Raw genomic sequence first — 72089 nt, 5'->3', positions numbered from 1 at the left:
AACTGCGGGAGTATAGATCATAGCCCAGCGCTAAGCCTGTCCAGACAAAAACAATACGGGCCAGTCAGATAGCAGTCCCCGCAAAGACCGATGAATCGATCGGTGACAATAGACGCCAATGTGAACTGTGCGCAGACAACCTCGATCGGGCTGCCAACATTCACGACGGTGCTTCAAGGGAAGAACAAGAGAAAAGTAAAAGTGCTGGGGCTGATAGACTCGGGGAGCGAGAAAACGTTCATTCGACCTCGTTCATTCGAGAAACATTCATTCTAATCAGAAGATTAAAAGCAGACGAAGAAGAAGAGGGAGAAATAAGAGTGAATACGTTTGGGTCAAAACAAGCGGGAAGCGCAGCATTGAAGACATACAGAGTATGGATGACCCCCGAGAAGCAGGGAAAAAAAAATTAAGGCCACGGCAATAAAATACGTGGCGAAGGCAACCCCTAAAGTCCGGTCAAAGCTGGTAGAAAGCTTGACGGAACAGGGGGAGAAAATCGCAGATGAAAGACATTTAAAGCCCGCAAATAAAAAAGAATTTGACATGATAATAGGATGTGACTATTGCTGGCAAATTCCGAAACATCAGACGAGACAAGGGCCAGACGACTCAGTGGCGTGCGCCAGCAAGCTGGGGTGGATTATTTTTGGAGCACCCTCAGCTGAGAGTCAGAAAGAAGTATCGGCAAACGTGATTACACAGGCCGATGTAAAAAAGCGATAGTAGACTTCAAAGAATTTTGGGCCTTGGAGCACATGGGAGTTACACCCCAAGAGTTAGCGCGCATTTTGGCGTCTACTTTTAGTTCAACTTTTTCAGTGAACTTGCGTTTTTGCGTCAACTGTCCGGTAGATGGTTGAACCGGTTGACCGTTTTGGCGCCAACTGCAAGGGTAAGTTGAACTGAAAAAGTTGAACTTCTTCAACGGTGGTCCAAACTACCGTTGAGCTCTAGGTCAACCGTGGTAGAGCTAATTTTTTTTACGCATTTCGTTTTCTGTAGAAAATAAGTATTGCAACCTTGTTTATTGCAGACGTTGTTTGTATTTTTAAACTTGATTTTCTTTTACTTTTTTTTAGTTGTTTGAATTTACAGATTCAATCAAAATGGAAAGTCCTTTTTATTATGTAAGTGAAACAGAAGAAGTTATTCCAAAGAAAGAATGTTGGAATGGGAAAAAAACTGCCACACAAGTAGCAATTGATGCTGAGGCTACCGAAAGTTTTTTGGGTAAGTTATTATATTATACTTAGTTCATTTATAATTTATAATTTAAAACATCAACCCATTTACATTTAGGTTTATTAAAAGATAAATGGGCAATGTTAAGCGATTCGAAGACAGGCAAACGGCAAATTTGGCACTGCATAGCCACTGAACTAGAAGAAGCTGCATTTTCTATTCGTGGCAGTGATAAAATTCAAACGTGCAAGACCAAATGGGAAAATCTACGCAGAGAATATAGAGGCTACATTTCTAAAAATATTGATTTATAAAAATGTCAGATTCACTTTCTTCACTGGATGATTGGATTTCATTGTAAATATATTGCGACAGAAGAAGACATAATGTTCTTTTATCTGCCATATTACCTAAATTTATAGAAATGTTATTATACATAGTCACTTCAATCAATAATAAAATACTTACAAATATTTAGGATGAAGTTTTTAGATAATAAGATGGTTGTATTAATAATAACTTTGACAATTATAAAATCGTACAATGTTACAAAAAATGTAAACAAAAATAAGCAGACGAAAATGTAGCAGGCAGCCACCTGGCGGATGTCAATTGACATTAACTGTCATTTTACCGTAAACTAGTAGTTCAGCTGGGCAGTTCAACCTCAGGCCATTTTAACGTCAACCACTCACAATAGTTGAACCAAAAAGGTTGAACTAACGGTTGACGCCAAAATGCGCCCTTAGAAGATCCGGGGTTCTTGAACAACTATCAGAACACGATAAAGAAAGACCAAACGAGCAGATATGAGATTCTGTTCCAGCTTAAGAATAACAGAAGATCGATGGAATCAAACAAAAATATATCTACAGTCAGATTGACAGGGCTGCTGAGAAAAATGAAGCGGGAGGACAAGGTGGCCTACCACGAAGTTTTTCAATAGTATCTCGTAAAAGGCTACATAGAAGTAGGAGACAAAAATTATACGGGAGTATGCACAGACCGGTGATAAAAACAGAGGCGGCAACAACCAAAATCAGGCCGGTGTTCGACGGTTCAGCCCACCAACAAAATAGGCCTAGCCTAACCGACTTGTTACAGACCGGGCCGAACTTGAACCCGGAACTGCTGGCGGTACTGCTAAGATTCAGGCAGAATAAGATAGCGTGGATGGCGGACATAAAGGAGACTACCCTAAATTAGTCGGACAACTGGGGTCACACTTATATGTGGACGATTGGTTGGGGGGAGCAAGCAGCATCCCCCAAGCAATCGAGATGATAACTCAAGCCCAGGAACTCTTCGGTTCATCCAGAATGGAACTCAGAAAATGGACAACGAACAGCGCGGCACTGAGAGAACAGTTGCAGGCGTTAGAGTTCCAGAAGGGAGAAGTTACGATGGGAGACGACCCGGAAAAAACCGTAAAGGCGTTGGGAGTCACTTGGGATCCGGAGACGGACTCATTCAGATTCAAGCCCTAAAAAATAGTAGAAGAGGCCGAGGAGATGAAAAAAAGGCCAACGAAAAGAAAGCTATTCAGTCTAGCGTTAAAAGTCTTCGACCCGTTGGGGTTAATATCACCGGTGACGGTGTTAGCGAAGATCATTATGCAGAAGATTTGGATAGATAAGACAGGCTGGGATGAACCAGTCTCGGCAAGCATAATGCCGCACTGGGAGACTTTTATAAAAGGGTTATCAGACCTAACGAAAACTAAGCTGGGAAGGTGGATTGGAGAGATCAGTTCACCGAAGCTACACTTATTTTGTGACGCAAGTAATGATGCGTATAGTGTAGCAGCATACCTGGAGAACGGGAAAGAAACAAAGCTGTTATGAAGGAAGACAAGAATAGCGCTGGACCGAAAAAAGTCGGTGTCGACCCCCAGACTCAAACTGCTCAGTAATTTACTAGCAGTCCGACTGGGGGAATATATCGAGAAGTCACTTGGACGGTCGTTTGAAAAAACGTTGTGGACAGACTCGGCTATAGCCTTCTGGTGGATGAAAGGCGAGTCGGGACGTTGGAAGCAATTCGTCCACAATCGGGTGACGGAAATAAGGAGTAAAATCGACATAGAGGCGATAAGGCACTGTCCATGGGTTCAGAACAGAGCTGATATCGCTTCGAGAGGGGCATCAGTAAGCCAATTGAACCACAAGAAAGATTGGTGGACAGGACGAAGCTGGCTGGATTAAGAAGAGAGTTGGCCGAAAAATCCAGCCCAAGTGGAGCAGAATTGGACAGAGGAAATCAAAAAGGAAGAAAAAAAAGAGGTAACTCAATGTAGCGTTTCGATACGGGAAAAAGAATGGCACGAAAGCTATAGTACGCTGCGTACAATAATCAGAGTCTGTGCGACAGTAAGAAGAGCGGTGGGGAAGTTCAAGGGACAGCCAGACCCCGAAACTCCGCAGGCAGAAGTAACTGATAAACCGGTAAAAAGCGGTTCAGCATACTCTCAGAGAAGTCATGCAACCCGAGATGGATCTATGGCGTAGGATGCAGCAAGACGCGTACCCCGAAGTACTAGCAGCGGTAAAGAAAAAAAACCCTGGAAGAACGAAAAACTAAGAATATTAGGCCTGTATTGGGATGAGAAAAACAGGCTAATTAGATGCAACGGCCGGCAAGGGAACTGGCTAAAACTTAACGGCAGAGAAGCAGTTGTCTTGCTGCCAGAAAACCACTATATAACAGGCAAGCTCATAGAACAGACACATGAACGTATAAAACATACAGGAGCAAGCACCACGATGGGGGAAGTACGGAGATCGTTTTGATGAAATGAACTTACGAACATGTACAGGGTTATTTAAAATTCCCATAATCTTAGTAAAACACAGTCGACTGGAATGAGAACTCTTCTTCGCAAGGGAGGTAGTAAAACCGTCAACAGAAATATAACTCAGAATTTAATAACATTTAGAAATGTTACTGAATTTTTTTCAACACAAGAGCAATATGACAGTGAAAGGAATGGATTTTTGTATAAAAAGAACAAAGGGAGCAGCAATGGTAAGTCTCGATTTTGAAAAAGCTTACGAAATGATAGATAGAACCTTTTTATATGAAGTGCTATTTAAATTTGGTTTCCATGACACTTTTATTACTTATGTAAAATCTTATACGAAATCTCAGCTAGTAAAGTTTTTATCAACAAAGCATTTTGAGAAGAAATTTGCCTAACAAGAGGGGTAAGACAGGGTGTATTTATATATCGTTTTTATTGAGCCTTTTCTCAGACAATACAAAAAAGAAATCGAACCAATAAAAATTGCCCAGACAAGTCACCAAGTTCGTGCTTTCGTAGACGACATTTAAAGTTTTATTTACAACCCGAAGTAACTAACAAAATTCGAACGATGCATTGAAGTCGTCGGGAATGGCATAAATTCAAGGGTAAATAAGAAAAAATCCCATTCTTTAAAAAAGGTGATATGCAGAAGCAATCCAACGGCCAGATACCTGGGGCCGTATTCCGACTGGGGCCTAAGTTTTTTACTTTGACTTTGGCTGAAGTCGGAAAAAATATACTTTGCTTAGCACGAAATTTTTCTTACTTTGACTTAAGCAAAAGTAGCGATTCCGAGTCTAAAATTTATCTAAAAGTAAGCATACTTTCCAAAGTAAGTCTAGAATAATCTTACTTTGGGCTTTGATGGGAGGAGTCTCAATTAACCAATAAGAAAAGTCGTTTGAGAACGAATTTTCAATTTTCGTCTGCAAGTAAACTGTCGAATCGGTGACTCAAGTGTGAATTTCGTTCAAGGTTAATTTGGATTAAAAAATAGTAAAATCAGTGATAAAAATGGCCAAAGATGTTGGTAAAAACTTAAAAAACTTGTGGACGTTACATGAAACCGATGTATTGGTAGACGAAGTCGTTTCACGAAAGGTAAGCGTCTGTCAAATATGTTTAAAAGATGTTATGAATTTAAAAAAAACTTTACTTCATGTTTATTTTTGTTTTATTTTAGGATTTGTTGTTTGGGAGTCACAGTAAGACTGTTACCCAAAAAGATAAGAAAAAAGCTTGGGAGGACATTGTTAGAACAATTTCTCAGCAATGTCCGACTGAACGTTATAAGGATTTGGAAGCTACGAAGAAAAAATGGAACAATTTCAAAGCAGAGGCCAAGAAAGAGTGTGAAAAATACATAAATTCTCTTAAACAAACAGGTAAAATATTTTTTGAGTTTATAATATACATGTTTCACATAATCTTATGCAAAATTTTTAGGCGGAGGGGAACCATATACTCTAAAGCCCATGTACATGCAAATGTTGAATAACTTTTTTGGAAATAGGAATCCAGCCCTAGCTGGAAATTTCATCGATGTATTGTAATTGTTTTAGTCTATAATTAATAATACATAACAATAAGTATTAATATTCAATATTCAGGGAGGATTGGAATCTGAAACCACAGGAGATCTTCCTCAAATCCAGACAGAAGAGAGAAACGATGAGACTGCTCTACATCAGGCAGAAAATGAAAAGGAATACGAAGTCCATATAGTTCATGAAGATCATCACAATAGGTAAAAGTTGTTATTTATAAATTAATAAACGGTTTATTTGTATTAATTATTATTTTTTAAAAGTGAAAACGAAGACCACTTTGCTGGAACAACCATGTATGCTGATTGTTCCCAACTGGAAGAGGTTTTTGAATTGTCTACCGACGGCAGCATAGCTAATTCGACGCCAGTTCCAACTAATCCGTTATTAGAGACAACAGTCCGACAGAAAGCGTCTACACCATCGGCGCCGGATATGCCGGCTAATTTAAAAAACACGATGCTTTCTTCACGCGATCGTTTTTGCGACGTTGATGGATCCGGCACTTCATCGCCATCAGGATCTTCGTCCAACAACATAAAGAGGCAAACAACTTCCTCTTCAACACCGCCTTTGGGCAACGGAGAAGGTGTACGGGGAGGAAAGAGAAGGGTCCAGGCAATCGTTAGTTCCACTAAAATCGCCCATTGCGCCAAATCGTCCGAAATCATTGAAAAAATGTTGTTGAATGAACGACTTAATTTATTGAACACTGTACTGATGGTGCGCGAACGTTTAGGCGACCCTATCGTTGACATGAAGAAAGAAGTGCCTGAGGCGACCCTATCGTTGACATGAAGAAAGAAGTGCCTGATGATGTTTTGGACTTTCTTTACGATTTGAAAAAAAAACTTTGAAATGTTTGGCCCGAAAATACAAAGTTTTGCTGCAAACTTTTCAATTATTTTTTTATTTTAACACAAGAAGAAAACTATATTATGTACATAGTTGTGTACGTACAAACTCGTGTATTTTAAATTATCATTTAGCAAAACATGAGTCAACGACGGTTGCCAAATTGATTGGCCGCTATATTGTCTCTTTTTAGGAATCCTGCACGGCGGAGTCTCAATTTCTCTTGCGCAGCGGTTTCATTCGGTCGCCATAGTGCCCATCCATTGAATTCGTGTTCCCCGTCGTCACCAATGTCTTCTTCTTCGGGTATTTCATCAAGGAAATCGGGTAAGCGGCGATAATGCGATAATGCGATATTGTGTAGGACAAAGCATGCCATTATAATTCTGTAAATTACGAAATAAGTATTTTTATATAAAAAAAAATTACCACACTGTTTCATTTTTAAAAAAAACCTTTAGTTTATTTGCACCTGCAAGCCCTTCCGGGCTGAACACGCAATTCTCCGTGCAGTGAATGAAACCTTCTTTTTAAAAAGCCAAACGCCCGTTCAATAATATTTCGAGTCCTTATTTGTGCCGTGTTAAACCGTTCCTTGAATAGAAAATCATGCATTATTCCTTTAAAAAAAACTTTATGAAAATCTGAATAGATTACTTGATCATTATTTCTTGTAACTGCATATGGAGTTAAAAGAAACGGCGTACACGCATACCCACTATCTCCTACCAAAAATCCATCACCAAACCGCCCATTTTTCAATTCTTGGCCAATTCGACTGTCCGAAAATATAGCCGCATCATGGCAACTGCCCGGTTTTGATGCATTGACACTTAAAAACTTTCCATTGGCATCGCAAATGGCCTTTTTTAAATAAAAAAGGTGATGAATTAGATATAATAATAATTAAGTTGGAAAGTTTTCAACCTGGACATTGATGGAGTGAAAATGTTTACGATTAACATAAAAGATTTCATCTTTATGAGGTCTTGATATTTTAATGTGCGTCCCATCTATAGCTCCAACAACGCCTCTTAAGCCAGCAAAAGCAGCGAAACCCTCCTTCACCTATTTAATGTAGAATTCTCTAATAAATGCATATTATTATTTTGAAATTAAACGACCTCAAGTATATCGTCGGGATATTTAATGTGTGTAGACGCAATGGTGCTGAGAGCATACGACACATCACGCACACATCTGCAAACAGATGGTTGACTTAATCTTATTACATTTCCAACCGTACTCTGAAATGTCCCTGTGGCATAGAACTGTAACGCAACCAAAATTTGGATTTGTGGGGTTAGGTAACGTCTCCCATGTAACCTTCTCTCAAGTTGGTGTCCGATTAAACCTAAAGCATTTGCTTGTAATATATTTGAAAGATGCATTACAATTATGCTTATACAAAATAATACTCACTAACAATATAATCAATAGATGGTTTATCGAATCGGAACGTCTTGTAAACCTGTTGATTGTCAAAAACATAAAAAATTTCACCCCTTCTCAAATAGAATTCATTCAATCGTTGAATACGCTGAATTCTTCTTTCGGCCAATATCTCATCTTCCTCATCACTGTCAATATCACTGTTATTGCTGGAAATTATACTTTCAACTTCATCGAAATCTTTTAACATGTCCTCCAAATCACCAATAACATCCTCATAAAGCATTTTGTTGTTACACCGAATAAAAACAAATAGAATGTCGTCTGCAAATTTTCAATATTTTTTATTCTTAAGTATACTTTAGACCCTTCAATCCACTTTTTTATTGGATTGAAAACAAAGTAAGCTTTGATGTCCGACTTTGGCATTTCTGACTTTGACTTTGACTTAAAATCGTGTCAGAATACGCTTCCTTGTCACTTTTGTGCTAAGTACGATTTCAAGCATAAAAATTCAAAGTCAAAGTACGAAAAGCGTACTTGAAGGGCAGTCGGAATACGGCCCCTGGATAAACTCAGTGGAGAAAATGCTTGGAATATGGCAGCACCAAAATATTTCAATAACAATTGACAAGCTGCACCACACTGGTTACAAAAATACAGCAAACTATACGAAACAATTTTAACAGCCTACTAAATACAATGCAACAAAAAGTAACATTTTTAAACAGTTTTATTGTTAGGTTATCTTAGCCCAAATTTTACCAATACCAAAACAATTTTCAGACAAAATTCAACAATTAGGACACAATTTGATATGGAGGCATCAGCTAGAAAGCATAGAAAAAATAGCTTTATCAAACTATACCAGAAGAAGGTTTAAATATTGTAAATGCAAAAGTAAAGTAAAGTTTCCTTTAAAAAAAAAACAATTTTAAATGATTTCACATCTACAAAGAATGGCAAAAAGGGTTTAAGAATGAAGTTTTAAAATATTGGATTGATCTTAAATTAAGAAAAAATTTTCCAGGGAACCCAGAAGGAAACTGTGAAACACCTCAAAAATTTTTAATATCATTAACTAAATCTCTAATAAAACTACCAGGAACGAAAAAACTAACCCAGATTATTACGGCCAAAGAAATGTGTACTAGTGTAATACGAGAAGAACAAAAACTTTCAAAATCATTTCAAAATGTCCAAATATACATTTTAAACGTGGATTAAAATTTCAGCAATATAATAAAACTTTCGTTTCAACGAAACAACAAGTGTCTCTATTTGTCTTCCCTGAAAAACTAAAATGAAGCAATATTTTTAGCAGCTAACATTAGCTTAATTATATGGAAGAAATGGAATACACCAAATTTCACGTATTATTTTATGAATTCAATTCAAATGTTATCGAATGAATTAGAAAAATGCCCAGATGATATCAAATGGTTTGAAACTTAACATTTTGTAAACATTCAGCAGTGCCACCAGAGTCATAACCTGGTTGCTACACGCTGTGCTGTAAATGCCACAAGGGTATGTTGGGACTGTGGTTAAAATTTCACCGATTTTGTGGGTGGAGCTGGCAGCAGTACAGAGCCATCTACTGCATAGATCTAGAGCTATCCTGACATCCTGAAATAAACCGAAGGAGGCAGGATATTACACCAATAGAACGGTCCAGAATATAGCACCCCCGATTGTAAAGCGGGAGTCCCGAGTTCGAATCCAGAATCAGTCTTTTCTTTTCTCCCTTTCGAAATGTAAGCTGGTCACGCGCTGCGCAAGGTTCCGCTTTCCACTGTTTTTTCCACTCATTTCAATACGATTTTAATTACCAAACAGTGGAAATTGGAGCGTGGTTTGGGATATTAGGCCTCGCTGGCAATTTAGTTTTTGGTGCAGGAGGTATTGCACGCATGACAGGCCGTTATTATAGTAGGCCATGCTTGAAAGACACGCTTGACTTGGCCATGCGACTACTCAACTTACCCTTAACGGAAAGGCATGCGGAAAACCGGCTTCAATTCGCGCTTCACTACCGCGATTACCCTGCTGAATGGTGGGGCAATGTAATTTACAGCGACGAAAAGACTTTTGGGTACCGTAATTTATTTTATCCATTTGGCCATTTGAACCCTTTTCCGGGTAGTTTTTTAAAATTCGAGGTTATTAGAAATATATTTAATCTCTTGCTCTTAGGTCTGACGAGTGCGGCCGTGCTTTTGCGTACAGACCAAATGGAACGAGGTTCAATCGCGAACATGTTCAAGTCCATGACAGCAGCGGAAGAAAAACCGTACCCGTTTGGGTGTGTTTTTCGGCCATCGCTGGAGCTGGTCCATTTTTAAAAATTAATGGCCGGTATGTGAAAGAAAAGTACATTGAAATTTTGGATAATGAATTCCTTCCGTGGTAACGCCAACATTATGGCGAACAACAAGTTCGTTCTGTTCAGGACACATCCCCTATCCACACAGCCCGAATCGTTACCCAATGGTTTCGGGAGCATCCCCAAATTGCACTGTGCCATGGCCTTCTAAGGGAGCGGACATTGTGGAATATTTTCCACCGCCGGAGACTGCCGACTCAGGGTTCTAAATAGTGGGTGAGTTTTTGGTGGCCTAGCCCTTGTGAGGAACCAGCGTATGGTGGGCGGCGTCTCAGTTGAGAGTTGCCGGGTGAATATATGGACGGTTCCTTATAGGGAACCGACCGTAGGCAGGACGGGCTTATGGGCCGGACACACGGCAGCCCCAGAAGGGGACCGTAGAGAATAGATTATCAATGAAAAAATATAAGTACTTACTTATAGAAGTATATACGAGGTCCCGGTGAAGTGGCGGTAGAAAACGAGGTGGTTGACGGCGAGTGCGGGCAAGGTGGCGGACGGCGGCGAACGGCAGACTAGTGTAAAGCATTCTTTTAGTGATTGAAAGAATGACTTTACGTTATTTAAGACAAATTGTCATAAGAAAATAAACTCGGAAGGCGTTACCACAATGTCGAATATATTTTATTCTAATAGGCCAAAGGATAATAAAAGAATACGCAATTATACGATATAAATGAGAAACGGGAATATAAAATGGAGTTATGTGAGTTTAATCTTACCGTCACTGCCGTGGCGAAAATAAAATAGAGATGATAAATGTTATACGGGAAAATAAGATAATAAGGCTGCCGGTCGCACAAGAAGCGATGAGGAGTGCTCACAATAATTATTGAATAAGATATAAAATTGAACTCAGTAGACTTTAAAATTAAACAGCACTTTGTAGCACTAAGAATGAAAAACTAGAACTGGAACTGGAATTAAAACAGGAGAAAACTGAAGAGAATTGAAGAGAATTGAAGATAACTGAAACACTGAAGTGGACTGACTTTTGGGAGCAAAAGGGCATTCTTTTATACTTCCACAAGAATGAGGGAAACATAGCATTTCCGTCAAATGACTCCGGATGCGGAATGTCGCACACGCATTTCGTATTCATGGAAATGCATGGCGCGATGTCTTACGCATCTAGCACATCCAATCAGCAACAAGCAGGATGTCAAATATAATATAAAAATAGATTTCGGCGAAAGGGCATCAACACTTGAAGTAGGACATTTATAAGACGTAGTTTATCAAAAGAAGGGCAGTGGACGTAACATATAATTATATTGACAAGAACAACAAACAGACACAATCTAATTCAAAGATTGTATTTTATCATGGCTTCGTTACACTAGGCGGCGGACGGCGGAGAACGTCGGGCACAACAACAACACAGCGAGGGACAACAAAAGAAAATACTAAGAATAATTACCAGAGACTTGTGAGCGGCTTCGGTGTAAAAACGTGAGTGTATTACTTAGGCCTAATCGGCCCTTATATATACCCATACAAAAACCCACCGGTCAGGAGATCGCCGCTGACTCTTCTTTCTCCTGACCGCGGGATAGCCCCTTCCTACGATATTCCAGTTTCCCCCCCCCCTCCCGATACTTGAAGGATTTCCCTGGCGGCTACTATTCTTCTTTCTTACGTTGGTTCTTGGTGTATGGTTCGGTCCTCTCTTGCTAGAGACCGTTCTACATAGATGGGGAATATGTTAGCATGTTTCAATATCATATTTCGGGCTCCCGGGTTTTTATTAAGCGGCGCGGACGGTCTTTTCTCCTGCCAAGCTTACTCTTTAGTCCGATGCACGGTAGGTTTGTTTATGTCGCGGGACTTGGCTTGATTTCTTCGCCTGGAGTTTCTGTGTCTCCGTCCCCCGGGTCTCACCCGAATTTCCTCTTCAAATCCCGGCCCTTGTTCCAGACTGTCGGTCGGACATAAGATTTTCTGAAAGACATGAACCCCATCTAAAATCTGTGATGACTACAAATACAATTTGTAGTAGATTTGTAAAAAAAAATTTGTCTTTATAACGGAAATTTGTCTTACCCCTTAGCGATGTAAGCACACGAGCTCATTCATGTGTCGTTTCCATAGTACCGTCTAGTATAGTTTTTTCCGCATTTTCCCATATCCTAAAATAACCCACGTAAACTACTAAGTAACTTAGCTATACATTCACGGACACCAACCAATTGTCGACATAGAAATGACGAGTAACTTGAGTCATGAGATCGTCAGCGTTTTAACCGTCTCGAACTGCTTGCCGCAATGCATCAGAACAGACAGCAGGTGACGAGGCGGCTCCGAATAAGTGGACGTCCATTTGGTACACATCTGGTGGATCTCTACAACCAGGCATGCGCCATATAAACCGAAAGGCCAGCCCGTCTGATGGGCGGACCCGGACCTAGTGGAACATTTTTTCGACATCTGCGACGACTGGTACGGCGAATTGGCGAAAACGTAGAGGCACGCCGATGAGGCTTGTTAGGAAGTCCGGTCCTTTCAACAAATAATCGTTAAGGCAGACGCCTTGGCTCTTCGCACGTAAATCGAAAACCACTCGACATTTTCCGGGTTTGTTTTGAGTCATATGTCTTCGATATACCCAGCGACTTTATATAAGTTTTATAGCATTTGAATGTAATTAAAATATGAATGAATATTAAACGACAATAGGAAATTGTTTATTCAATTTCTAAAACTTTTATTGGGATTGGCGGTGAAATAGGACTGGGAGAAATAGGACTGACTTTTGAAATATTTCAGGTCAGTCCTATTTTTTCAAGGCACTAGTCCTATTTCTATTTAGAGATAGTCCCATTTTTTAAATTGTTCCAACTGGAACGATGAGCCACCAATCTGATAGGCAATGTGTTGTGTAAACGCATCGGCTTATATCCATTTTCGTTTTTACAATACCGATGGTGTTAACTCATTACTTAAATGGTTCACAAAACCTTTTTTTCTTATGCTATTTTCATTAAAATCACAGGAGAACATGAACTTTATTGTATTTAATAGAGTTCATTTAACAAAATACTATTAGAGCGAAATCAGAAATATTTATTACTTATATTGCACTTAATGTGGTCATAGCAAACTTTTCCAATTGCACTAATGTTTCACTAATTCATACTACTATCGTTACATAATATACAGCTCTTACATATTCTGATTTTGCTCTAATAGTATTTTATTAATTATTTATTAAATGCCATGAAATTACATGTCCAGTAACGGAGGAGGTGCAATACGTTATTCCATAGGCATATTTTAGGTGGTATGTTTGAACTCGGCCACTTTTTTCACTTATTGTAGTGCTCGACCTCTTGTGTTTTTAATCATTTCTTTTGGTTGCCTTTGTTAGTTTATTAACGTTAGCGATTAATTTTTGCAACCCACACATTGTCTTCTTCATTCGTGTGAAAAACAGCCGCCTTAATAATTTATTGAATAAACAATGGTAAACCCCAAAATTAAAATTATCTAACAATTTTATTTTATTAGACATATATGTCTTTGAAAAAGCTTTCATGGAGGGATCTCCTAAAGCACTCCTGAGCATATCACCAACAATATCTTGAATTGAAAATATTGGCATGTTCCTCCACAATTTTCCAGCTTCTTGTGGCCTTCCTCATTACTTCTCAATGGTATGCTTTAGGAGGCTTTTAGGAGGCTCCCAGGAAAGAGATGCGCCGTGTGGGACTCTATCACTTCCTTCGCCATATCATCCCCGAAAAATTGATGCGTAATTTTCTGTAGTGTTTTTTTGCTCCCCATATGACCTGAATACTTGTCATTATGACCTGCTGTTAACACTATGTGTTTATATTCGGGAGCGACACATAGTAGTAGCCACTGCTTTTCCCATTTCGCTTTTCTTTTATAAAGTTTCTCTTCTTCCAACGAAAAGCACCTTGCAGCACATCTTTGTGATCCCATTTTTTCAATAATTTTTCTCCAATTTTCTGAGATCCAGTAATTTTATCTACTAATAAAACGTCCGCTTGGGTGTATTGTACCGTTCCAATAGCTATGCACCGACCATCTGTTTCCGTTTCAGTGATGGAGGTTCGGTAACGAGACAGACAATCGGCGTTGGAATGTAGTTTACCATCCCTGTATCTGATCTCAACGTCTAATTCTAATAAACACAAGCTCCAGCGTGCTAATCGTCCTGCTAAATCAATTTTTGTCCGAACCCAGCAGACAGCTTCATGTTCCGTTACAATTATTTCTTTGCAACCCCACACAAAACTGCGGAATTTCTATAAACTCCAGATGATACCTAGACATTCTTAATTCTTAGTTCTTAATATTCGAAATTTTCTAATTTAGTACTTTTAAGAATAAACAGTATTCTTAATAATTAAGAAATAATTAGTATTCTTAATAATTAAGAAATAATTAGTATTCTTAATAATTGAGAAATAATTAGTATTCTTAATTTAATAATTTAATTATTCTCTTAATTCTTAATAATTAGTTCTAACTTTTACCTTCTTCCTTAGTTCTTAATAGTTTATCTCTGATATTGACAACAGTCTACTGCCATACGTCGATGGATATTCTTTCCCATCTTTGGATTGTGACAGCACTGATCCGATGCCATATCCACAGGCGTCCGTCATGATTATCATCGGTGCTTCCTAATCTGGGTGAGCTAATCGGAGCCGCTATTAACATTTGTTTCAACGCTAGGAAATTTGCCTGTTGGGTCCCTTCCTAAATAAAAGGTGTCCCTTTCTTGGTTGGTCTCGTCAAACGTTGTGCTAACTAAGCGAAATTTTTAATATGTTGTTTGTAGTAAAAACATAGTCCGACAAAGCTTTGGATACGTCTAATTTTTTCTGTTGACCTTTAACGCCACCTAGTGGCTAATCATATCCTTTAAAGGGAAACTCTCTATTTAATTTAAGTCTTTACAGAGACATCATCAGATACGTTGAGGACCGAGTATGACACCTACGGTGCTGCCCTCGCGGGCAGAGCTGTAGGGGGCACGTACAAATTTAGTGAGCCCTTTTTTGTTTTTCTTTTTTGTTTTTCTTTTTGGGAGGGTGACCAGTAGGCTCGTTTTAAGTCTCGACACAGACAGTAGCAAGTCGTTCCGTTTTCTCATCAAGAAAAATTTGTCTCAGTTTCTTTGTCCTCTGTCAAGATTTCAATTGTCTCGTCGGTCTCTCCCCTAAACCAGAAATAAAGTGCGCGTCCTTTCACACACCACCATTCATCATCCTCATTTCTCTCTCTGTTGCACTCTATGCACGAGAGTCTGCATCATGGTATGCCATGGCTCTTCCAACTTTTCGATTCGGGGTATGGGCGCTGCCATTGTTGGAGTTGACTTTGAAAAGGCCTACGACCTGGTAAACAGGTAAGTCCTCTGGAGGATTCTGGATATCATGGGCTATCCCACAACTTTCGTCCGTTGTTTACAGACTATGTATTCTGCAACGGGAATGTCAATCCTCAACGGGTCGGAGGTGGCTGGGGTGGTTAATGATATTCAGTCGATTCGCCAGGGATGCCCCCTATTTGTCCATTTCTTCGTCCTATACGTTGAGCCATTACTTGTGCGCTTATCTAAAGTTCTTCAGGGTGTATCCTTATTTAATGGAAAACTCACTGTCAGTGAGTCTTTGTTGATGACGTAACAATTTTCATTTCTTATGACAAAGATTTTACCAGGGCAGGGCAAGTCCTTGGCTTGTTCTGTCAGTGGACAAAGGCAAGGATGAATAAAGAGAAAACGAAAGCCCTGGGACTTGGGACTTGGAGATTTAGATTGATTTGGCCTCTTTAGTGGCTTGTGACCCCATCAACATTGTCCCTGTTAGGAATTAAATTCTCCCACTCTATAGCCGAGAGTGCTGATATGGTCTGAAATGATGCATTCGGCTCTCTAAATGGTATTCTGCGAGAGAATGCCTGTCGACGATTTAACCTCTACCAGAGGGTAATTTTCATCAAGTCGAAGGCTCTCTCCAGAACTCTGTTCATTGCACATGTACTACCATGCAACTAAAGTATGGCTGACCTGATTTCAAAGGCTGTCCGGAAGATCCTATGGATGGGTAAAGTAGAAACGCCGAAGAAACATGTAACTTATCGTTCTTACTTCGTTCCCAATGAGTCACCGAAAAACATATAACCATTGGATTCTGGAGGGAACCACAATGGGAAAGCTAAAGATCCTGAGGCCTAATCTTGTTCGGCCACGAATCTAGAAGGAGACTGCAGCCCTTCCTAGCAACATTAGAGTGACCATGTTCGTGTTCAACCAGCGACTTCTCCCTACCAGGACCAGATGACATCGGTTGGATCCCACCAAGGACGCGTTATGCCCCATCGGCCACCAATACCCCGAAACCGATGAGCATCTGATGTTCCAGTGTCCTGCACGCCTCACCGTTTGGAGCTGGTTGGAAGGTTCTATGCGTCGAATGGGCTGCAGTTCGACAAACGAAGATTTGATTCGTGGCCATTTTGGGCCGAAAGGTAATCTCCGGCAAGCATTTACTCTTCTGGCTGCATACCTCTACCTCACCAGGAAGGCAAGAGCCCATCTAAGGATCCCACGAAAAGAAGAAGTAGAGAGCTTATGGAAAAAACTTTGTCCTCCTTAGATAATTCCCCTCTCTTCTTGTTTTATATAAAGTCTCACATTTTAGCTCATATTTAGTTTTTTGATTTTTTTTGTCATTCTTTACTAATTCTCTACCTAAATATGTAATTTATTTTTATATTTGCTTATTGTTATCTCTTTCGAAATGTCAAATAGTTTTGTTTACTTTTGTTTATTGTTACTATCCAACCATCAAATCCTTTACATTTGTTTGTTTTTGTTTTGTTTTTGTAGTAATTGCCAGTTTGCCAAATTTGTGATAGTCTGCCCCAATAACGTCTGCATCTCAGGGAGAAAAACTGTTTATTATTTTTTTGTTTAAAATTCAATGAAATCAGGAATGTAACTCGAAAATAAAAGATTATTTTATTTACAAAAAAAAATGGGTGACCGCATGGGAAAACGGGATGCTGTTGGCATCAAACTTTTTAACTTTTGTCAACTCCCATGACGACTCTTCATTAATTTTTCTTTTTCTTGACTTTTTCATAGATATTCGTTACAATCTATCTCACGTAGTTCTTTTCACAAGTTATATTATTTTTGCTTTTCAAGTAAAAATTGTAAAAATTTTGTTTGTCTATTTCATTTTTTTTTCATTTTTTTCTCTTGTTCAAACATAAGTACCTTTAATCTGTTACAGTATGTTACAGTGCTACACTCTTGTCAATGTTATATACCCCCATGTTGTTCCCGTCCTACTCTGGATATGACTGTAGATGAGAGTTCGGTAGTAGCGGGCAAGCAGACGTTCTTGAGCCTAGCCGAGGCAGTCTATTTTTGCGCCCGTCTACAGGAAGACCTACAAGAAGGTGCCTTGCTTAAGCTGGCTTCCCTTCGCGAATCGTGTATGTAACCTATTGTTTCGTGTGTTAAACTGTGTATGCTTGAGTGTGTGTGAATATATATAGTTTAAGACACAAACTCGCCGCTCGAGCCGTCTTATTTTTATTGAGCGTGAACTCCCAACTTACAACAAATCATGTTCATAATTATCAAATTCCACTTCCTCTCTATTTCGACTATATACTTAAACTTAAACCTTTTTCTTGTACATTTGTAAATTTCTTTCCTCTTTCATTCTTCACAATCTAAATCCTTTCTTCATTCATTCTCATCAGATATTCTAAAACTAATCTAATTGCACAAAAATATTCAACAAAAAAATTAAAAAAATAAATATACACACTCACGCACAAATCATAAATATAGCAATAATGGAAATTAAACGAGAGAGAACCCTTTTTTTTGTTTCAAGGAGGTAGAATTTGTTCCTATGGAAATTGAAATACATAGATGGTTTATGGGACTTGGAATAGTGGATGATCAACTAACGGTCATTGATTTACACTATCATACAAAGCAAATTGTTGCAAAATTCAAAAACCAAGATTTGTTTGAAACTTTCTTTCAGCAGCACTCCAAAGGAATAGAGTTTGAAAAACTAGGGAAAAAATACCTAATCCCGCTTATAATGGCAGGAAGTCCATGGAAAAAAATTCAAGTAAAATATGTTCCAGATGAATTGGATTTTAAGTACATCCACGCAGCCTTTGAGCAATATGGGGACATACGTCAAATAGAATGGGAAAAACCGGGTTTCGAATTATTAAAAGCAAAACGGGAAAGACTTGTTGTGGAAATGATTGTGAAGAAAAATATACCCTCCTTTGTATCCATAATGGGGATGAGATTGGCAGTAGGATATTCCGGACAAACAAAAACTTGTGCTCGTTGCGATTCTGAATTGCATGATGCTAGGCATTGCGAAGAAGGAAAAAAATCGTATAGCCAAGTATTGGAAACAAACCCCGCTATTACCCTGGCAATAAAAACATTGAAGGAAATAGTTAAAGATTCTGAATCAGAAAATAGAAAGGGAGATCAGGTAAGAGAAGAAGATGAATTTGAAACAACAGACTCGGACGGAGAAGAATGGCAACAACAGAAAAAAAGGGGAAGAAACGGGTCGAAAGATGACGGTAAAAAAAAAACATCAGGAGTATTAACACAAACTGAAAAGTCAGGGCAAATAGAAATTAAAACAAGTAAACTAAGGAAAAAAATAAGAAAAATTCAACCAAACCTATTAAATTGCCGACAAAGATTTACAAAGAAATCTGACATCCCAAAACAGGACCTAGGGATTGAAACTGAAAATAAATCCGAGAAGAATATTCATTACGAAGACGGTAACGCAGATAACACAAAATCCATTAGCTTTCCAGAAAAAAACCTAAATGAGGAAGAACCAAATAGCGAGCAGTCCCGTAGAGGTATAGGAACAAATTGCTCTGGCAAATCCCAACGAGAATTACAAACCCTATCCCGTAATGAGACAATAGCAAATGAAGTATGTGCCATTAAAACTCCCAACAAAGGCAACGAGAATCTGAATGAAAAACTAAAAGGTAATAAAGCAGATTTTTTAAAAGATAATTTGATAGAAAACCCCGAAGAGCTTTATTTTGAGGACAATACTACACCAGTGATTTAAATTTTATTCCTGTTTTTATTTCTAGCAACATATGACCAAAGTTATTTCTCTTAATATAAATGGCATAAAATGCAGAAAAAAACAAGAATATCTAAGTCAATTTTTAGGAAAACATAAACCCGATATTTTAGCACTGCAAGAAACAAATGTAAATAAACTAGAATTTATTGAAGACGAATATGAAGCAATTATTAATAACAATGTCGAAAATTATAGATCAGGAACAATAATTATACACAAAAAATCTTTAATGGTAAAACAGGTAGAAAAAGCTGAAGATGGTAGAATTTTAAGGGTAGAATTTAATGATTTCATAATAGTAAATATTTATGCACCAACACAAAATGAGACAGCAGCAACTAGAAATAGATTTTATATGCGTACTTTGCCGTGTTTTTTAAAAGCAAAGGACGAAAATATATTTTTACTGGGGGATTTCAATTGCATAACAGACCCAAAGGACAGAGAAGGAAAAAAAAAGAAAATAAATCAGCAATTAAAAAATCTCGTAGAAAAACTTAAACTAGTCGACTCGTACAGAATAAAAAACCCAGAAAACATAATCTTTACTTACATCAGTCCAAACGGAAAATCAAGAATCGATAGAATTTATATATCAAATCGAAAAAAGAAACAAATAGAAGAATGTAAAATCCTTCCTTTTATCTATAGTGACCATTCAGCAGTCTTACTCAAAGTAAGGAAGAATGAAAGAAACAAAGAAAAACGAGAAACCATATGGAAACTAAATTCAAGCATCTTAAATGAACCTGAATTTCAAGAAATTTTGAATAAACTAGCCGTAACAGCTAAAAGGAGGAAGCAAAATTATGTAAAAATAACTGACTGGTGGGAAAAAGAGGTAAAGGAAGAATTTAAAAAAATAAGTCAAAAATATTCGAAGCTGCTCAAGAAAGAGAGGGACTCACTGAAGTTTTTTTACATGAAGTGTTTAGAACAGGTAAAAGCGGAAATCGACGACGGTTACAAAAACTGGGAAGAATATTATTTGATAAAAAATAAATTAAAAACGTTACATTTGAAAAACGAAGATGGGAAAAAACTTAGAGGCAAATTGAACCAACCAATAGACAATGAAACAGTAACAGTGGCAAACTTAATCAAGGAAAAAAGTAATGGAGAAGGTAGAAAAATAGAGTCGCTTGATAATAATGACACAGCATCAAGTAATTCAGATGTTCATCAAATAATACATAAATTTTATAAAAAATTATATACCCTAGAAAATTATAACATTGGAAAACGCCAAGAAATTTTAAACAATATAAAGCAAACTGTTACAGAAGAAATGAATGAAGAACTTACCAAGAAAATATTAGAGCAAGAAATCTGGGAAGCAATAAGTTCATTACAGAAAAATAAATCACCGGGAATAGATGGGATCCCAATTGAATTTTATATAAAAATTTGGCCTCTGCTTAAAGACGAAATTACTGTTTTTTTTAACGAAATTTTAAACACAGAACAACTTACAAAATCCCAAAAAATTGGTATATTGACACTTATACACAAAGGTGGAAACAGGAAATCACTTAGTAATTGGAGACCAATCACTCTTTTATGCTGTGACTATAAAATTTTAGCAAAAATTTTTACAATTAGACTAAAAAATATTTTACCGCAACTAATAAGTCATGAACAAACCGGTGGAATAAACAATAGAAATATAACCCAGAATCTATCAACATACAGAAATATAATTGAGTGGTTTTCAGATGGAAATACCAGTAGAAAAAACACAAACCTGGTTGTAAGTAAACATAAGCCAAGTGCAGCAGCAATAGTAAGTCTCGACTTTGAGAAGGCTTATGATATGGTAGACAGAACTTTTTTATATGAAGCTATGAAGAATATGGGTTTTCAAGATCTATTTATTAAATACATACAAATTTTATACGAAAATTCAATAAGCATAGCATTTGTAAATGGGAAATTTGGAGAAAAAATAGAACTAAAAAGAGGGGTAAGACAGGGATGTCCTCTAGCAATGCATTTGTATATCATTTTTATTGAACCCTTTTTAAAACATCTCAAAGCTAAGGTAAACCCAGTGTATATTGCAAAATCTAGTCATCAAATAACCGCATTCGTAGATGATGTATCGATTTTTATTAACCATTATGATGACCTGAAAAAACTGGAAGAATGTGTTACGGAATTTGAAGAGGCAACAAATTCAAAAATAAATAAAAATAAATCGTATATGTTAGGATTAGGAGCATGGGGGAAGAATGGGGAAACACCAGTGACATGGATAACAGCTGTAGAATCGATAAAAATGTTGGGGATCACTTGGTACCGAGACATTGAAACAACAATAATACAGAACTGTAAATTGATATTAAGGAAAGTAACACAAAGTTTACATAACACTTTCAACAGGCTTTTAACCATACAACAAAAAGCAATATTTTTTAACACTTTTATATCTCCAAAATCCTTTCACCTGGCAAAAATTTTACCTATACCTAGGGAGCACACGGAGAAGCTCCAGCAAATAGGACAAAATTTTATTTGGCAGCACAAATTAGAAAGATTAGCAAAAGATGAACTTTACCTTGCAACCGATGAAGGAGGATTAAACATAAGCAATGTTCAAATGAAATATCGTTCCCTTTTTTTAGAAAACCTGATTGTTCAATTAACGAAAAACCCGAAAAGCGAAAATGGGAAAATGCTTAGTTACTGGTTAGGATTTAAACTGAGAAAAATTATAGATATAACACCTGGACCAATCTGTGATAAACCTCCTTTATTTTTAAAAAATGTTGTGGAAGATATTCACAAAATAGGACAAAAAACAATACTAACCCAGGAAATTAAAACCAAAGAAATATACCATATACTAGTCACTGAAGTAAAAAAAAACCCTAAGATAATTACAAAAAATCCAAATACTAATTTTAAACCAGGTTTTAAAGCAATAACTCAAAAATTTTTAACACCTTTGCAAAAAGAACATCTATTTATGCAAATCCATAATATACTCCCAACCAAAGATAGATTAATTAAATGTAACCAAAAAACCTCATCTACCTGTGACCGATGTGAGGAACTAGAAACAATACAACATTTATTTCAATGTAAAGTAACTAAACCAGCAGTTAAATACATTCAAAGACGCATATCAAAAGTATACGAAAACAATTTTTACCCAAATTTAAAACAACTATATTTATTAGATTTCCCCAAAACTACCAAACAAAAGCAAAATAAGGCAATTTTTTTAGCAGCGAACCTAAGCATTATCTTGTGGAAAAAAAGGAAAAAGGAAAATTTTATGAATGAATTTATTACCTCTTTAAAATTAAAAGAAAAACAAATAGAAAATAATTCAAATTTTAATTTATGGTTTTTAAGATAATTAGGAAAATACAAACAAACAATGCAATATAAAAAAAGGCCATTCGCCATCTCGCCATGAATTCTAGTATCTAAGACGCCACCTAGTGGTCAGTTTTTAAATTTAAAAAAAAAAAAAGTACCTGGATGGGTGACCGCTTGGGAATACGAGATGCTGTTGGCATCAAAACTTTTATATCCACCTAGCCGTTTTTGGATGAAAAAAAAAAAAAAAAAAAAAAAGTACCTAGATGGGTGACCGCTTGGGAATACGGGATGCTGTTGGCATCAAAACTTTTATATCCACCTAGCCGTTTTTGGATGAATCACAGGGAAGTACGAACCATCTCGCGATGAATTCTAGTATTTTCTAAGACGCCACCTAGTGGTCAGTTTTGAAATTTCATCTCCTTCCAACTAAAGGGTTTTTTAAAACGAGAACACAAAAGGTATGGTACATTTCCGTGAGAAAAGTGACCTCTTTAAAGAAAGTGAATTTTATTTGTTTGCATTTTTGTGGTTGACCGAACGCGATGGTTACCAGTCCAATATCCTTAACTATATAAATCAATTGTACTTGTGCTGGTTTTAATGGACATTACTGGAGTGTATTCATTTTATTTTGGAACTGAATTGTCAACGGCCATACCACGTAGAACAAACCTTGTCTCGTCAGCTCCAGGAAGTTAAGCTACGTCGGGTTCCGTTAGTAAAGTACGAACCATTTCGCGGTAAATTCTAGTATTTTCTAAAACGCCACCTAGTGGTCAGTTTTGAAATTTCATCTCCTTCCAACTAAAGGGTTTTTTAAAACGAGAACACAAAAGGTATGGTACATTTCTGTGAGAAAAGTGACCTCTTTAAAGAAAGTGAATTTTATTTGTTTGCATTTTTGTGGTTGACCGAACGCGATGGTTACCAGTCCAATATCCTTAACTATATAAATCAATTGTACTTGTGCTGGTTTTAATGGACATTACTGGAGTGTATTCATTTTATTTTGGAACTGAATTGTCAACGGCCATACCACGTAGAACAAACCTTGTCTCGTCAGCTCCAGGAAGTTAAGCTACGTCGGGTTCCGTTAGTACCTAGATGGGTGACCGCTTGGGAATACGGGATGCTGTTGGCATCAAAACTTTTATATCCACCTAGCCGTTTTTGGATGAATCACAGGGAAGTACGAACCATTTCGCGGTAAATTCTAGTATTTTCTAAAACGCCACCTAGTGGTCAGTTTTTAAATTTCATCTCCTTCCAACTAAAGGGTTTTTTAAAACGAGAACACAAAAGGTATGGTACATTTCTGTGAGAAAAGTGACCTCTTTAAAGAAAGTGAATTTTATTTGTTTGCATTTTTGTGGTTGACCGAACGCGATGGTTACCAGTCCAATATCCTTAACTATATAAATCAATTGTACTTGTGCTGGTTTTAATGGACATTACTGGAGTGTATTCATTTTATTTTGGAACTGAATTGTCAACGGCCATACCACGTAGAACAAACCTTGTCTCGTCAGCTCCAGGAAGTTAAGCTACGTCGGGTTCCGTTAGTACCTAGATGGGTGACCGCTTGGGAATACGGGATGCTGTTGGCATCAAAACTTTTATATCCACCTAGCCGTTTTTGGATGAATCACAGGGAAGTACGAACCATTTCGCGGTAAATTCTAGTATTTTCTAAAACGCCACCTAGTGGTCAGTTTTGAAATTTCATCTCCTTCCAACTAAAGGGTTTTTTAAAACGAGAACACAAAAGGTATGGTACATTTCTGTGAGAAAAGTGACCTCTTTAAAGAAAGTGAATTTTATTTGTTTGCATTTTTGTGGTTGACCGAACGCGATGGTTACCAGTCCAATATCCTTAACTATATAAATCAATTGTACTTGTGCTGGTTTTAATGGACATTACTGGAGTGTATTCATTTTATTTTGGAACTGAATTGTCAACGGCCATACCACGTAGAACAAACCTTGTCTCGTCAGCTCCAGGAAGTTAAGCTACGTCGGGTTCCGTTAGTACCTAGATGGGTGACCGCTTGGGAATACGGGATGCTGTTGGCATCAAAACTTTTATATCCACCTAGCCGTTTTTGGATGAATCACAGGGAAGTACGAACCATCTCGCGGTAAATTCTAGTATTTTCTAAAACGCCACCTAGTGGTCAGTTTTTAAATTTCATCTTCTATAAACTAAAGGTATTTTAAAACGAAATACAAAAAGAATGGTGCATTTCCGTGAGAAAAGTGACCTCTTTAAAGAAAGTGAATTTTATTTGTTTGCATTTTTGTGGTTGACCGAACGCGATGGTTACCAGTCCAATATCCTTAACTATATAAATCAATTGTACTTGTGCTGGTTTTAATGGACATTACTGGAGTGTATTCATTTTATTTTGGAACTGAATTGTCAACGGCCATACCACGTAGAACAAACCTTGTCTCGTCAGCTCCAGGAAGTTAAGCTACGTCGGGTTCCGTTAGTACCTAGATGGGTGACCGCTTGGGAATACGGGATGCTGTTGGCATCAAAACTTTTATATCCACCTAGCCGTTTTTGGATGAATCACAGGGAAGTACGAACCATTTCGCGGTAAATTCTAGTATTGTCTAAAACGCCACCTAGTGGTCAGTTTTGAAATTTCATCTCCTTCCAACTAAAGGGTTTTTTAAAACGAGAACACAAAAGGTATGGTACATTTCTGTGAGAAAAGTGACCTCTTTAAAGAAAGTGAATTTTATTTGTTTGCATTTTTGTGGTTGACCGAACGCGATGGTTACCAGTCCAATATCCTTAACTATATAAATCAATTGTACTTGTGCTGGTTTTAATGGACATTACTGGAGTGTATTCATTTTATTTTGGAACTGAATTGTCAACGGCCATACCACGTAGAACAAACCTTGTCTCGTCAGCTCCAGGAAGTTAAGCTACGTCGGGTTCCGTTAGTACCTAGATGGGTGACCGCTTGGGAATACGGGATGCTGTTGGCATCAAAACTTTTATATCCACCTAGCCGTTTTTGGATGAATCACAGGGAAGTACGAACCATTTCGCGGTAAATTCTAGTATTTTCTAAAACGCCACCTAGTGGTCAGTTTTGAAATTTCATCTCCTTCCAACTAAAGGGTTTTTTAAAACGAGAACACAAAAGGTATGGTACATTTCTGTGAGAAAAGTGACCTCTTTAAAGAAAGTGAATTTTATTTGTTTGCATTTTTGTGGTTGACCGAACGCGATGGTTACCAGTCCAATATCCTTAACTATATAAATCAATTGTACTTGTGCTGGTTTTAATGGACATTACTGGAGTGTATTCATTTTATTTTGGAACTGAATTGTCAACGGCCATACCACGTAGAACAAACCTTGTCTCGTCAGCTCCAGGAAGTTAAGCTACGTCGGGTTCCGTTAGTACCTAGATGGGTGACCGCTTGGGAATACGGGATGCTGTTGGCATCAAAACTTTTATATCCACCTAGCCGTTTTTGGATGAATCACAGGGAAGTACGAACCATCTCGCGGTAAATTCTAGTATTTTCTAAAACGCCACCTAGTGGTCAGTTTTTAAATTTCATCTTCTATAAACTAAAGGTATTTTAAAACGAAATACAAAAAGAATGGTGCATTTCCGTGAGAAAAGTGACCTCTTTAAAGAAAGTGAATTTTATTTGTTTGCATTTTTGTGGTTGACCGAACGCGATGGTTACCAGTCCAATATCCTTAACTATATAAATCAATTGTACTTGTGCTGGTTTTAATGGACATTACTGGAGTGTATTCATTTTATTTTGGAACTGAATTGTCAACGGCCATACCACGTAGAACAAACCTTGTCTCGTCAGCTCCAGGAAGTTAAGCTACGTCGGGTTCCGTTAGTACCTAGATGGGTGACCGCTTGGGAATACGGGATGCTGTTGGCATCAAAACTTTTATATCCACCTAGCCGTTTTTGGATGAATCACAGGGAAGTACGAACCATCTCGCGGTAAATTCTAGTATTTTCTAAAACGCCACCTAGTGGTCAGTTTTGAAATTTCATCTCCTTCCAACTAAAGGGTTTTTTAAAACGAGAACACAAAAGGTATGGTACATTTCCGTGAGAAAAGTGACCTCTTTAAAGAAAGTGAATTTCATTTGTTTGCATTTTTGTGGTTGACCGAACGCGTTGGTTACCAGTCCAATATCCTTAACTATATAAATTAATTGTACTTGTGCTGGTTTTAATGGACATTACTGGAGTGTATTCATTTTATTTTGGAACTGAATTGTCAACGGCCATACCACGTAGAACAAACCTTGTCTCGTCAGCTCCAGGAAGTTAAGCTACGTCGGGTTCCGTTAGTACCTAGATGGGTGACCGCTTGGGAATACGGGATGCTGTTGGCATCAAAACTTTTATATCCACCTAGCCGTTTTTGGATGAATCACAGGGAAGTACGAACCATCTCGCGGTAAATTCTAGTATTTTCTAAAACGCCACCTAGTGGTCAGTTTTGAAATTTCATCTCCTTCCAACTAAAGGGTTTTTTTAAAACGAGAACACAAAAGGTATGGTACATTTCTGTGAGAAAAGTGACCTCTTTAAAGAAAGTGAATTTTATTTGTTTGCATTTTTGTGGTTGACCGAACGCGATGGTTACCAGTCCAATATCCTTAACTATATAAATCAATTGTACTTGTGCTGGTTTTAATGGACATTACTGGAGTGTATTCATTTTATTTTGGAACTGAATTGTCAACGGCCATACCACGTAGAACAAACCTTGTCTCGTCAGCTCCAGGAAGTTAAGCTACGTCGGGTTCCGTTAGTACCTAGATGGGTGACCGCTTGGGAATACGGGATGCTGTTGGCATCAAAACTTTTATATCCACCTAGCCGTTTTTGGATGAATCACAGGGAAGTACGAACCATCTCGCGGTAAATTCTAGTATTTTCTAAAACGCCACCTAGTGGTCAGTTTTGAAATTTCATCTCCTTCCAACTAAAGGGTTTCTTAAAACGAGAACACAAAAGGTATGGTACATTTCTGTGAGAAAAGTGACCTCTTTAAAGAAAGTGAATTTTATTTGTTTGCATTTTTGTGGTTGACCGAACGCGATGGTTACCAGTCCAATATCCTTAACTATATAAATCAATTGTACTTGTGCTGGTTTTAATGGACATTACTGGAGTGTATTCATTTTATTTTGGAACTGAATTGTCAACGGCCATACCACGTAGAACAAACCTTGTCTCGTCAGCTCCAGGAAGTTAAGCTACGTCGGGTTCCGTTAGTACCTAGATGGGTGACCGCTTGGGAATACGGGATGCTGTTGGCATCAAAACTTTTATATCCACCTAGCCGTTTTTGGATGAATCACAGGGAAGTACGAACCATCTCGCGGTAAATTCTAGTATTTTCTAAAACGCCACCTAGTGGTCAGTTTTGAAATTTCATCTTCTATAAACTAAAGGTATTTTAAAACGAAATACAAAAAGAATGGTGCATTTCCGTGAGAAAAGTGACCTCTTTAAAGAAAGTGAATTTTATTTGTTTGCATTTTTGTGGTTGACCGAACGCGATGGTTACCAGTCCAATATCCTTAACTATATAAATCAATTGTACTTGTGCTGGTTTTAATGGACATTACTGGAGTGTATTCATTTTATTTTGGAACTGAATTGTCAACGGCCATACCACGTAGAACAAACCTTGTCTCGTCAGCTCCAGGAAGTTAAGCTACGTCGGGTTCCGTTAGTACCTAGATGGGTGACCGCTTGGGAATACGGGATGCTGTTGGCATCAAAACTTTTATATCCACCTAGCCGTTTTTGAATGAATCACAGGGAAGTACGAACCATCTTGCGGTGAATTTAGTATTTTCTAAAACGCCACCTAGTGGTCAGTTTTGAAATTTCATCTCCTTCCAACTAAAGGGTTTTTTAAAACGAGAACACAAAAGGTATGGTATATTTCCGTGAGAAAAGTGACCTCTTTAAAGAAAGTGAATTTTATTTGTTTGCATTTTTGTGGTTGACCGAACGCGATGGTTACCAGTCCAATATCCTTAACTATATAAATCAATTGTACTTGTGCTGGTTTTAATGGACATTACTGGAGTGTATTCATTTTATTTTGGAACTGAATTGTCAACGGCCATACCACGTAGAACAAACCTTGTATCGTCAGCTCCAGGAAGTTAAGCTACGTCGGGTTCCGTTAGTACCTAGATGGGTGACCGCTTGGGAATACGGGATGCTGTTGGCATCAAAACTTTTATATCCACCTAGCCGTTTTTGAATGAATCACAGGGAAGTACGAACCATCTCGCGGTGAATTTTAGTATTTTCTAAAACGCCACCTAGTGGTCAGTTTTGAAATTTCATCTCCTTCCAACTAAAGGGTTTTTTAAAACGAGAACACAAAAGGTATGGTACATTTCCGTGAGAAAAGTGACCTCTTTAAAGAAAGTGAATTTTATTTGTTTGCATTTTTGTGTTGACCGAACGCGATGGTTACCAGTCCAATATCCTTAACTATATAAATCAATTGTACTTGTGCTGGTTTGGAACTGAATTATAGGTTAATTTGAAGGTTGAGGCAGAAGATCTCTTAGGCTTAGTAGCTGTTCTAGACACGAGAAACCAGGTCGCTAGAAACTGACAAATCAAAAGACCCCCTGAGATTTCCAACTGTTCCATTCAAACCCAATTACGTTTACCTCAGAAGCATACACCTCAAGTTTTTTGTCCCGACACAGTGGTGTCGTCAGGGCCGAATTGGAGGGGAAAGAAGTTTATGTAGTCATAAGGGATAGCGATATTCAAGAGAAATTTGTTTGAATTGCAGGAATTCCACAGAACCTTGATTTGGGAGTAGTTCAGACACCTCTTAAGGAATATGGGAACATAATTGACGCTCGGTGGGAACGCTATCGAGTGGTAGAGGATGAAGTTTTGTACCCTGTCCTTTCCACTTGGATGATCGATCGTTGCGGATTTGGATAAATGAAGTACGAATAACGCTGACAAAAACATTCCATCATACATTACCATTGGCAGTTATCGTGCCATGGTAAAGTATGATGGACAAAAGCCTACTTGCAGACTTTGCGACGAAGAGACTCAATTTAGCTACAACTGCCCAACTTTGAAACGTAACCAAGAACCCAACATTGCCCAAAACCCTGTTCCCGAAATGCCAAAAAAGACCATTAGAGAAAATCCCGTCATAATTACCGTAGTTGAACATTCCATGGTTTCCAAGGTTCCTTTGGAGAGTGAATAGCAAGATTCTCTCTCGAATGGGACTCCAAATTTGGAAACTGAAACCATGGAATGTGAAACTCCGACACCTCCTATAGCAACACTTAATACAGAAAACCCACCTGAAAATATCCCGGAATCCCAAATGTCACCCCTTGACACCGAAACCCATGAACCATTGACAATCATCATGGAATCGATGGAACCTAACATGGGGGAAATCGAGACCATGGAAACTGACAAATCAAAAGACCCCCTGAGATTTCCAACTGTTCCAAGAAACAAACATTTCAAACCCACCTTGACGACCCAGAATTGTAAACCTGCTTCAACCAATCCCCAACCTAAAAAACCTCACAAATGACTGCAGAACTAAAAATCGCTACCATCAACATAGGAGGTATTAGATCAGTCGAGCGGCGTCAAATCCTTCTAAATTTCTGCAGATTTCTATTCTTCCTCACCCAGAAAGATACGTCTGTACTTCGGATCCAGTTGCCAAGACAATGGAAAAGAGATTTGTTCCGATTCGGGGGTACGTAGAGCACTCCTCCTCGGACGGTAATCTAGATATCGTGGGACTTCAAGAGGTAGCCTTTCATTCTTGTCCAATAATTGAAAGCTGTTACCACTTGCTAGCAAATGTCGATCCCAACAAAAACGGAACAGTCATCCTTATTAGGCATGGTCTGGAATTTTCTGGATTGCTTCTTGAACCTGACGGAAGGCTTATCTCCATTGACGTAAAATGTTTTACGTTTATTAATATCTATGCCCCGTCTGGTAAGCAAGCTAAGAACGAGAGAAACAACTTTCTTCGTCAAACCGTTCCTGCCTACTCAGTTACCACTCGACTGCCCTTCGTGTTGATGGGCGATTTTAACTGCGTTGACGACATTCAGGATAGGGAAAATATCCAATCCACACCTTTCCCAAGTAATGTCGTTAGCTATGCTTTAAAAGAGATGGTTACCGGTCTTGATCTGGTAGACATCTGGAGAAAGCTAAATCATAGTGAACCGGGCCATACTTTTCATTACCATTCCGGTTCTTCTAGACTTGATAGGATTTATGCTACTCGATCATTTGCAGAAAATTTTTCAAATATTTCTTTGCAATCCTTATCGATTAGCGACCATCAGTCAGTACAGTCCAGGCTTACTTGCAATCGCGATCTCCCGAATCGTAGCAGACCCTCTGCCAGGATGTGGAAACTAAATACTTCAATATTGTCAGAAGAAGGTTATCAGAAATACGTTATTCATTTCATACAGGAATCCGCTAATCGTCCTCTTAGGAAAAGTAGTGTAGCAAATTGGTGGGAGAGTGTCCTGAAACCAGGTATCAGGCGCATTTCGGTAGATTATTCTAGGCAAAGAGCTAGACTTATTAAAGAAACTAAGTTTTTCTATCAGTCTTGCATTCAGGAGTTGGCCGAAGCAGACACCTTTGATTGGGTTGCCTTTCACCAGTTAAGGAAATTCTCAAAGTCTTGGGAAGAGAGCACACTTAAAGGGTATGGGATTCGTTCCCGCTGGTTCGAAGGGCCACAAGTAGAGGAAGCAAATATTTTTCACGTAAATAGAGCCAGAATAAACTATAGTAAGTGTCGCATTGATAAAACCATTGCCCCTTATGGCACATGCTTATCGACCAAGGAGGATATTTCAGCCGAGATTGTTTCCCATTTTACGAAGATTTTTAAAAATCAACCTTCTCCTGACACACTGGCAGAGACTGAATTCCTTGAGGGAGTAAGAGATTGCTTTAAGCCAATCCCAAACCTAACAGCACCAATTTCCCTTCTTGAGATTAGAACTGCTCTAATAGCAATGAAGTCAAACAAATCCCCTGGCACCGATGGCATTCCTTACGAGTTTTACGTAGAATTTTGGGACGTGATCGCACCCCATTTCTTGGATATGTTTAATCATATCCTTGAAAGGGAAAACCTGACGTCATCGCAGGGACAAGCGGCGATCAGGCTAATTCCCAAGTCATCAGGGCTTTGCAGAATTTCTAATTTTCGGCCAATATCTCTGTTGAACTGTGACTACAAAGTCATGGCATCTGTTTTAGCGAGACGTTTGAGGCAGACACTATCATCTACCATAGGGCCTCACCAAAAAGGTGGGGTACCTGGTAGATTGATTTTTGATAACTTAAGTCTTTATGGAGATATCATCCAATACGTTGAGGACCGGGGATGCCATGACTCTTCCAACTTTTCGATTCGGGGTATGGGTGCTGTCATTGTTGGAGTTGACTTTGAAAAGGCCTACGACCTGGTTAACAGGGAATTTCTCTGGAGGATTCTGGATGTCATTGGCTATCCCAACACTTTCGTCCGTTGGTTACAGACTCTGCATTCTGTAACGGGAATGTCAATCATCAACGGACCGGAGGTGGCTGGAGTGATTCATAATATTCAGTCGATTCGCCAGGGATGCCCCCTATCTGTCCATATCTTCGTCCTATACATTGAGCCATTACTTGTACGCTTATCTAAAGTTCTCCAGGGCGTATCATTATTTAATGAAAAACTCACTGTCAGAGCCTTTGTTGACGACGTCACCATTTTCATTTCTTGTGACGAAGATCTTACCAAGGCAGGACAAGTCCTTGACTTGTTCTGCCAGTGGACAAAGGCAAGGATGAATAAAGAGAAAACGAAAGCTCTGGGACTTGGGACTTGGAGCTCTAGATTGATTTGGCCTCTTGAGTGGCTTGTGTCGGCATCAACATTGTCCCTGTTAGGAATTAAATTCTCCCACTCTATAGCCGAGACAGCTGATAGGGTCTGGAATGATGCATTCGGCCCTCTAAATGGTATTCTGCGAGAGAATGCCTGTCGACGGTTTAACCTCTACCAGAGGGTTATTTTCATCAAGTCAAAGGGTCTCTCCAGAACTGTGCTCATTGCTCATGTACTACCATGCAAACAAAGTATGGCTGACCAGATTTCAAAGACTGTCCGGAAGTTCCTATGGATGGGTAAAGTAGAAAGGCCGAAGAAAGCTGTAACTTATCGATCTGTCATCCAAGGGGGACTGGGAATGGTTCACACACAACTCTTTCACCGTTCCCTTTTTCTTGTGCCCCCTGTATAGAATCTTTGTAGGCCCCAGTAGTCCAGAAAGCTCTCTACTTCGTTATTGTATGTCCTTCCCTCTCCGGACCTTGTTATCACTCTACAAAGGCAACACCCTACCCGTAGCAGTGATGAACAGGCCCTTTTACCTTCAGGAACCCCTGCATCAAATCAAGCAACTCTTCGCCTCATCCGTCCTAGTGCAGGGGAATCCAATGGTCCACCGAAAAACATATAACGATTGGATCCTGGAGGTTACCACAATCGGAAAGCTGGCGATCCTTAGGCCAAATCTGGATTGGCCACGAATCTGCAAGGAGACTGCAGCCCTTCCCAGTAACATCAGAGAGACCATGTTCCTGTTCCACCAGCGACTTCTCCCTACCAGGACCAGAGGCCATCGGTTGGATCCCACTAAAGACGCGTTATGCCCCATCTGCATCGAAAACCCCGAAACCGATGAGCATCTAATGTCCGAGCATCAACGTTTGAGCTGGTTGGAAGGAACTATGCGTCGAATGGGCTGCAGTTCGACAAAAGAAGATTTGATTCGTGGCCATTTTGGGCCGATATGTAATCTCCGAAAAACATTTACTCTTCTGGCTGCATACCTCTTCATCACCTGGAAGGCAAGAACCCACCTAAGGATCCCACGCCAAGAAGTAGAGAGCCTATGAAAAACACTTCGTCCTCCTTAGATAATTCCCCTCTCTTGTTTTATATTAAGTCTCACATTTTAGCTCATATTTTTTTTGTCATTCCTCACCAATTCTCTACCTAAATATGTAAGTTTTTTTTGTTTTACATTTACTTTTTGTTATCTCTATCTCAATGTCAAATAGTTTTGTTTACTTTTGTTTAGTGTTATTATCCAACCATAAAATCCTTTACATTTGTTTGTTTTTGTTTTTGTTTTGTTTTTGTAATAAGTGCCACGTTGCCAAATTTCTTATAGTCTGCACCAAAAACGCCTGCATCTTAGGAAAAAATTGTTTTTTTTGTTAGTGTTTAATGTAATGAAATCGTGAATATCACTCGATAATAAAAGATAATTAAAAAAAGAAATATGTGTGACCGCTTGGGACAAATTACAAACAGTTCCAAATTACAAGTTAAAAACGAGCAGTATTTATACTACTACAGAACACAAATTATGAAGGTAAAGTGGGAGGAGATACGTTTACTTTCTCTTGTGAAACGCTTGAGGGATGTAAGAGGTGTGGCTCCTTTTGGTTAGCCTTGACGCTCGTTACATTCCTTCCCCTCTTCGGTAAGAAGAATTGGTCCTCCAATTGTGTTTTCCGTCACCGACTATAGTTGTTGCTTTGGGTAAAAATATAACTTGTTCCTCCACCTAAAATTTATGAAAAAGAGTTGCATGGGATTTTAATAAAGTTGCTGGTGTATTGTCTTCTTTCTTTTCGCCTTTTATTCTTGCTTTTCTTTTGACCCGGTATTTCGGCTTTGCTAATTATGGTTTTTTCGTTTTTCTCGCGGCGGTATTGAAGTTGTTCTTTTCTTCCAGTCTTGGTGAGGGAATTACTGTAATGTTTTTGTTCCCATTTTTGGAATATGGCTTGTGCTCTTTTACTGCATGTTTTTGATCCAGCCGCGCGTCCATGTGAGTCTTTTATCCTTGCGTCTGCTCCGTGTAGCAGTAATATCTCGATCATGTCGATTCGGTTGAATCCGGCTGCTACGTGTAAGGCGGTTTCACCTGAGTCGTCTTGTTGGTTGATGTTGATGATTCTCTTTGCGCAAATTTGGGTGGCAAGATCTTCTAGGCCATACATGGCTAAATAATGCAAAACGGTTCTGCTGCTTGGTGTTGTAATGTTGATGTTAGTTGGTGTCCATATTAACTTCGCACATTCTTGGTTTTCGTGTGAGATTGCCAAAATTAAGGGAGTTTCTCCGTTGTAGTTGCGAGCTGTAAATTCGCAGTTGTTATGCTTTAGGATTCGTAGTAACAGTAGATCATTTTCGGCTGCTGCGATATGGCCAATTGTTTTTCCGTGATAGAGTATCTCTGGGTCCGCTCCGAAGAATAGTAAAAGATCGGTAATGTCGTACCTACATCTTCTTCGCTTGTGTGGAGTAACGTCTGTTCTCCTTCGAATCTTTCATTGAGGAATGCTGCCATCTTCTCTCTTGGCCAACCCTGTTGCGTTTTGAATTTGTTTTGTATGCACCTTCTTATTACCTGCATTGGGGCTCCCATCATCGTTAATGAAATTTTATCGTTTTCTAAGTCTATCATGGCTTGTCTTCGCAGTTTAATTTTTTCTGCTCGGGCTGCTGATATGGATGCTATCGTTTTCATCCGACAGTTTTTACATGCTTCTGTTTCCCTCTGTTTGTCGTCCGGCTTGTTGCGTTTTTGAGGAGGTTCACACTGAAGATAGGTGTCACTGTCATATCCTGATAAAAGATCAACACTGTAGTCACTTTCCCAATCGGGCGCTATTCTACTATGCGACATTAATCCCTCGCTTCTCATCTTCACTTGGTTCCCTACTGTCATTCAGTTTTTCTTTATTTCCGGAAAAGTCGTTCATCTCTATTTCTATTCCGTTCCATCCCAAGTATCGTACTAAATGCTTATTTTCAACCGCACTTTTCGCACTCTCTTTTGTTCTACATTCTTGTTGACTATCATCACTTTCGGTATCGCTAATAGTGATTAGCTCGTATACTTTCTTCGTCTCGTAAGGGATGATGGTTACTTCCATTTTGTTATCGTGAGTGGTGCTGTTATGGGCCATTTGGAGATGAATTGTTGGTTTGTAATGCGCACTTTGATACTTCGTTGGAGTTATGCCGCTGAGACACTGGGAAGAGTTTAGTTTTTGCATCGATGTTTCATTTTCTGTTTTATACCTTTTTCGGTGGAATTGTTGTCTACATCTTGTGTCGCGCTGACATGTGGATTTACCGCAGGGCGAATCGACGAATATCCTGTTTGTTTTTGAAGTTTCTCTATTCCTTTTTAGTCATTGTCATTTTCTTATAGGGGTTCGTGTCTTTTTATTCTTCTTCGTGAGTTAGTTTTCTTCGTTCCTTTGAAGAGTACATTGCTTATGCCGTCGTTCTGCTTGTTATTTGTGATTCGCGATGCAAGGGTTTGATTTTAATTACTTTTCGCGGTATCGGCGACAAGTTGAAACCGCGTCGTCTAGCATTGATGAAGGCGCTATATCCCACTCCTGAGAGTCATTTCCAGCGGTTTCGTCCCAAGGATCGCGGAATGTTTTTTTAACAAATTTCGATTTTACTTTTCCGTTGCGGATTTTTTGCATTTTAACAACGAACGTCCATGGATCAATGACTACTATTACTTGTATGGGTTTGTTTAATATTTTTTTATTTTTTTTTTAATTTATTTTTTTAAGATAATAATAATAATCCGATCTCTCATCCAGGAACCATCCTGGGTATGCGAGCTATCGTGACCGCTACCGATTGAGGTTAGCTCGCTTTCTCTGGTGGCTGGAGTCGGGAATTGACATTTTTCATCCAACTCTGACTTCCTCCTGGTTGGTGCCGAAGTATGACCTTGGGGATTTCACTTTTTAGCAGAATTACTGCTGTCTGTTTCTGACATGCAACGACATAGGTCTTCCCAGACCATGCCATATCCTACAACGTAAGTGCACGTGGTGTGTTTTCCTGTACATCGTTTGGGTGTGTCAGTTTCTTCTATAGATGGGTAGATTAATGAATTTGGCGCGCTTGGCCGTGGAGGGCGCATTTGACCTGGTCTTTCTGTTGTCAGTTGTGCGGGGGCGGACGTTCTTATAAATGGGTGTTCAATGGCTATGTCTGAATGGTAATTTGTTTCTCGTGCTGGTATCATTGATGCGAGCTCGTGTTCTTCCTCTATGCCATCGTCGTATCTTCTTGTGAATTTCCGGTTACTGCGGATATGATCTTTAATCTTCGAGATAGGGTTGCAAATAATGAAGATTCGTAGACATACGAGGAATAGCACAAATCCAATCGCTGATAGACCAGTTATTTTTAATTTGTCGAACCATGAGAACATATGATCTATTTGATTATCTTGTTGTTCTGACATCACAATATCTCCAACAGAATTGGAATTAGCTTCTTGCGTTCTGCTTACTAGGTCATTCAGGATATTTAATTTTTCCATCTCCATTGTCTCGTGCGCTGGATGACTTTTCAACGAGAAGTCGAAATCGTTAAGGTGGAGTTCTTCAAATTCTGTAATGAGGTCTAGATTCCCACACGGCGCATCCCCTTCCTGGGAACCTCCTAAAAGGCTCTTAGCCTCCCTAGCGCATCAAACATACCGTTGAGATGTACTGAGGAGGGCCACAAGAGGCTGGAAAGTTGTGGAGAAGCATGCCAGTATTTTCAATTCAAGAAATTGTTGGTGATATGCTCAGGAGTGCTTTAGGAGGTCCCTCCATGAAAGTAAGACTCGTGAGTTTTAAAGTATCGCAAAAACATTTGGCTCAAGCAGAATTGTTAGATAATGTAAATTTTGGGGTTTACCATTTCAAATTAGAATTAAAAATTTGAAATTTAGAATTACGTAACGATAGTAGTATGAAATAGTAAAAAATTTATGAAATTTGAAAAGTTTGTTATGGCCACTATAAAGTGCAATATAAGTAACAAATATTTCTGATTTCGCTCTAATAGTATTTTGTTAAATGAACTCTATTAAATACAATATAGTTCATGTTCTCCTGTAATTTTAATTAAAATAGCATAAGAAAAAAAGGTTTTGTGAATCATTTAAGTAGTTAGTAAACACCATCCGTGTTTTAAAAAGGAAAATGCATATAAGCCGACGTTTTTTTACGCAATATTATGCCTACCGGATTGGAGGCTCATGGTTCCATTTGGAACAATTGTTGAAAGTACTCCTATCTCTAATTAGAAATAGGAATAATTCCTTGGTAAAGTAGGGGTGACCTAAAATATTTTAAGTCAGTCCTATTTCATCGCAATTTCAATGAAAGATCAAGCTTTTGAATTAGAATCAACTATTGCAAATAATCTACTGTCCTTTAATATTCATTTTTTATTTTAATTACATTAAAATGCTTGGTAAATAATTGGTTCTGTATTGGTTCTATTCTATATGCTAATACCATGGGAGGTTATTGGTACTACTTGAGGATGATGCAAGAGGGACTGAGGAGCCTGTCAGGCAGCTACCAGGTAACCAAAAAGAAGGTTGTAAGAGGAATCGAGGACGGTTATGGGAAAGACTGGAGAGGATAGCAGGATGCTCTGAGGAGGTACCTAGGAGCCAGTTGTGCTGTGTGGGCTAGGCATGTGAATGCTAGGTTTCTGGCGTATCCAATCTCCTGTTGTAGAGTTGTGTTCCCAGGTGTGTGGATTTCCATTTAAATTTACTAACGGTGTTTTCCAAAAACAATCGGAATATGGATGAATTGACCATCCATCCGTTCCGATCGTACAGTTCTTTCCTTCGTAAGTAAAGAACGGTTGAAATCCACATTTTGTTTCGTTTGCTGATATAAAAATTCTTTTGGCTTCGCATTGTTGAAGTGTCATTGCTTGACCGAAGCCTTTTAATCTCGTGCAGATAGGTAAGCCTCCTGCAGCTGCAGCCAAAATTCCATTGGTTTGAGCTAAGATAACAGCTTGTGTTCTTTTGATTACTGATAGTTGACAATAAACATCTCGAATTTCTTTTTCAAGCTTGTTTTCGTGTCCTGTTTCAATGCTGATTTTATATTGGTCGTGCATTTTATTTAATTCGTATTTAATTTTGTCGGTTTAATTCTTAAATGTTTTTGGGTAGGCCGCTTTTCAAATTTTCATTAATTAATGAATCCTCAGTTTTCTGATCCATTGAAATTATCAGAGACTGCGCTGGCGGTAAATTTCCATTCTTGTCTTCCTCGATGGCCTGAATTTGATTTTCTTCTACTGTAGACGTTGTTTCTGTTGTAGTTAATGGGGTCATTTTGGCTGTCTGTGTTGATGACTGTGTGGGTCGTCGAACTTTCTTTCAACGTTGTCGTACTCGGTGTAGTTGAGCTTGGTTGACGCGTTGTTGTTGTTGCTGTTGTTGTGGCGCTTGTCGTAGTAGCTGTTGTTGTTGTTGACGTAGGCTTCGTAGTTGTAGTGGTTGTTGAAGTTGAAGTTAGTTTAACAGTTGTCGTAGGCCTAGTAGTTGTGTTAGGTTTAGTGCTTTTTGACGTGATTATTGGCTTTGTAGTTGTGGGAGGTTTTGTTGAAGTTGATGTCATACTGGGTTTAGTTGTAATTTTATGCGTTGTTGTGTGTTTGTTTGCTGCTGTGTTTGTAACTGGCCTAATTGTAGTAGTAGTTTTTACCGTTGTTTTTGTCGTTGTTCCCAATGTTGTTTTTATTGTGGGCTTCGTAGTTGTTGTAGTGCTTGTCGTTCTTGTGGATATTTCTGTGGTGGGCGTGGCAAAGGCGGAGTCAATGTTTCATTCCTTTCTGAGTGGTTGTTGACTTCCCTTTTCCTTAGTGGCGGAATGGATGGGAGTGTTTTCCCATCCAATGGCTGTTGTGTGTGTAGTGCAATGATGGCTGCCGCTGAAAACGTTTTTGGCTGGTGTGGATTCCGATATTCGAAGCTGAAATGTTGTTTCTGGCTGGAGCCGTGACAATGCCCCAGGCTCACTCGTCCTACTCTCTGTGTTAGACACTTTCTGTCTGATGAAGGTGAATGTAACCTAGTTCTATCTGTTGCCATGAGCTGTCCTGTGTGCTCGAATGTGCCCCAGATTGAGCTAGTGTTAGCGCATTCCTGAAGGACTAGCATTGTCGTGTTGGCTTTGACACAGATGTTTGTGTTGAACGGTCTGATGGTGAAGTTAGATGTATATTCAAAAGCTTGGCCTCTTTCTGTTATTTTACTACAGTTGGCTACCGTGGTTTGTGGTTGCACTAATGGATCGTTGCTGCTCACTAGATTTCTTAGTTCTTATTGACAACGTGGCCACTCTTTGTCACATTCTTCTAACGTCATTTGTTTGTTTACTCCGTGGTGGTGTTAGACATTTTTCGTTCGGTGTTTTCCCATTTTTCAATAATCCCCAGGCAATCATATCCCAGATTATATTTCCGCTGCCGTGATTAGTTTTTAAAATTCCTCCGAATAGTGGCGAATTAATCGTGGTTGTGATTGCCTTTCGTTGTTCTTGGTGAATTTCCTGCATTTCTGCTAATGTTGTATCCGGAAAATTTTCTAGGATATCAGGATTGGTGTTTACAGTTTCGAAGATCCATTTTTGTGTTACGCTGTTTTTGTCCTCTCTGCACTCTGTCAGTATGATAGCTTGGTATGATCCTAGCGTAATACATAGACATGATTCATGTGAAATTAATTGATAATTTTGTTAATCTTTGTGGGAGTGGATCATCGTTTTTGGGGCGAAAGTGGGCAGTTAACTGGTTACTTTCGTCAGGTTTGTATATTATGTATATCGTAGCGTTGTAATTCACGAACCGGTCTTTCTCTCCGATTCTGATTGATTGTGGATATCCCATTTTTATTGATCCCCAGGCGTACGAGATGCTGTAAAGATGTTTGCCTGAATCTTCGTGAGGAGTGTTTAGCAAGAGTTTAACTTCCTGCTGAATGGATCGTTTCCGTTTGGCTAACTGGAGTTCTCTGTAATCCTTGCACACTGATGTATCCAGGTGAGTATTCTGTATGCATGTATTTATAGTTGTTTTGAACATCTCGTATAGTTTTCTTGTAGTTTCCGTTGGAAAAATTAGGTATGTGAGCGGTATACCCACAACTTTGTAGCCTTGTGGTGTGATGTCCCGATCTGGTTTGTTGAAGAACGATATCTCAATCTGGTCAATTCGTGCCGTAGAGGCGGCTAGTGTTTTCGTGTTCCGTCATTCTTGGAAGTTCCAGATATCCGCTTCCCTTAATCAACGTTTGTGAGTAAGAGTTATTTGTTGTCCTATCTCACCACACTATAGTGTGTTGATTTTGAATGTAGTGGCCTTCCTGCTGGGTTGTATTTAACGGTCCAAACGGGCTGTCAATTGGGTCATCCGGTTTTTCCTGCCGTAGCGTGATTTGTTCAGCTACACAGTTGAGGGTGTGGTGTTGTTTTATGGCATACCATTGCCCTTCACCCGTCGGGGTAGCTGTAAAACTCAGTCCTGCTGGTCCGGTCTGCATGTTGTTATCGCCACACTTCTTGTCGTTCACCTTTTTCCAGCATTACAGTGGGGTTATTAGTTTAGTTTCTTGTGAATATATTGTGTCGAAAGATCCAATCCAAAATGATCCTGTTATTTTCTTCCTTTTTATCCATTGTTTGCATGTCCAGCCTTTCGAAGAAGCTGCTGTTTTCTGCGTTGTTTTTAAAGTGTATAGTGTGGGTAGTCTGGGTAAGTGTGCTGTATCTGTTTCCTTGTTGTTGCAGTAATATGGTGCTTCTATATCTAAAATTCCTCTGGTCTTTACGTTGTTACAGTCGCATACGGTTGAATAGATGGGATACGTTGATGGAATGATGGTGAGTAAGTGGATGAATAATAGTATCAGTTCCATCTGTGAAAAGAAAATTTGAAGGCTTTTTAGAATCTCGATACTTCGTGACGTTGCCGTAAGTTGTATCGTGGATTCGTCATTCTAGTATACGCAGGATGATTTGGTATAGGACCGGGAATATTTGGTGCGATGATAATACGAGACTCGTCTTCTGTTGCTCGAAATATACGTTTTTTAGGAGGAGGCCTTCTTTCGTTGTTACTGAAGTGTTTTCTTGGCCTTCCTGGTCCTCGTCGTATTGTTTCATTTCTCGGTTGGTTTGTCGCACATGATTTTCTTTCTGCTCCTTGGTTTACTGGGAGGTACAGTTTTAGGCGGTTGACGTGTACTATCGATTTTAGTTTGTCACTAGTAACGTTGGGCCGTCCAGGGCTGGGGTATAGGTGGCGCTAGCGTATCCTTACGTTATTTCTAAGAAAATCTTTCCACTCCATTTTTTCGCCTGTCGACGTTTAATTCTTTACATAATCAAAAGTTCCCCCCTCTTTCTCGCCTACCCACTCACTGTTTCTTCCCGTCCATCCCCTCACTTTCTCTGCCCGTCAAGAAAACAGCTGAAGTTGCCCGTTGACCCCCCTCTCTGCCCGTCAAGCCAATATTTGCCCGTCAAACCACTTTCTGCCTGTCAACCCACACTCTGCCCGTCAACCCACACTTTGCCTGCAAAAATTACTGCTGTAGAGGCACATCCACCTCTTTTTGCATTTGCCCGTCCTTTTGTCCAGTCGTTGCCCGTCAAAACGCCCGCCGTAATTGCCCGTCCACCCAAATTTTGCCTCTGTCCGTCTTCCCTCGCAAAGTTTCTGCCCGACAACCCACTTCGCCCGCTAAGAGCCCGCTGCTATTGACCGTCAGCCCCCAACTGCCCGCCTGTCTTCTCTCTGCCCGTCGACCCACTCGCTGCCCGTCGGCCCACTCGCTGCCCGCCAAAACGATCAATATAGTTGCCCATTGACCTTTTCCTTGCATTTGCCCGTCTTTCCCTCACAGTCTCAGCCCAGAAAACAACCGCTGTAATTGCCCGTCCACCCACTTTTTTCCCTTTGCCCGTCTTTTTTTGAATATTCTCTGCCCGTCAACTCCCTTTGCCCATAAAAAAACGCTGTAGTTGCCCGTCTTCCACCGTACAGTCTGCCCGTCGGCTGAAAGCCCGTGGACTGAAAAGCCCGTAGACTAAAAAACCCGTAGACTAAAAAATTTCCTAAATCCACATGCCACCCGCAACTTAGTCTTCCAATTCCCCATCCCACCAATTCACTGTAGCAGACGGTGGTTTTGGCGCCAGCCAATCACATCCCACCAATTCACTACAGCCAGCGGCGGTTTCCCTCCAATCACAGCAAAAGCACAGCGTGACAGACACAGGCTCCTTCCCCAATTTCCTTGTTGTTTTATATAGTATAGACTAGTAACTTTGGGCCCGTCCAGGGCCGGGGTATAGGTGGCGCTAGCGTAATTAACGCTATTTTTAAGACAATCGATCCACATTTATTGTTTTTCCCGTCTACCACTAATTCCTATTACAAATTAGGAGTTTCCCTTTCTTGCCCGCCGACCCACTCCTGTTTCTGCCCGTCCATCACCTGACTTTTCTGCCGGCCACGAACCCAGCTGAAGTTATCCGTCGACCCCCTCTCTGCCCGTCAAACCACTCTTTGCCCGTCAAACCACTCTTTGCCCGTCAAACCACTCTTTGCCCGTCGACCCCCTCTCTGCCCGTTAACCCACACTCTGCCCGTCAACTCACATTGTGCCCACAAAAATGCCTGCTGGGGGACATCTACCTTTTTTGCATTTGCCCACCCTTTCGTCACAGTCTCGGCCCGTCAAAACCCCCGCTATAGTTGTCCGTTCACTCATTTTTTGCTTCTGCCCGCTAAGAAGCCCGCTGTTATTGCCGGTCGACCTTCTAACTGCCCGTCGACCCTCTTACTACCCGTCGACCCTCTCACTGTCTGTCGGTCCCCTGAGTGCCCGTCGACCCACTCGCTGCCCGTTGACCCTCTTACTGCTCGTCGGCCCCCTAACTGCCCGTCGACCCACTCGCTGCCCGTCGAACCCCTAACTGCCCGTCGACCCCTTCGCTGCTCGTCGACCCCCTCGCTGCCCGTCGACCCACTCGCTGCCCCTCGATCCCATCTCTGCCCGTCACCCCACTCGCTACCCGCCAAAACGAATGCTATAGTGGCGCATTGACATTTTCATTTGCTTTTGCCCGTCTTTCCCTCGCAGTCTCAGCCCAAAAAACGTCCGCTGTAGTTGCCGTCCACCCACATTTTCCCTCTGCCCGTCTTTTCTCGAATATTCTCTGCCCGTCAACCCCCTTGCCCACCAAAAAGCCGCTGTAGTTGCCCGTCTTCCACCGTACAATTTCTGCCCGTCGGCTTACCTATTGTAGCGCCCACCAGTTTTAAGCCAAGCCCGCAGACTAAAAAATTGCATTTTCCCGACCTATTGTACAGTTTCTGTCCATCAAAAGGCCCGTTTAGTTGCCTGTCCACTCACTTTTTGCCTCTGCCCGTCAACCCACTTTGATCGCCAAGAAACTCGCCGTTGTTGCCCGTCGTACCACTCTCTGCCCGCCAAAACGCCTTGTAGTGGCCAATAAAAATAATAAATAAAACTAATAACATAAAATAAATTTAAAATTAATTAAAATAAAATAAGAATAATACGCCCTGCCCGTCAGCTTTATGTGCCGTTGCCCACCCGTTAACGCAAAGCCCATAGACTGAAAAATTGCCCAAATCCGCAATTCCACCTGCAGTTTAGTTTTCCAAAACCCCATCCCACCAATTCACTGTAGCAGACGACGGTTTTGGCGCCAGCCAATCACAGCAGCCGGCGGCGGTTTTGACGCCAGCCAATCAAAACAAAAGCACAAAGTCACAGACACAGGCTCCACCTCCAATTTCCTTGTTTTTTTATAGAGTATAGATTGTTGGCGTTTTGAATCTCGTAAGTGAGATCTGAGAAATTTCTGATGATTTTGAATGTTCCGTTCCATCTGTTGATGAATTTTCCGGCTATTGGTGGGGCTTTTAGTAGCATAAAGTCACCGATGTTGTATTGGATTGCTTTTGTTCCTTGGTCGTAATATCTTTTTTGTTTTGTCTGTGCCCGAAATAGGCGTTCCTTCGCTAGTTGCTTGGCATTCTTCCATTGATGTGAGTACATTACACTGGTGTCTTCGTAGATTTCGTCTATCTATTTTGATGTCGTTTGGGAGCACTGGTTGTCTTCCAAAGAACAGGAAGAATGGGCTTTGTTGTAGTGTTGATTGCTTCGCTGTGTTGTAAGCAAATGTGACGAACGGAAGATATTTGTCCCAATTTCCAGGATCATCCGTCACGTAGCAAGCTAACATGTCACATAGGGTTCTGTTGAATCGTTCTACTAATCCGTCTGTCTGGGGATGGTATGCTGTTGTTCTAATTTGTTTGATTTTGAAAAACTTCTTGAAAAAATTTCTTGGATTAAGCTCGACAGGAAGTTAGTCCCTTGATCAGTTAGGACTACCTCGGGGGATCCATATTTGGTAAAAATATCATTAACCAAGATTCTAGCATTGTTTGGGCAGTCTGATCTTTCATCGAAAAAAAACAAAACAACTGGCATAATCTGATAGGACTAAAATATGCCTATGTCCCTTTACGCTTTCTCGAACTGGACCCACAATATCCATCGTAAGTCTTTCCCACACCCTTTCGGCTGGGGGTATAGGTTGCAATGGTGCTTTACTTCCTCCTACAGCCTTGCGTTTTGCGCATTTTAGGCAATTTTTGATGTGTTCTGTTACGTTTTGTCGCATGTGTGGGAAGAAGTATTGCTCTCGAAGTCTGGCTATTGTTTTTTCGATTCCTAAATGTCCTGCTAACATGTGATCATGGTTTGCTCGTAAAATCCCTGTGATTAACTGTATAGGGACTACTAACTTTCCTTGCTTATCTGTTAATAGACCTTTTTCGTTGATTATGAATTTGCCCTTGAATCTGCTATTTTTACTGTTCTGGCTATTTTCTTGTATTTTCTTTATTAATTTTTGGCAATATTTATCAGCTTGCTGTAGTTCTATCCATCTGTCTTCCTTCCAAGACCTTTTACTTTCACTTCCAATTGCTTTCTCGAAACTTTCTTCCTTTTTAAGATCCTCTCTTTCGAAACTTCGCTTTCTTTTTGAATATTTTCATTTTCTCTCTCAAGGTGTTTTTGTTTCTCTAATATTTTGATTTTTAACTATTCCTTTAAACTTTCGCGTTCTTTTCTAGGACTTTCAAGCTCTCTCATGGTGATTCCCATTTGTCTTTCCCTTGTTTCTACTCGTGCTAATTCTACTATGGGAATACGGCTTAGTGTGTCAGCATTTTGGTGCGACTTCCCAGGCCGGTATCCAATGACGATGTCGAATTCTTGTACTTTGAGTGCCCATCTAGCTAATCTTCCTGCGGGTTCTGTCTTGCTCATTAACCATTCTAAAGGTCTATGGTCGGTAAATACGGTAAATCTGCGTCCGTATAGATATGTCCTGAATACATCGATTGCGTGTATGATTGCGTAAGTCTCTTTCTCTGTGGTTGACCACTTGGCCTCACGGTCGTTCAGATGTTTAGAGCTATACGCTATGATGACATCCTCGCCGACTGATTCACGGGGTTCCTGTACGTAGGACTCCGCTGAATCCGCTGATTGAGGTAGAGTCTGTATCTGAGCTAAGACTGCTCCTATTCCGTATCCTGAAGCATCCGCGTAGATGATAAATTCGCGCGTGAAATCTGGATACCCTAGGATAGGTCTAGTTATGAGGCAGTTCTTGATACAGTCAAAGGCGCCAAATTTGAACAATACTGATTTCAAGATGTAATTCATTGCCCGTTGAAAAGTGCTTGGCGCATTTGTTAATCCAAACGGCATTCTATTAAATTCGTATTGTCCAAATTCACAGATGAAAGCGGTTTTGTGTTTGTCGCCTTCTTCTATCTCGCTTTGCCAGTAGCCGCTTAGTAAGTCCAATGTCGAGAAGTAAACTGATCCGCTTAATGCGTTAATGGTGTCATCAATTCTTGGTAATGGATATTTGTTTAGTGTCCTATAATCAATACACATCCGCATTTCTCCATCTTTTTTGGTTACCATTACAATGTCTGCCGCAAATGGGCTGTGACTTTCTCTAATAATTTTGTTACTCAACATTACTTCAATTTTTGTTTTTACGATAAGTTTTAATGCTTCTGGAGTTCTGCGCAATCGTTGAGTAATTGGGGCGTTATATCCTGTGTTAATGGAATGCTTTACATCAGTTGTTAAACCCAAATCTGTTTCCTTTTGTGAAAATAGAGCTTCGTGTTTTTTCAATAGAATTTCGATTTTAATGTGTATCTCGTCAGAGATGTTAGTCACTTCACTTTCTTGGGTTTGTCTAATTCGTTTGGATTTCTTGTTATTGTCTGATTGGGAGAAGGATTCTAGGCTGCGGTAATCTGCTTCTGTAAGGTCATTGTTGTCGTTATTTTCTGTTGAACGGTCTGGGAGGAGAGGGATGTGAATGCCTGCTTTGCCAAATGTTATGCTGTATATTTGGTGTATGTTGTTTCCAAAGCTATGTTCTATTCCAAAATGGACGTAATTGATATGCCTGTTTCTGGTATTAATTTGTACATTGTTGCTCGATAAAAAGTCTAAACCCAAGATACAAGTTTCACTTAAGTTTTCCATGATAAAGAAATGATGATTAATAACGTGATTGTCGTTAATGATGATTTCAGTGTTTCTCCTGACACCGTTGTGAATATTGGTGAGGGATTGTTTTTAATTTGTTCTTCCCTCTTCTTTAGGTTGAAAAATATGCTGTCTGAAACTAAACTGGCTGCTGCTCCTGTATCTACTAAAGCGTTAATGTCTTTTCCAAAAATTCTAATGGGTATACGTATTAGTTTGGGTATCGCGAATTCTAAATTAAGTGCTGGGAGTTGTTTGGTAGGGATATTGTGTTTACTGCATTGGACGGCGGTTCGGATTGTTGATACATGCCATATCTGTCCAACATTCTCGTGCAATGTGTCCTTTTTTATTGCACTTGTAGCAGATAATGATTCTTTTTCCAAGGGTATCGGTGTAGTTTGGTTGTGTTTGTCGTGGCTGTGGGTATTGATGAGTATAGGATTGGTTTTGATGATAAACCTGTGGATTGTTGGGCTGTTGAAAGTTCGGTTGATTGTAGTGTACTGGTCTACTGCTGTATGGTGGTCTCTGTGGTGTTTGTTGGTACGTTGGGAAATTGGATTGTCTATACCCCGTGGAACTACCTTCCCTTCGTGGTGAATTATAGTTGGTGCGATATGGGCTGTTTTCTCTGCTACGATTGTAGTTTCTGTCCCTACTGGAACTTCTGCTATTCGGTCTTTCTTAACACATAATTGGTCGAAATCTTCATGATCTTCGGGCATTCTAAAGTAAAGTTCAGCTCTCAACTTTGGTAAAATGCCTTGCATCAGGATTTTTGTTTTGGTATAGTCTCTCATTCTCTTGACTGTGTTTATGAGTCGACCTTCTACGATGGTTTGGTTGTGATCCGATTTTTCTTCTTTGCCTTCAATGGATTCGTAGAGGCTGTTGATTCGTGAGATAAAGGCTTTACATTTTTCTTCAGGTTTCTGTTTTAATGTGGACAACTTTTTCCTTAGTGCTGCAAAGTCGTAAGCGTCCTGGAACCTTGCAATGATGGCCTTTTTCCACTCATCGTAGTCTAGCTCGTCACCCTGTTCTTCTACGTAGTTTCCATGCCATTCTAGGGCATCACCTTTTAGTTTGTCGGAGAAGAATCGTAATTTTTGGTTGTCATCCCAGTCGTTGTTGCGTTCTACATGTTCTGCGTCCTTCAGCCATTCTGTTATTAGTTTGTCAGTACTTTTTCCTTTGAAGACTGGAATTGACTTCTTATCTTCTCTCGAAAATAATTCTCCTAGCGCTTTCACGATAGGTTGGGTTGTAGCCATACAGGTGTCATCAGCATCCGTTGTGTCGCGGTCAGCTCTCGGAGTTTCTTTGTGTGTAAGTCCCATTTTGATTTTTTGTTTGAGAGTCTGATACTTTTGTTCTAGTTTAAGGAGGTTATTGTTTTGGATCTCGATTTGGTATTTTAGGTCGTCGTTGAGTTGCTGTAGTTCGGCGATTTGTTCTGATTCTATCTCGTAATGAAGGGATTTTTCTCCTTCTGTTAGTGAGGTTAGCTCGTTTATCTCACTCACTAGTTTCGTTATCTCTCCAGGCCCGTTGGAGGAGTCTAATTCTTCGGTTTCGGCGAATGTTACTTGTTGCTCTCTATATTCTTTTATTCTGTTTTCCAGGTACTTAATTTTTTCTTCGTGGTCTACTGCCTGTACGTAGATTTTTTGTAATTCTGTTTCAAGGTTTTTATTCGTTGTAGTACTATCTATCAGGCTTCTTCTTAAACCAGCTTTTTCTGCTAAGGTTTTTTAAAGGATCTCTTTTGTTTCTTTTGTTTCTGTCAGAAGTTGTTTGTTTGTTTCTACGGCTAGTTTTATCTGTTGTTCGGCGGTTTCTAATCTCTTAACCGGTTGGTTTCTTTCACATTCAAGTTTGCTAATTATTTCTTGCCCTTCTCTCTCAACAATTATGTTGTTTTCTTCACGTTTTCGTAAAAGGTTTTGCAGTTGGATTTCTGTTGCTGTGGCAGTTTCAAGGCTTGTTTCTAATTCGCTGATTCGATTGGCAGCTTTTTCAAGGGAGTTTTTGAGTGTTTCGTTACTTTCTTGGAGTTGCTCAAGTGTTTCCTTAAACGCCACCTGGTGGCGAATTTTGAAATTTCATCTAGCGCCAACTGATGGTTTTTTAAAACATGTACACAAGAAATATAGCGTATTTCCTAACTAAAAGTTGCCTCCTTAGAGAAAGTAAATTTTATTTGTTGGTATTGTCGCGACCCTTGGACCGGACGTCTCCTCAATTACTGTCGATCACGCCACGTCCGCCGGGATGGATCACCGTCACACGAGATCGGTGTGAACGGATGGTGACCTGATCCCATCCGGCTGGAGTCGGGCTATCGATGGCATCGTGGGGAACTAGCCGATTTAACTTTAGTCAGTGTTCTTGGTACTATTGCAGCGTACAGTAGCTGAATACACTCTTAGCTTCTCTAGCTCAAGTGTTAGTTTTGGTCGACAGCGCGACAGTATTTTTGTAGTTGAAAGAACGCGATGGTGAGGTCCAATTTCCTTAACTAAGTAAATCAATTGTACTTGTGCTGGTTCTAATGGGCGTTACTGGAGTGTATTCATTGAATTCTGGCACTAAATTGTCAACGGCCATACCACGTAGGAAAAACCTTGTCTCGTCAGTTCCAGGAAGTTAAGCTACGTTGGGTTCCGTTAGTACCTAGATGGGCGACCGCTTGGGAATACGGGATGCTGTTGGCATCTAACTTTTTATAGCCATCAAGTCGTTGTTGGGTGAATCAAAGATTAGTAATGACCATCTCTCGGTGACTTTTAGTGTTTCCTTAAACGCCACCTGATGGCAAATTTTGAAATTTCATCTGGCGCCAACTGATGGTTTTTTAAAACATGTACACAAGAAAAATTGCGTATTTCCTAACTAAAAGTTGCCTCACACTCTTATTGCATCACACTTTACTCACATTAAATACACCTATATTAGATCCTCTGTAGATCTAATTCAGAAAACTCATTGTATCACACTACTATCTATATATTTATAAAAGCCAAAGATCTATTTGTGGGAGGAGTTTGTTTGTGTATCTGTCTGTTGGTTTCTCCGAAAAAAATAACGGCGTGCGAACTCCGTCATTGGTTTTCGGGCATTCGCGTTCCTTTTTTCTACCTGCATAATGGTTCGATTACCCGGAAAAAGGTTTAAACTGCCTTTGGCAAGGCTGAACTTTTTCCTTTCATTTTGCCATCCGTTTTGTCATTAGTCGTAGTGACATTACGTGCTTTTTTTCTACCTGGAAAAAGCTTCGATTACTTGAAAAAGGTTCGAATACCTGAAAAAATGTTTAAACTGACTTTGGCAAGGCTTAACATTTTCCTTTCCATTCGGTATCCCTTTTGCCATTGGTGGAGTGGACATCAAGTGCTTTTTTGCTACCTGGAAAAAGGTTCGATTAACCGAGAAAAAAGTAAAATCTCCATCATTACTGGCTTGAACTATTTCTTTCTCTGCGATTCTCTGCTCCATCTTACTTTCAAAATCACGCTCACTGTCTTTGCCCACTTCTTCCTCTACATTTTGCAACCCGTTCCTTAGTGCGGCGATCGAAACTTGCTTTTCCTCGTTTTCTTCCTCCTCCATGATCGATTCAAAAACAGAAACTACAACTACTTCTTCTTAATCAAGAGGCATTTGCGGCAAAATTTGATCTACGTTATCATCATCTGACTCCATTCTTTGTATTGAAGAAACTGTTGTGTTTGATCGACATGGAAATAAAACGCGGTAAGAGTCAACGTTTGCAATGGTTAACTTTCTAATACAATGAGTAGAGTTGCTCAACTAAAGACCATCCCTTGCTTCCATTTCACAACAATCGAAAAAACGTGTGACTAAATTAACACCCGGAAGATGGCGTATCTAAGCAAGCCAACTGTTGTGAATCACACAAGGAATCAGTAAACATAGATTATAACGTATGAAAACGGATCAACAATTAGAGTAACCTTGAATACATTTTGTAACAGTATTTCATTCTGTAACAGTATTTTCCAGTGATCTTCCCATTAGCTCCACTAGACGACCTCGACAACAAATAACTACAACCGGGTATAATATATAGGTATAATATGTACTAGTTGAAATGACGTGACATTTAGCGAAATGTGGCTAACATCTTACTATTGAACAAAGAAATTGTAAATGGGATGTTTTTTATAGAAAAAAAAATCAACTGCGCTCCCAAGATAAGAGAGCACTTCCATGTTACATCTTTACAGAAAACAATGTTTGGCTTTCAAATCAAATTGTTAGCTGTCCGCAACCGCGCGGGAGTACCAAGAACTCATCGTGTGGCTTGCAAATCCTTTGTTTCTGAAAAGCGCGTTCCATTGCATGAATGCGGGAAAATGAATATTGTATGTGAGAATCCACGGGTCAACGACATTGAAAAGCGCAAGGTGCTGGCATTTGCGACTGCAAGGATACACGTTGTTGAATTTCAAAAGCGCGGATTGCCCCACTGTCACATGCTCATTGGATCGATGACCGTGACGCACTCGCTACAGCAGAAGATTTGAATGCAACCATATGCGCAGAAATTCCGGACAAAACAACGCACCTGAAATTGTACAAAATCGTCATGGCCCACATAATTCACGGTCCATGTGGGTTAAGCAACAAAGCGTCTACTTGCATGGACAGTGACCATTGCTCAAAATTTTTCCCAAAGCCACACAGCCAAGAGACTATCGTCATCGTCAATGGTTGTCACACTTATAGACGAAGAGATACGGGAGTTGTACATTACTTGAAGCGAGGTCAGACAGGTTTCAAAGTGGACAACAGATGGGTAGTTCCCTATAATCCTTGGTTGTTGCTCAATTTTGATTCCCACATCAATCTCGAATACTGCGCTTCCATTGTCACCGTCAAGTACATCTTGAAGTGCGTCTACAAAGGGTATGACTGCTTGAAATGGATCAAAAAGTTGGAACATGTCAGCTCTTAGACGGCGACGAACCGAGGGTGGAGTGGGACGAAATAACATCCCATTTTGATGCGCGGTACGTCAGCGACCCAGAAGCCTGTTGGCCAATATTTAAGTTTCCCTGTTGCAAACTAAGCAAGTGTGCAGCGTATTGTGAATTAACGAAAGAAAACTCAATCCAAAAACGAGACAACGCGAGCGAAAAAGAAGGCGACACGACAGGTAGCACGGTCGAAAAGCGTCTATCAAAAAACAAAAGGATTAAGCATTGCGAAACAATAGGTCGCTAATTAAAGTAAAGGAAGGGTAAATGTTTGGCGCGCGAAGCCCGATCTTAGTTGCCATGGCAACTCGGTAACATTCCCTTTTCCGATCGTTCGCACGCCACCTATCGCCTAGCCGTCTATTTGCCGCGAGAACAGCGCGTCTTTTTCCACACCGGGAAACGAAATGCAAGCCGCGATCCATGCCGCCTCGAGAAACTAACCTGAACCATCTGATGGAAGACTTCATACGAAGTGGAGTCGAAATCAACGTGGCCAAATACTTGACGTTGAAATGGATTCAGGATAAGCTACGTATCCAGACGATGGAAGATTTTTCCTTGCCTATCCTTGATTACCATCTGATGCCTTGCCTATGCTGGCCGATGTTCAGATAGAAAATAACAAAGCAAATACTCGAGAGAAAAGAGATTGATTGGCGAAAGGATGCTGGCCAAATCAACGACGGTCAACGCGCGGCCTTTGATCAAATCATGTCTGCCGTTAACGATGCCAACAACTTACATCCGCGACAGTATTTCCTGTATGGTCCTGGAGGAACGGCAAAGACTTTTCTCTACAACACCCTAATAACCGTTATACAAGGCCAAGGAAAACATGTCATTGCAGTGGATTCCACAGGGGTCGCGTCGACTTTGCTGCTAAACGGGTCAACTACAGTTCAAGATTTACCCTCCAATAACAAAGGCGACAAGATCGAAAATCGAAGAAAGAAGCTACAATACGCAAATGATTAGGAACGCCAGTGTCATCATTTCTGACGAAGCTACAATGAAAACCAGCCACGCTCACGACGCGATTAATCATCTATTCCAAACTATCACGAAGAATAGGGTAGATCCCTACGGTGGCAAAGTTCTTTTGCTCGGTGGGGATTTTAGACAGTGCTTGTCCGTTGTCACACACGGAAATAGAGTCAAAGTAACGGAAACAACCATCATCAACAACGCGACATGGAATCTTTTCCGACAGCTTCGGTTAGTGCAGAACATGCGCACTGAAGCCGCTAGCCAAGATTTTGTCGATTGGCTCATTAAGCTCGGAAACTGAACTTTGGCACAAACACCGCGACTTAACGACCCAGAACTCATCGAAATCCTGAAAGACTTTCTCAATATCCGAGCAAATTTGATCGAACACGTATTTGGGAAAACCATCAAATCTCTTAAACGAAGGCGTGAAAGAACAAATTTGTAACAGAGCAATCTTATGCCCCAAGAACGAAGATTGTCTCAGAATCAACGAAAACTTTATAGGAGAGATGCCTGGTGCGCTGAAAGTCTGTAAGAGTATTGACACCATTCTGGGCTACCTCCGCAACAACTCAAACTGAAAATAGGACCTATCGTGATTCTTCTAAAAAACATTGACTCGCGAAAGGGACCTTGCAACGGCACGAGGCTCATCATCAAGGCATTCTGCCATAACCTGAATGTAGCAGAAATTGCGGCCGGCAAACACAAAGGACATAACGTTTTTCTGCCACGGATGACTATGTCTCCCACTGACTCTGACTTGCCATTCAAACTCAAGAAGTTACAGTTCCCTGTGCTTGTGGCTTTTGCCATGACCATCAACAAGTAGCAGGGACAGACCTTCGAACGAGTTGGCATTTACCTTCCGAAAGCCGTTTTCAGCCACGGGCAGCTATACGTTGCGTTCTCGCGTGCGACGTCAAGAGAAGGTGTCAAGGTTCAATGCGGAGAAACCGAGAAACACGTCAAGCTACTTAGAAATATTCCGCATTCTACGCCACAAGACGAAACCAAAATATTCATGAAAAACGTTGTTTACAAGGAAGTTCTCCTTCAGTAGTAAAGTAACAAAAAAGCGAAAAGTCGACGACCCATTGATATAGACAACCACCACAAAGAGGAACTAAATTTCGCCTCGGTCTACGGACCAAATAAGAAGCACGGGCATTGCCTTGGGGCAGTTCCCAAGTGCACTCAACCGTGAATTGTCTGTTTATTTTGTTTGAAGAAACAAACGGTAGGTGCACACGGCATATGACTGAATACGTGAATAAGTAATTTCGTTCTTTTAAGCTCCAAAAAAGTTCGACCACCTGCTAAACGGTTTGACCTTTCTTCCAGTTTCCCCCTTCTTCCAACATCAGTGTGAATGGAAATCTTTCTGACATTCTACTGCGGGAAAAATGGTTCGATCAACTGAAAGGTTCCAAATACTTTTAGCAAAGATTTGCATTTTTTCCATTTTCACCAGACGTGGTGAAAATCGTCCAACCACCGTCGTAGTTGCACGAGAAAAATTGGTCGCGTAAATAAAATAGGGCAAACACATATCGCTGAAACATAGAGTAGAATAAAGTAGACACTTAAACTTGACCTTACCTATTACCGCCCTGGGACGGGCCGCCATATACTAGTCTAGTTCATGAAATTCGTTTTATCACACTATATTCATATTGAAAACACGTATATTTGATCCTGTGTAGATTTACTTCACAAAGTCATCGTATCACACTATATTCACGATGGATACACGTATATTTGATGCTGTTTGAATCTACTTCGCAAAACTCATTGTATCACACTATATTTACATTGAATACACGTATATGTGATGCAGTTTGAATCTAGTTCATGAATCCCATTGTATCGCACTATGTCCACATTGAATACATGTATATTTGATACTGCGTAGATCTACTTCATAAAACTCACTGTATCACACTATTTTCAAATTTGTAAAGCATCTTCCCGTGTGGTAAGACTGATTTTGCTGTATTAAGACAATAGAAAATAATAGCGAGCTCGGAGGCGTATTTTCCACAATGATGGATGTAATATTCTAAATTAAGCATACTACAAGAAGCAAGAACATATTAAGAAATGAAGATACAGTAGGGAAACTCAAGAGAGAAAGGGAGACATCTGTAACCAAGTCTTATCGTGATAACACGAGTAGATAGCGGAAACAATCCGATACGCTAGCGAACGAAGGCAGAATAGCAGCTGAAATGGAAGTAGAGACATTTCTATATACGGAAGAATATAGAAGACAAAACATTCAAGAATAAAAGAGAACAATGTAACTGACAAAAGTATATAACTTTATGACAAAACTTTATAACTTTATCATGTGGGTTTCATAAAATAATAGAATTATACATAGGAAGAAAAGAAGTAACAAAAACGAAACCGAAAAATATTCTACGGCTTTTGAAAGGTCAATTACTTTCCCGTCGGCTTTTCCTAGTTTGCTACGGCAAAAAGGAAGAAAAATATAGGGCACTGGAATATAACTGTGTTTTCGGGGAGAAGGAAACTCTATATATCATAATAATTAAAATCACTGGAAAGAGGAGAAGATACTTTAAGTATCGAAAAGAGAAAACAAGAAAATGGCCATGGTGTATATACTACGTTCGGCATTTGTTTTCCGACATGCGATTGTATTCAATCGAATGGGTGTTTGTAACACTGCCATTTCTCATTTGCTTGGTTGTTTGCTTTGTCGAAACCGAAAAAAAATTGTTGTCTCATATTTTTCCTACTATGTTTATTCGATGAATTGTTAACATAAGAAGAGAAAAGCACAAGCGTGTTCTGTACTATGGAACAAGCATATTAACTATTATTATTAAGGAGAAAAAAAAATGTTTTCTTCCGTTTTCTTTTTCTTCTTTTCTTCCGCCTTACAGCTGGTCATACCAAGCCGTTTATGAGCCCCACAGCTCCGACGACCAGTTGTAGAGAGGCGGATGGCGTTTTGCTGGATCTAGATCCAGAATCTTTTTCAAGGCGCTGCCCCAGTCTTCGGAAAATAGCTCGGCGTTAAGTCTTGTAGTTTGTTTTTTCGTCGAGACGTCCCTCGTAGTTGCGACGGGCCAGATCCCATGAGTCTTGGCTAGTCTGATCTGGGGATTGAGGTGTCTGGCTGACCACCTCGGCCGTTTTTTTCTGGCGTTTGTTCCCAGTTGAAATCGGCAGTGGGCTCCATTGTTGTCACCATTTCGCTAGCCTGCGCCTCGTCGTTAGTCCCTTCGACTGCGGCCTATCCGTAGCTTACGCTTGGTTGATTTTCCATCGTTGTTTAGCGATACTTTTAAGTTTAGGTAAAAAGTCTTGTCAGAGTTGTGACTACAACGAGTTGTCGGGATGATGTGGCTTCTCGCTGTTATACCTTGGAAATTTTAATGAAACGCTATCGACAGAATTACATCTGTATGAGTTATCTGCTGCGTCTCACAATGATAATTGGAAACAACGGAATCAGTTTCGGCAATTGGTATGAGATTGGGGTGATTGTCAATTCCCAGCCTCGTTGTTTCTAACTCCACGCTGTCCGACACCATGTTTTCAATTTCCACTGTTTCGGATTCCACATTTTTTACATCCACGCTTTGTGGATGCCTTTTTTCCGCATCCACGTTTTCTGATTCCCGCGATTCTAATTCCACATTTCCACTTCACTTGTTTCTTGCTCCATTTGTTCCGGAATTTCTATCGTTTGTGTCGAAATCGATTTACGGAATCGATTCTCGAACTTTGAGGGCGTCTCCATAGGGGGACAATGTTCATCTTTCCATAACATCTTCCATCCCTCAGTTGCTGCTACTGTTGAATAATATAAATTGTTCCACCACCTATTATGATTACATATTTGTTAAGAATAAGAGTTGCATAAAAATTTATAAGAGTTGCTGGTATTTTGTCTTCTTGCTTTTGGGTTTATTCTTGCTTTTTTCTTCCGCTACGTCATTTCGTTTCTATTGGTCACGGCTTGTTCGTTTTTCCTCGCGGCGGTATTCTAGTTTTTATTTCTTTTCTTCTAGTCTTGGTAAGGAAACTACCGTTGTGTGTTTTTGTTTGTTTTCTGGTTTTGTTTCTGTTGTTTAGTTTTGTAATTAGTCGTGTTAGTCTTGAATACAAAGTTTTTTATGTTGCCCGGTTTTCTTTTTTTCGAATTGATGGAATTGATGAATAATCAAATTAATTGCTGAAGTTCCAAATTGATGGTAAGTGCGTTAGTTACTGGATGGGTGCTAATTAATTATTTAATTTTTGGTTGCTGTGGAAGGTCGTCCAGACAATGTCTCTCAAAGTTTGTTCTCGACAACGCAACGAGAGGATTTCCTCACGCTCGATGTTAAATCAAAAACGCAAATTACTAGTATCACCGTTGAACACGAAAACCTCGACCCGCGTCAGCCCTCGTCAGACAAAATCAGGTGCAATGCAGGCACAACACCAATTTCTGAACCGGAACATCCCCCAGGCAAAGCTAGGAACTGGGCAGTCGAATCGCCCACCACTAGTCGAGGAAATGATCAACCACAATATTACACCTCTTCGAGAGCGGTGTTTCGCCTTCTAAAATTGGATCTAAGGCCGTTTCATGGGACCCTAAGAAGTGGCCAAACTTTGCAAATATTCGAGATTTGGTTCACTCAGATCCAAACATGTCAACAACACAAAAAATGGCAATTTTAAAACAATGCCTAGTTCAGGAGACTCGTGAAGGATTAGGAGATTCCTTAAGTAGCCTAGCGTTGTACCATCAGGCATTGCACGAATTAGAGAGCACTTACGGACGGGAGGAAGATTGTGAAAAACTACCCAACATACCTGACACTGCAAGATTTCTCCTCATGGATCAACACTCTGGTCAAGAGCGAAATGATGGCCAAACACTGTTTAATCCGAATCATCTGTTAACATATCCGAACACAGGAAAGACCGGTCTGAAAACGGGCCGGCCGGAATCAAGCAAACCAAACTACTCCCCAACGATAAACACGTTGGGGCGACCCCCTGTTCACTCGGACGAAAAAACCGACCCCAAATCGGCAGACAAATAAACAACCGGGACAAACAAAAAACTCACTTGCCTTCTGTGCAAGGAGAACCATCGCCTTGCACAATGTGAAACCTTCAGCGCGAAATCGATTCAGGAACGAGCGCACGCCATAAAAGAATTGGGCTATTGTCTCAAGTGTTTATGCAGAGGCCATCTCGCAAAAGACTGCATGAAGCAAAAAGAAGTGTGAAAGATTCGGGTGCAATGCTCGTCATCATTCATCTCTTCACGGAGCTTCACGGATGTTTCAACGGTCTGGCGAAGCAGAAGGAACAAAACCCAGCAAAGGTCTCTCGGCAAACGTCTTAACCCATTGCGTGGAGGGTGCTCACACACTCCTACAAGTAGTTCCAGTTACCGTCAAATCTCAGCACAAGAGCATCAATACATTTGCCCTGTTAGACCAAGGAAGCGAAGCTACGTTGATCCTAAACAAAATGACAACTCAATTACAACTAGACGGACTAACGGAGATGACTAGATTGGGTATTTCCATGGTGAGGACCCCGCAATCCAAGTAAAACGAATCCAGTTTCACATCCGCCCAAGAGATGGATCTCGGTCTTTCATCGTCAAGGCCGCTTACTCTTTTCCTCAAATGAAAGTTACGAAGATGACGATCAACTGGCCAAAAATCAAATATAGGTGGGAACATCTTCAAGAACTCGATTTGCCCCACATCGATTCCAGCAAAGTAACAGTGCTGCTGGGCCGAGATGTCTTGCGCGTTCACGATGTGCTGGACACGAGAATACCTCCGGACGGACTGAAAACTCATTTTAGCTGGTGCCTTACCGGGCCAGTAGCCACGTCAATGCTATCATCACCAGAGCACGGGAGTGATACCAAAATCATGCACATTCAACATAGCAAAAACGACAGAGAGCTACAAGAAGCTGTGGCGAACTTCTGGCTCACCGAATCCTTCGGCGTAAGATCTCTCAGTCAAACGATACTAGCTCCCGACGAGATGTAGGCAGTGCGTATTTTAGAAAATACCGTTCGCCACACCGGAGAAAGGTATGAAGTGGGTCTCATGTTACGTCATCAGGACCTCCAACTTCCGAATAACACAGAAGTAGCTGCTCGTCGCTTTCAGGCGTTAGAAGAAAGATTTTCAGAGGGATCCTCAGTACGCCAGCAGTTATTCTCGCGTCATAGAATAATACATTTCGTTGGGTCACGCAAAATTATCCGACACAATGGAGACCAAAAACCCAATTTGGTATCTCCCTCATCACGGAGTCATCACACCCAACAAACCCGGAAAGGTGGGAGTTGTGTTCAACCCATCTGCCCGCCACAAAGGGGCGTCCCTTAACGAGCATATGTTTAAAGGTCCCGATTTGTTGACACCGATTATAGGAGTGCTGTTGCGTTTCCGTAGGCTTCCCGTCCCTATTTCCGCGGACATCGAGAAGATGTACCACCAAGTGCTGGTACCTCCACAACAACAGTCGCTCCTTCGATTGCTATGGAAACCCATAGGCAGCAGTAGACCTACGAAAACCTATCAGATAAGTGTACACGTCTTTGGCGCCGTGTCTTCTCCAATAAGTTGCATTTTTGCTCTTAGGAAAACCGCAGAAGATTTTCGACCGAAGTTTCCTACCGTTGTCGATATGATAGTCAACAATATTTATGTAGACAATTACTTAGACTGCACCGAAACCGAAGAGGAAGCCATCACAAGGCGTCGCGATGTAACGGTTCTCCTAAAGTGCGGAGGCTTCAACATGGTGCAGTGGCTGTCATCGTCCCGTTCCTTTCTTGACTCAGTCCACCCAGCAGATTGATCAAGATCTCTGGACCCGAACACGAGTCACCGGCCTACTGAGCGTACGTTAGGACTACTATGGAATTGCGAGGAAGATTGCTTCCGCTTCAAATCGACCGTACGCATCAACGCATCTACAAAACGACAACTGCTTCAGGATATATCTACGGTTTACGACCCCTTAGGATTTCTCACCCCCATTGTCCTCACAGCAAAAATCCTCATACAGGACATTTGGCGAGTGGGAGTCGACTGGGATGACCCTCTGCCATCCGCCCTGCTGACAGCATGGTCCTTCTGGGCCCGTGAGTTACAGGCCGTCTCCAACCTCAGGATTCCAAGATGCTTCCGCGGCAAAGATAAACCAAATCAGTTGCAGCTCCATATCTTCACCGACGCCTGCGAATCAGTCTTCGGAGCCTGTATTTACATCAGAGCAGATTATGGGGCAGACGTTTTCCCCTTTCATCTTGGCTTAGCCAAATGCAGAGTCGCATCATTGCGACAGCTTTCCATCCCACGCCTTGAACTGCAAGGTGCTCTACTCGGTGCTCGTCCGTGTTCCTCAGTCGTAAAGGAACTCGGAAGCATCGCTTCAAAGATCGTGTACTGGCGCGACTCCCAAACGGTCTTGCATTGGATTCACTCCACCACTCGAAAATATCATGCCTTTGTGGCTCACCGTGTTTCCGAGATCCTCGAAACCAGCTCGTCAGATCAGTGGAGACACGTTCCGGGAGAGCTCAACCCAGCCGAAGACTGCTCCCGCGGAGTATCGTCGTCTCATTTCACCACTTAGCACCGGTTGTTCAGAGGTCCGGATTTTCTTTCACTCCCTGAAACATCATAGCCTTTCCAATTCACGAATTCACGATATCGAGGCCCCCGTCTGATGACCCAGAAGTGTCCTCAAACAAATGGGTTGGCTCTCTCCAAACCCTAAAAGACCATCCCCTCTATAATCTCATTCAAAACCACATCAAACCCAACCCGTCTCAAACGAATTGTTGCTTGGTTAGCCCGATTCGCAACAAACTAGGTTAACACGTCTAATCACCTTCCTCGAGTTGGCAGCCGTTACCTCACCGCACAGGAATTGCGAGATGCTTGGATCCTGATCCAAATAGTTGATCAATAACATCATTTTTCCATCGAGCTCTCTCATCTCCGTAGCCATAAGCCAGTACCCGTCACCTCCATGCTTGTTAAGCTCACTCCATTCATCGACGTGAGAGGCCTGCTCCGAGTTGGTGGAACGCTACAACACGACTCCTTACCCGAAGAAAGCAAACATCCCCCTATCTTGTCCAACAGCAGCCAACTCGCCAAGATGATCATTCTTGAGTTGCACTGCAGCCTTGGACACGCTTCTACTGAGCGCACCATTCATGCTCTTCGATCGCAATATCATGTCCTCAAAACTCGAGACTCAACTCATCGACTCATCAACCGACGTTTTCCCTGCAAGTGCGCAAAGGCAAGCCTGAACCCCCTTTGATGGCTCCACTTCCAGTTAGACGGCTGAAGTCGCATCTTCCTCCGTTTACCTACACTGGAGTCGATTTCTTCGGACCCATGACGACTATTCTTTTGCGAAGATCCATGAAGCGATACGGTGTCCTTTTCACCTGTCTTGACTGCAGAGCAGTCCACATTGAAATAGCATCCTCATTAGATTTCGATTCTTTCCTGATGTCCTTTGCCAGATTTGTCGATCATCGGGGACTACCCAAAGTATGCTACAGCGACAACGGCACTAATCTCGTTGCCGGCGAGCAAGAACTTCGAACCCTATTATCCCGCTGGGAACCCGAGGTGCTCATCAATAAAATGGCTGCTCGTGACGTTGAGTGGCGTTTTAGCCACCCTGCCGGTCCACATTTCGGAGGGACTTGGGAAAGTCTCAAGTCAGCCAAAACCGCTCTCCGCGCAATTCTACATGAGCGAACCGTCACGGAATAAGTCCTAACCACCGTGATGACAGGGGTCGAAGACTTGCTCAATGCTCGCCCACTTACCTACGTAAGTGTCGATCCCAATGACCTGGAAGCGCTCACCCCAAATCACTTCTTACATGGTAGAGCCAATCCGGCCATCCATTATGACACCGTCACAGATTCCGAGCCGCTGAGTAAAAAACGATGGAACCAAGCCCAAGCAATCGTCACGCATTTCTGGAACCGTTGGATGAGGGAATACGTTCCCAATCTAATCGAAAAGAGAAAATGGCTTCGCGGTCGTCGAAACTTGGCAATTGACGATGTCGTGCTCGTTACCATGCCTAACCTACGGCGCGGGTTGTTGCCTATTGGCCGCATAGTCCGAGTCATCCCTGGCCGTGATGGAGTCTTCCGGTCCGCCGAAGTAAAAGTCATTCGTGTTTTGCCCGTCCAAAACTGCCGCCGTGATCCATCTAATATGAAAACTTCCACGAGTCTCTACATTCGGCCAGTCCATAAGCTCTGCCTCTTGGAGACGGACTCTACTTCAGGTGTTTCCATCAGCGATGAAAACAGGGCCGGCAATGTTCCCGACGCCTCTATCAGCCACTAATGACATTCCCGGACATCCTGCGCTTGTCGAACTTCTATTGTTTTTGTCTCGTGCTTTCCCCATACCTTCCTACCCCTTTTGTTCATTATTGTTGTAAGAGTAGTGCCTCAGTACTGCGAAAAGGACTAAAGGCATCGAGCAGAACATTCAATAGAAAAACTAAATAAAAGTGGCAAAAAATCTAAACTCTTACGCTAAAATTCTTGGCGTACAATTAACTAATTAATTAGTTATTGGTTACTAATTAATAGGTGGTATTTATGCACTCTGTGTTTAGCTTTAAGCTGGCGTAAGTAAAAAAATTATTTTTTTTTATTAGTGTGAGTGTGATTTTGGGGCTTTATTTCTTGGTGGATTTAGTATTGTCTGTTTCTGGTATGCAACGACATAGATCTTTCCAGACCATGCCATACCCGACAACGTAAGTGCATGTAGTGTGTTTTCCTGTACATCGTTTGGATAGTTCAGTTTCTTCGATAGATGGGTAGATTTGGTGTGCTTCGTCGTGGAGGACGTATTTGACCATGTTTTTCTGCTGTTAGTGGCGTAGGAGCGGACGGTCTTATGTAGGGTTGTTCGATAACCATGTCTGTATGATATGTTGGTTCATATGTCGGTATCATTGAGGTGAGTTCATGTTCTTCTTCTACGCTGTAGTCGTATCGTCTCGTAAGCTTTCTGCCTCTGCGGATAGGTTCTTTGATTTTCGAGAAGGGTAGCAAACGATGAATATCCGTAAGCCTACGAGAAATAGCATGAATCCAATCATTGATAAATTTATAATTTTAAATTTGTCGAACCTTGAAAACATATGACCTATTTGATTATCATGTTGTTCTGACATCACAATATCTCCAACAGAATTGGAATTTCCTTCTTGCATTCTGCCTACTAGGTCATTCAGGATATTCAGTTGTTCCATCTCCATTGTTTCGTGTGCTGGATGACTTTTTAGTGAGAAGTCAAAATCATTAAGATGAAATTCTTCAAATTCTGTAATGAGATCTAAATTAGGTATGTGAATGCAACATTTCTGGCGCAAACAATCTACTTTTGTAGAGTTGTGTTCCCAGGTGTGTGGATTTCCATTTAAATTTACTAAAGGTGTTGTCCAAAAACATTCGGAGTATGGATGAATTGACCATCCATCTGTTCCGATCGTACAGTTCTTTCCTTCGTAAGTAAGAAACGATTGAAATCCACATTTAGTTTTGCTGATATAAAAATTCACTTTGCTTCGCATTGTTGAAGTGTCATTGCTTTACCGCAGCCTTGTAGTCGTGCAGATTGGTAAACCTACCGCTGCTGCAGCTAAATTTCCGTTGGTTTGAGCTAAGATAACAGCTTGTGTTCTTTTGATTGCCGATAGTTGACAATAAACGTCCCGAATTTCTTGTCCTGAGTTTGTTCTCGTGTTTCAATGCTCATTTTATATTGGTCGTGCATTTTATTTATTTCGTATTTAATCTTGTCGTTGAATTCTTTGATGTTTTTGGGTAGACCGCTCTCGAAATTTTCTTTAATTAATGAATCTTCAGATTTCTGCTCCATTTACAGGGCCTCTGCTGACGGTAAACTTTGAATATTGTTTTTCTCGATGGCCTGAGTTTGATTTTCTTCTATTGTAGACGTTGTTTCTGTTGTAGCTAATGGGGTCATTCTGGCTGTCTTTTGTTGGCGATCGTTGGATCGTCGAACTTTCTTTCACTGTCGTCGTACTTTGCGTAGTTGAGATTGATTGGCGCTTCGTCGTTGTCGCTGTTGTTGTGGATCTTGTCGTAGTGGGCGTTGTTGTCGTTGACGTAGGCTTAGTAGTTGTAGATGTTGTTGAAGTTGAAATTACTTTAGCAGTAGTCGTAGATCTAGTAGTAGTAGTGGGTTTAGTGATTGTTGACGTGATAATCTGTTTTGTAGTTGTGGGGGGTTTTGTTGGGGTTGTTGTCATACTGGGTTTAGTTGTAACTTTATGTGTTATTGTCGGTTTGTAGGCTGCTGTGTTTTTTCACTGGCTTAACTGTAGTCGTAGTTTTTACCGTTGTTCTTGTCGTTGTTCCCAATGTTGTTTTTATTGTGGGCTTCGTAGTTGTTGTAGCGCTTGTCGTTGTTGTGGACTTTTTGGTTGTAGGCGTGGAAAGGGGCGGGGTCAATGTTTCATTCTTTTCTGATTGGTTGTTGATTTCTCTTTTCTTTAGTGGCGGAAGAGATGGGAGTGTTTTCCCGTCCAATGACATGTTGATTGTGTAGTGCTATGATGGCTGCCGCTGAAAGCGTTTTTGGCTGGTGTAGATTGCGATATTCGAAACTAAAGTGTTGTTTTTGAGCCATGAGCCTGGAGCCATGATAATGCCCCAGGCTAACTCGTCCTACTCTCTGTGTTAGACACATCCTGTCTGATGCAGGTGAATGTAACCCAGTTCTATCTGTTGCCATGAGCTGTCCTGTGTGCTCGAATGTGCTCCATATTGAGCTGGTGTTAGTGCATTCCTGGAGGACTAGCATTGTCGTGTTGGCTTTGATACAGATGTTTGTGTTGAACGGTCTGATGGTGAAGTCAGATGTATATTCAAAAGCGTGTCCTCTTTCCGTTGCTTTGCTACAGTTGGCAATCGTAGTTTGTGATTGCACTAATGGATCGTTGCTGCTTATCAGTTTTCGTAGTTCTTCTTGACATCTCGATAACTAATTGTCACATTCTTCTAATGTCATTTGTCTTTTTACTCCATGGTGGTGTTGGACACTTTTCATTCGGTGCTTTCGCATTTTTCAATAATCCCCAGGCAATCCCAGATTATGTCCCAGATTATATTTCTGAAGCCGTGATTAGTTTTTAAAATTCCTCCGAATAGTGGCGAATTAATCGTGGTTGTTGGGAATATATTAGATTCCCAACAGCAGACGACGCGGTCTGGACGCCGCACGAGGCTGCCCAGCCGTTTTAATGCTTTGAATTGGGTGGTCCTCGATAGAGGGCCACCATTGTACATTTTTCTTGTATGTAAGCCCCGCCCTAGGCCTATTGGCCGTCTCGCAAGAGAGGGCAAGGGGCAGTCAGTCGTGAAATACGATATATCTCCCACAGTTAACAACTAGTTCCAACCAGTGTTCCCGTGTTTTCATCTTTAAACTTCTTCAACTTATTAAAGGTAAAGTCAGGCACGGGCTGACTATTCCCTTCAGTGGTTGTGATTGCCTTTCGTTGCTCTTGCTGCATTTCCTGCATTTCTGCTAATGTTGTATCCGGAAAATTTTCTAGGATTTCAGGATTGGTGTTTACAGTTTCGAAGATCCATTGTTGTTTTGCGCTGTTTTCTTCGTCTCTGCATTCTTCCAGTATGATAGCTCGGTATGGTCCTGTAGTGTAACACATAGGTACGATTCTTGTGAAATTAATTGATAATTTTGTTGATCGAGGATCCATCGTGTTGAATATTCCGAACATTTGGCTACAATTAGTCGGCCTGCTTCTCCTTCCGTGATACAGATATCGCTGTTCTGTACTCGTATTGTATGGTCAACGATGTATTGAATTCTGATCCTTGTGGAAGTGGGTCATCGTTGTTGAAACGAAAGTGAGCAGTTAACTGGTTGCTTTCTCCAGGTGTGTAGATTACGTATATTCGTATTTGTGGCATTGTGTACCACGAAGCATCCTTTTCCTTCGATCTCCACTGCTTGTTGATATCCCATTCTTATTGATCCCTAGGCGTATGAAATGCTATATAGACGTTTATCGGTGTCTGAATCTTCGACAGGAGTGTTTAGCAAGAATGTAACTTCTTAATGAATGGATCGTTTTCGCTTGGATAATTGGAGTTCTCTATAATCCTTGCACACTGATGTATCCAGGTGGGTATTCTGTAGGCATGTATTTATAGTCGTTTTGAACATCTTGTAACAAGCACAAAGGCTAACCAAAGGAAGCCACACGTCTTACATCCCTCAAGCGTTTCACAAGTGAAAGTAAACATATCCCCTCCCATTTTACCTTGATAATTTGTGTTCTGTATTAGTATAAATACCACATGTTTGTAACTTGTAATTCGGAGTTGTTTCGGCAACTCAATGAAAATACACGAGGTTTGGTAACTTTACAATCTCGTACAGTTTCCTTGTAGTTTCCGTTGGAAAAATTAGGTATGTGAGTGGTATGCCCACAGCTTTGTAACCTTGTGGTATGATGTCTCGATCTGGTTTGTTAAGGAACGAGATCTCGATCTGTCGATTCGTGTCGTATAGACAGCTGGTGTTTTCGTGTTCCGGCATTCTTGGAAGTTCTAAGTATCCGTTTCCTTTAAGCAACGTTTGTGTGTACGAATTGTTTGTTGTTGTATCTCCCTACACAATTGTATTCTGATTTTGGATGAAGTGTCCTTCTCGCTGGGTGGTATTCAATGGTCCCAAAGGGCTTTCAATTGTGTCGTCTGGTTTTTCCTGTCGTAGCGGGATTTATTCTGCTATACAGTTGAAGGTATGGTATTCTTTTATGGCATACCATTTCCCTTCGTCTGTCGGTGTGGCTGTGAAACTCAGTCCCGATGGTCCGGTCTGCATGTTGTTATCGCCACACTTCTTGTCGTTTACCATTCTCCAGCATTCCGGTTGGGTTATTAGTTTTGTGTCTTGCGAATATACTGTGTCGAACGATCCGATCCAAAACGATCCTGTTATTTTCTTCGTTTTCATCCATTTCTGCAGGTCCGAACTTTCCAAGAAGCTGCCGGTTTCTGCGTCGTTTTTAAAGTGTACAAAGTGGGTATTCTGGGTAGGTGTGCTGTATCGGTTTCCTTGTTGTTGCAGTAATATAGTGCTTCTATATCTAAAATTCCTCTGATGTTTACTTCGGGCTGTTTTGTAGTGTTGATTGCTTCGATGTGCTGTAAGCGAATGTGACGAATGGAAGATGGAAGTTTTCCCGTAAAATTCCTGTGATTAGCGATAAGGGAACTACTAATTTTCCTTGCCTATCTGTTAATAGATCTTTTTCGTTGATTTTAAATTTGCTCTCTAATCTGCTATTTTTTCGTGTCTGGCTATCTTCTTGTATTTTCTTCATTAATTTTTTGGCAATATTCATCTGCGTGCTGTAGTTCTATCCATCTGATTTCTTCCAAAGACCTTTCACTTTTACTTTAACTTTCCCTCTCTAGTTTTACGTTTTCCATCTAGAAACTTTTGCTTTCCTTTTGAGGACTTTCTCTTTCGAAACTTTCGCTTTCCTTTTGAAGAATTTTATTTTCTCTCTCAGGGTGTCGTTTCTCTAATATTTTGATCTTTAATTGTTCCTTTAATCTTTCGCTTTCCTTTCGAAGACCTTCAAGCTCTCTCATGAGGGTTTCCTTTTGCCCTGCCCTTGTTTCTACTCGTGCTAATAGCACTACCGGAATACGGATTAGGGTGTCAGCATTTAGGTGTGACTTCCCAGGCCGATATCCAATGGCGATGTCAAATTCTTGTAGTTTGAGTGCCCATCTAGCTAATGTTCCTGTGGGTTCTGACTTGCTCATCAGCCATTCTAAAGGTCTATGGTCGGTAAATACGGTGAATCTTCGTCCGTATAAATATGCTCTAAACACGTCGATTGCGTGGACGATTGCGTAAGCCTCTTTCTCTGTGGTTGATCACTTGGCCTCGCGATCGTTCAGATGTTTAGAGCTATACGCTATGACGACTGTACGTAGGTATGGTAGGTAGGTAGCCTGTATGGTAGGTAGGTATGTACGTCGGACTCCGCTGAATCCGCTGATTGAGATAGAATCTGTATCTGAGCCAAGACTGCTCCTATTCCGTATCCTGAAGCATCCACGTAGATGATAAATTCGCGCGTGAAATCTGGATACCCTAAGATTGGTCTAGTTATGAAACAGTTCTTGATACAGTCAAAGGCGTCCCTTTGTTCTTCTCCCCATTTCTACTCGGCTGATTTTCTCGTTAGCGCTGTCAGTGGGTGGGCTTTATTAGCAAAAGCCCGGATGAATTTTTTGTAATAGCTAGCCAGACCTAAAAATGAGCTTGATTCTTTCACATTTTTGGGAGCTGGGTATTTGATGATTGCTTCTAGTTTTTTCGTACTCGGTGTTATTCCTTTTTTTGAAACAGTATATCCTAAGTAATCAAAATCTTCTTTGAAAAATTCACATTTCTTTCTTATTAACTTGAGTCTTGCTTCTTTAAGAAGCTTAAACACGGCTTCAAGATGTACAACATGCTCTGTAATGTCATTACTGAACACTTTGATGTCATCCAGATAAACCAATGCGAATTTTAACAATAGGGGGAGACCGGGGCTAATCGGGAAACGGGATAGTTGGGACAAGCTATGTTTTACAAAAACGGTTAATTAAAAAATTATGAAATTTACACATCATGTTTGTTAACTACATGGGCATTTGGGGATGAGTTTTTGAGGTAGAGGTGGCATCCGTTATTGAGATACGGCCATCAGAAATTTTTAAGGGTTCGTAAAATTATGTTGTGCTCTATTAAAAAATTTATTTACACTACGTCATTTGATTTTACAAAAAATATAGTGAAATCCACTGTTAATTTTCACACATTTCTTTGGTTTAAAAAAAATTCTGAAGCGGTTTGCTGAAAATCACACATTTTCAAAGACACCACCCATGGGGCAGGTTGGGACAACAAATTCTGGGGTAAAATTGGACGGGATAAAGCTTTTCCGTGGCCGGATATGTCAATTCCATTTGCCACTATGTTCAAGTTCGTCCAAACAATATTAGAACTCTGCGATTTTATATTTTGTATTTTCATCATTCCTATTTCAGTATTAAAAAGTTTTTTAACGGTGACCTCACTTTTTGTCGTTTCATGTTGTCAATTTTCTAGTCTCCGGCAATTTTATAAAATTCTCGCAGATTGATTAAACAAACCATGCCAAACTATAAACTGGCTGGTTTGCAATGAGACAACATACTTGGAAACTTTTTTTACAAAATTGTAGGACCAGCCAGTAGCACGATATTAGCTCTGTCCTGAGTTACCCCATGTCCGTCCCAAGTTACCCCGGTCATCGAGTGAGCTAACGGATTTGAAGTAAATTTCAGTATTTTTTTTTAACCACTAAAAATGAAAATATTTTCCTTAAAAAAACACTGTGTATAGATAAAGACAGTGCGGTTTTAATGGAAAAGAAAAGTTATGTTTGTCTCTCACTAGTCGAAAGTTATTCGACAAAAAGGAAACGCGTCCCGATTAGCCCCGGTCTCCCCCTACTGATTTCAAGATGTTATTTATTGCTCGTTGAAAACTGCTTGGTGCATTTGTTAATCCAAATGGCATTCTATTAAATTCGTTTTGTCCAAATTCACAGATCAAGGCGGTTTTGTGTTTGTCGCTTTCTTCTACCTCGATTTGCCAGTAGTCACTTAGTAAGTCCAATGTTGAGAAGTAAACTGATTCGCTCAATGCATCAATGGTCGTCAATTCTTGGTAATGGATATTTGCCTTTTACAGTAATTTTGCCTTGTGCACTATAGTCAATGCACATACGCATTTCTCCATCTTTTTTGGGTACCATTACAATTGCTGCTGCAAATGGGCTGTGACTTTCCCTAATAATCTTGTTACTAGACATCACTTCGATTTTTGTTTTGACAATAAGTTTTAATGCTTCTGGGCAATAATTATTCTGGGCAATAATTGGGGCGTTATATCCTGTGTTAATGGAATGCTTTACATCAGTTGCTAATCCCAAATCTGATTCCTTTTCTGCGAATAGGGCCTCGTGTTTTTTCAATAGAATTCTGATTTTAATGCGTATCTCCCCAGAGATATTGGTCGCTTCACTTTCTTGAGTTGGTAGAATTCGTTTTGATTTCTTGTTATTGTCTGATTGGGAGAAAGATTCTAGGCTGCGATAATCTGCTTCTCTAAGGTCATTGTTGTCGTTATTCTCTTGTGTACATCCTGGGAGGAGTGGAATGTGGATGCCTGCTTTGCCAAATTTTAGGCTTTATATTGGGCGTATGTTTTTTCCAAAGCTGCCCACATAGCACCGGGTTACCTGTAAGATATGCCAAGGATGTCCCATAGTCCGAAAGACATCCCTGACTAAAACAGGCCGTCTCAAAGATATCCGGTCAGGCCTACTTTGGTACAAAGACAGTTCTGTCCAAAAAAGGACGTCTCAAAGATATCTGGTCAGGACTTCCTTAGGTCAACGGAATAGGAAGACTAAAAAGTGACGTCTTAAAGACGTCAAGGCAGGCTTAATTAAGGACAAGACGATTCTAGAGCTAAAAAAAGATGTCTTAAGGATGTCCCCGGAAAGACTAACTCGGGACCTAGGACTAAGATTAAAATAAGATATTCTTAAGACGTCCAAGATCAGACTATCTCAGGACAATTGTTGAAGAGAAAAACGGGATCAGAAGAAGGTGTCGTTAAGACGTCTAGATAGGGCGAATTTCCTACAGCTTTATCAGTGAAGTTAAAGGCAAAATGCAGGTTTTTTCTAGACGTCTTAAAATATCTTAAAGAAGTCTTTTAAAAGTGCTCTACACGTCTGTTGGGTGTTTTTGAGATGGCTTGTAACCCGAAAATTTAAGTCGCCTCTATCAGTCTATTTTTAAGGGGTATACACAGCGTAAAAAACATATCATCAGTTATTGCGCGAAAATGAACATAAAACAATCAAAATTCATTGTTTCTTTATTGTCGGACTTCTTTGAAAACGAAAGAAGACTTCCAACATTTCGAAGAAGAATTGTTGAAACCTGACGTCCGAAACGTACAGTAAGCAAATCGTGATGCTTTTTTACATGTCCCTATTTATTTACTTGATCCTGTATTGGCCGTATGGCCCCGCAATGTGTTGATGTACCCTGCTAATTCAAGAATATATTACTTGTCATGTGGACTCTTGTTACCATTTTAGGCCTCATATTTTCGTAAAGTTTTTGACGTCATATTCCATTTTTTATGACGTCTGTTAGATGTCTTTAACCATACTTTAGACGTCATTTTCTATGCATTTGGCCGTCATTTTCCATTCTCTGGGACGTCGTGATCCATACCTTAGTGGCACGCGGTGCCGTTTCGGTACCCGAAAGGTGCCGTACATACCGGAAAGGCATCCGCACCGATTTCAGGCACCAAAACGGCACCAAAATGGTACCCGTTTGCAGGATACTAAGGCATCCTCAAGGCGGGTAGTAAAAGGGTACCATTTCGGCACCCGAAACCTTCCGCAGATGACGGGGAGAGCCGACACACGTTTAAGGCACGAAATCGGCATCAAAGCGGCATCATTTAAATGTTGTGCTCATTAAAAATGGGATACGTTTATTAGGTTAGCTTGAGTTTTGGGGGGTGGTTTCAGCGCCTTAAAATTAAACTTGCGCTTAAAAAAAAAAGCTAGAAAAGTGGGAGTTAGGAAAATATATATTATTTAGCATAAGA

General features: G+C 40.5%; 13 pseudogenes; all 13 read left to right on the top strand.

The window, feature by feature from the left end:
- The first annotated feature begins 23672 nt into the window (after positions 1-23672).
- On the top strand, positions 23673-23791 carry LOC130689331 (5S ribosomal RNA; annotated as a pseudogene).
- Positions 23792-24138: 347 nt separating this feature from the next.
- LOC130689330 (5S ribosomal RNA) lies at positions 24139-24257 on the top strand (annotated as a pseudogene).
- Positions 24258-24604: 347 nt separating this feature from the next.
- Positions 24605-24723, top strand: LOC130689329 (5S ribosomal RNA; annotated as a pseudogene).
- Positions 24724-25068: 345 nt separating this feature from the next.
- Positions 25069-25187, top strand: LOC130689327 (5S ribosomal RNA; annotated as a pseudogene).
- Positions 25188-25534: 347 nt separating this feature from the next.
- LOC130689326 (5S ribosomal RNA) lies at positions 25535-25653 on the top strand (annotated as a pseudogene).
- A 347-nt stretch (positions 25654-26000) lies between these two features.
- On the top strand, positions 26001-26119 carry LOC130689325 (5S ribosomal RNA; annotated as a pseudogene).
- A 345-nt stretch (positions 26120-26464) lies between these two features.
- On the top strand, positions 26465-26583 carry LOC130689324 (5S ribosomal RNA; annotated as a pseudogene).
- A 347-nt stretch (positions 26584-26930) lies between these two features.
- LOC130689323 (5S ribosomal RNA) lies at positions 26931-27049 on the top strand (annotated as a pseudogene).
- Positions 27050-27397: 348 nt separating this feature from the next.
- LOC130689364 (5S ribosomal RNA) lies at positions 27398-27516 on the top strand (annotated as a pseudogene).
- Positions 27517-27863: 347 nt separating this feature from the next.
- LOC130689357 (5S ribosomal RNA) lies at positions 27864-27982 on the top strand (annotated as a pseudogene).
- Positions 27983-28327: 345 nt separating this feature from the next.
- LOC130689346 (5S ribosomal RNA) lies at positions 28328-28446 on the top strand (annotated as a pseudogene).
- Positions 28447-28792: 346 nt separating this feature from the next.
- Positions 28793-28911, top strand: LOC130689362 (5S ribosomal RNA; annotated as a pseudogene).
- A 20959-nt stretch (positions 28912-49870) lies between these two features.
- On the top strand, positions 49871-49989 carry LOC130689322 (5S ribosomal RNA; annotated as a pseudogene).
- Positions 49990-72089: the final 22100 nt, after the last annotated feature.

The sequence above is a fragment of the Daphnia carinata genome, chromosome 10, assembly GCF_022539665.2.
Source record: "Daphnia carinata strain CSIRO-1 chromosome 10, CSIRO_AGI_Dcar_HiC_V3, whole genome shotgun sequence".
Lineage (NCBI taxonomy): Eukaryota > Metazoa > Arthropoda > Branchiopoda > Diplostraca > Daphniidae > Daphnia > Daphnia carinata.
The sequence above is the reverse complement of the archived record's forward strand: the minus strand, read 5'-3'. Positions and strand labels throughout refer to the sequence as shown.